The sequence below is a fragment of the Aquarana catesbeiana genome, linkage group LG13 (assembly GCF_042186555.1).
Source record: "Aquarana catesbeiana isolate 2022-GZ linkage group LG13, ASM4218655v1, whole genome shotgun sequence".
Classification (NCBI taxonomy): domain Eukaryota; kingdom Metazoa; phylum Chordata; class Amphibia; order Anura; family Ranidae; genus Aquarana; species Aquarana catesbeiana.
The window spans coordinates 158,082,582-158,154,670 of NC_133336.1; positions in this window are offsets into that span (position 1 = coordinate 158,082,582).

Consider the following 72,089-nt stretch of genomic DNA (forward strand, 5'->3'; position numbering starts at 1 on the left):
TATTTTCCAAACGATATTTCCTGGGCATTATACAAGGCACATGAAAAAACACCTTTTTTCAAGACATGCTAGAGCGATCAGGAATCTTCAAACTATGGCTCTCCAGCTGTTGCGGAACTACACATCCCTTGAGGCATTGCAAAACTCTGACATTCACAGACATGACTAGGCATGATGGGAATTGTAGTTCCTGAACAACTGGAGGGCTGTAGTTTGAAGACCCCTGTGCTAGACCATTATTATGCCTCCAGAATTGTGAGTGTGGCATCTACCCAACTTCACTCTGCTGGTGGACACAATAACCTATATATATATATATATATATTGCCAATGTATATTGCTTCCTGCTTCAGTGTTTGTGTATATATAGATATATCTATAGATAGATAGATAGATAGATAGATAGATAGATAGATAGATAGATAGATAGATAGATAGATAGATAGATAGATAGATAGATAGATAGATACACAAACACTGAAGTAGGAAGCAATATACATTGGCCCAGAAGTGAATCTGTACACAGGAAGTAGTTGTGTGTTTTGTGTCCAAATCATTTAGACATACACACATGACCCACACAAACACCACCCCATGTTAAAATAAATCAAAAATTATCTTAAATTGCAAATAAGGATCATCTCTTCCTCAGAGAACAGTGAGCGGAACATGGTGGTGGGAAGAATTTAGCAGCAGTACAAGCAACTTCCTGGAGGGGCATGATGTAATTCCTGTGTGCTTGCCACCGCTTCCGGGAACCAGATATGTGCCACAGGTACATACCTCCGCGCACACAGCAGTTGCGTGTCTCATATACACAGTGGTCGCGCATCTAGATACATTTGGCGCATCTAGCTGCAGGAACCCATTTTTTATGGAAATTAATAGTACAGCAGATGCAGATTTCCAAGACTGGACTAACAAATGTTTACAGTGAAAGGCAACTGGTGTTTTCTATTAAACAAGGTCTAAATGGGCCATTGACATGCATCGCAGTTGAATGTGTCTTTGCAAAGTTAAACTAAATGAAATCCTTTCTTATTTTTGCTTGGAGATAGAGTGCAGAGGGATTAGAAGCCTTGTCAGTTTTTGGGGATGTCTGCACCCCTGATAGGGTGAAGACACCTATGAAATTTTGCCAGTTTCTCCTTCATATGTATTCACTTCCTGTCACATAGCCAAACAGGAAGTGAGGGTAAAACCCTACCAATGTCTTTCCTTGAGGACACACAGGTCAATCTAAATAGTTTCAATTGCACTCTAGCATTTTGCTGTGTGCACCCCAAATTATTAGGTATCTTGGACTTTGGGGTTTATTTACTAAACGCAAATCCACTTTGCACTACAAGTGAACTTGGAAGTGCAGTTGCTGGAGATCCAAGGGTGACATGAGAGGAACATAAAAAAAACAGCATCTTTGCTACTACATGATTGGATGATAAAATCACCAGTGCTTCCCCTCAGATTTACAGCAAGTGCACTTGTATTGCAGAGTGGGTTTGCCTTTAATAAACCCCTGAGCATGCCCAGAACAACCCAAATGCAGCTGGCGCAAAATAAGCCACCCCTGTCAAAAATTAAGCACATCATCCGGCATGCTACACAATTACAAATGGGACAAACACCCCCGGACCTGGGGGGCAAAGAGCCTAACATGGGCAAAAGTTATACAGCAAATACCATTGCAGTCTATGGGAACTGACTTGTTAATTTTGCGAGTCCCAACTTGGCTGGCTTATATTCTAGTTATTGGCCTTAAAATGGGTATAGAGGCCCAGGTCATACCCTGAGGGACATATGTCAATGTGACCAATTTGGACAACCCCAAAAATGAAACAAGGAGAAATGCCTTTAAAATGCAAAATTGCTTAAAAGCTAGTAACTTGGGGGGGGGGGGGCATACTCTGCCTGTAAAGTGGTGCATCTGTAGCATGTATCCAAAGTGCTGCTTAAAAGATGTATGGCTTTAGAGAAAACTTACGAATCTACATTGTAGCTGCAAGATTTTAACCCAAAACAAAAATAGCCTGCCCCCCCCCCTTATACATACAAGGCCATTTGGGTTTGTTAAGGCTTAAAATAAGAACCACCACGTGAAAAATATCACCCTAAACTAAAAAAAATATTGTGCCCCTCGCCCACACTAACAAACCCCTAGCCAAACACACAGCAAGCCAGCCCATGAAAGGGGGGTGAATCCTTGGGGGCAGGAGAGACTCGGGCACCACAAAAGTCAACCACCTTGTTCCCATATTCAGGGGGAGAAGGGCCTCTTCCACCCAACCCTAGGCTGAGACAGACAGGGGGCTTTACGAAATGTGGAAAACCCCTTTAAACTAGTGGGTACAAGGTGCTTTGTGGTTGGTATTGGGCTGAGCCCACCATGCCCCAAAGGCAGCCAGCTATGTTGAGTGCATGTGGCCTTGTATGGTTCAGGAGGGGGTTGGGCGATCGCTCTTCTCGCCCCTTTCCTAGCTGGCCCTGTTGTATGCTCTGAAAAAGGTTGTGGTTCCCCTTTAAAAGCAAAAGTTAGCCCATGGAAATCCAAGGGGTTAGAGGGGGGAGACAAGAGCATTGGAGAATGGAGTGTGGAGTTCCCCTTTAAAAGCAAAAGTTAGCCCATGGAAATCCAAGGGGTTAGAGGGGGGAGACAAGAGCAATGGAGAATGGAGTGTGGGTTTCCCCTTCAAAAGCAAAAGTTAGCCCATGGAAATCCAAGGGGTTAGAGGGGGAGACAAGAGCATTGGAGAATGGAGTGTGGAGTTCCCCTTTAAAAGCAAAAGCTAGCCTGAGGAAATCATATGCATTAGAGGAGGAAGTTTAAATTCTCTTTTAGAAGGAGCTAGAGGAGCGAGTGTCTTTTTACATTTAACAAGGTGCATGTCACATGTTGGCAACACAACATGCTAACATGACCTGTGTGCATATCTCTTTAAAAAAATACATAAAGGTGAACCAGTGTAAAAAAATGTGTCAAGTTTAAAGGTGCGCCCATTCAACCCATGCAATTGCAGGTACGTTGCTTAACATTTACTAAGATTTTGGCCGCGCAGTGAACAAACGCATGTGAACGAGCACAACAGCCGCTTGCATATGCGCACTGCTTAAACTTATCTCACGCAGTTCTAAACGTACATGCAGGAACAGCAGGCTTTCTCTGAAAAAGTTACTTTCTCATTCTATTTTGAGCATATTTGTTACTTGGGCAGTTGTTACTAAACTTCCTCACATCACCCCATAATATTCGCACCTCCATCTTCTGTCAATATTGATTTGGAGATGCCATGCGCCATGTCTATAGTGGCGCACAGATTGCATTCTCCCGTGCGCCGAGATTGCTATAGTAAATGAGGGATTTGCGCTCTGTTACCGGCGCACCATTTTGTAAATATGGAAATGTGCACTGCGCCTCGCCATACGCCTCTACTGATGGTGCACGGCTTTTGTAAATCACCCCCAGTATCTCACAAAAGTGAGTACACCCCTCACATTTTTATAAATATTTTATTATATTTTTTCATGTGACAACACTTAAGAAATAACACTTTGCTACAATGTAAAGTAGTGAGTGTACAGCTTGTATAACAGTGTAAATTTGCTGTCCCCTCAGAATAACTCAACACACAGCCATTAATGTCTAAACTGCTTGCAACAAAAGTGAGTACACCCCTAAGTGAAAATGTCCAAATTGAGCCCAAAGTGTCAATATATTGTGTGGTCACCATTATTTTCCAGCACTGCCTTAAAGGGGTTGTAAAGGTAAAATTATTTTTTTTTAAAAATAACATGTTATACTTACCTTCACTGTGCAGCTCGTTCTGCACAGAGTGGCCCCGAACCTGGTCTTCTGGGGTCCCTCGGCGGCTGTTTCAGCTCCTCCCCGCAAGCATTCACCACCTTAATGCGAGCTCCCTCGCATGGTGGTGAGTGCTTGCGGGCGCGCTCCCGTGATACAGACGGCGGCTATAGCCGCTCGCTGTATCACTCGACCCCGCCCCCCGGCGCGCCGCGTCATCGGATGTGATTGACAGCAGCGCGAGCCAATGGCTGCGCTGCTTTCAATCCATCCACTGCAGCCAATCAGCGACCAGGCTGAGCTGCAGTGGAGATGACGAGAACGAGCAGCGAAGATTCGAGGCGTCAGGTAAGTAAAACGGGGGGGCTGGGGGCGGCGGTATTGTCAAAAGTTTTTTCACCTTAATGCATAGAATGCATTAAGGTGAAAAAATTTTTACCTTTACAACCCCTTTAACCTTCTTGGGCATGGAGTTCACCAGAGCTTCACAGGTTGCCACTGGAGTCCTCTTCCACTCCTCCATGATGACATCATGGAGCTGGTGGATGTTAGAGACCTTGCGCTCCTCCACCTTCCATTTGAGGATGCCCCACAGATGCTTAATATGGTTTAGGTCTGGAGACATGCTTGGCCAGTCCATCACCTTTACCCTCAGCTTCTATAGCAAGGGAGTGGTCATCTTGGAGGTGTGTTTGGGGTTATTATTGGAATACTGCCCTGCAACCCAGTCTCTGAAGGGAGGGGATCATGCTCTGCTTCAGTATGTCACAGTACATATTGGCATTCACAATTCCCTCAATGAACTGTAGCTCCCCAGTGTCGGCAGCACTCAGGCAGCCCTAGACCATGACACTCCCACCACCATGCTTGATTGTAGGCAAGACACACTTGTCTTTGTACTCCTCACCTAGTACGCCTCTAGTGATGGCGCACGGCTCTTGTAAATCACCCCCAGTATCTCACAAAAGTGAGTACACCCCTCACATTTTTATTAATATTTTATTATATTTTTTCATGTGACAACACTGAAGAAATAACACTTTGTTACAATGTAAAGTAGTGAGTGTACAGCTTGTATAACAGTGTAAATTTGCTGTCCCCTCAGAATAACTCAACACACAGCCATTAATGTCTAAACCGCTGGCAACAAAAGCAGTACATCCCTAAGTGAAAATGTCCAAATTGGGCCCAATTAGCCAATTTCCCTCACCGGTGTCATGTGACTCGTTAGTGTTACAAGGTCTCAGGTGTGAATAGGGAGCAGGTGTGTTAAATTTGGTGTTATCGCTTTCACTCATACTGGTCACTGGAAGTTCATGGCACCTTATGGCAAAGAACTCTCAGAGGATCTGAAAAAAATAATTGTTGCTCTACATAAAGATAGCCTAGGCTATAAGAAGATTACCAAGACCCTGAAAGTGAGCTGCAGCACGTGGCCAAGACCATGCAGCAGTTTAAATGGACAGGTTCCATTCAGAACAGGCCTCACCATGGCCAACCAAAGAAGTTGAGTTCACATGCTCAGCATCATATCCAGAGGTTGTCTTTGGGAAAAAGACATATGAGTGCTGTCAACATTGATGTAGAGGTTGAAGGTGTGGGGGGTCAGCCTGTCAGTGCTCAGACCATACGCCGCACACTGCATCAAATTGGTCTGCATGGCTGTTGTCCCTGAAGGAAGCTCAAAGACTAATGTGTGTCTTGCCTACAGTCAAGCATGGTGGTGGGAGCGTCATGGTCTGGGGCTGCATGAGTGCTGCCGGCATTGGGGAGCTACAGTTCATTGAGGGAACTATGAATTTCAACATGTACTATGACACACTGAAGCAGGGCATGAATCCCTCCCTTTGAAGACTGGACCACAGGGCAGTATTCCAACATGATAACGACCCCAAACACACTGCCAAGACAACCACTGCCTTACTGAAGAAGCTGTGGGTAAAGGTGATGGACTGGCCAAGCATGTCTCCAGACCCTATTGAGCATCTGTGGGGCATCCTCAAACAGAAGGTGGAGGAGCGCAAGGTCTCTAACATCCACCAGTTCCATGATGTTGCCATGGAGGAGTGGAAGAGGACACCAGTGGCAACCTGTGAAGCTCTGGTGAACTCCATGCCCAAGAGGGTTAAGCCAGTGCTGGAAAATAATGTTGGCCACAGAAAATATTGACACTTTGGGCCCAATTTGGAAATTTTCACTTAGGGGTGTACTCACTTTTGTTGCCAGTGGTTTAGACATTAATGGCTGTGTGTTGAGTTATTTTGAGGGGACAGCAAATTTGCAGTTATACAAGCTGTACACTCACTGCTTTACATTGTAGCAAAGTGTAATTTCTTCAGTGTTGTCACATGAAAAGATATAATAAAATATTTACAAAAATGTGAGGGGTGTACTCACTTTTGTGAGATACTGTATAAATATTCCCGGATTAGATTGGAAACTCTGCAGTTGCTTAAGGATGAAGGAGGCTTGGCGGTTCCCAATGTCAGGTCTTATTATCTGGCATCCCAACTCCAGCAACTATATGGGTGGAATACTAATGATTAGAGAGAGGGCCGAACACCCCCCGGTTCGGTTCTCATCCAGAACATTTGAACGGACCGAAAGTTCGCGCCAACATTCGAACACCGTTAAAGTCTATGGGATTCGAACATGAGAAATCAAAAGTGCAAATTTTAAAGGCTAATATGCAAGTTATTGTCCTAAAAAGGGTTTGGGGACCCGGGTCCTGCCCCAGGGGACATGTATGAATGCAAAAAAAGTTTTAAAAACGTCCGTTTTTTCAGGAGCAGTGATTTTAATGATGCTTAAAGTAAAAAAATAAAAGTGAAATATTCCTTTAAATATCGTACCTGGGGGTGTCTGTAGTATGCCTGTAAAGTGGTACGTGTTTCCCGTGTTTAGAACAGTCCCTGCACAAAATGACATTTCTAAAGGAATAAAAGTCATTTAAAACTGCTTGCGGCTGTAATGTAATGTCGGTCCCAGCAATATGGATGAAAATTATTGAGAAAAACGGCATGGGTAACCCCCCAGCCCATTACCAGGCCCTTTGGGTCTTGTATGGATATTAAGGGGAACCCCACACCCAAATTAAAAGAATAAAAGGCGTTGGGCCCCCAGGCCCTATATACTCTGAACAGCAGTATACAGACGGTCCCTGGGTTACAAACAAGATAGGGACTGTAGGTTTGTTCTTAAGTTGAATCTGTTTGTAATTTGGAACAGGTACATTTTTTAAGTGTAGCTCCAGCCAAAAAAATCTATTTTTAAGCTTTTTGGATAACATAGGGAAGGGTTATCATCACCCCTGTAACATTTGTTTTACTGTCTGCGCCCCGGTTCAGAAGATTTCACCTCACTTTCTGTCCCAATGAGAATTGGATTATGAAAATTTTGGGTTGTCATAGAAACAAGGATTGGTGATAAAGCATCAGTGGAGACACCTTTTTCCCATATTAACTCTTATGCCCTGTACACACGATCGGACATTGATCGGGCATTCCGACAACAAAATCCATGGATTTTTTCCGACGGATGTTGGCTCAAACTTGTCTTGCATACACACGGTCGCACAAAGTTGTCGGAAAATCCGATCGTTCTGAACGCGGTGACGTAAAACACGTACATCCGGACTATAAACAGGGCAGTAGCCAATAGCTTTCGTCTCTTAATTTATTCTGAGCATGCGTGGCACTTTGTGCATTGGATTTGTGTACACACGATCAGAATTTAATCAATCGGATTTTGTTGTCGGAAAATTTTATATCCTGCTCTCAAACTTTGTGTGTTGAAAAGTCCGATGGAGCCCACACACGATCAGAATTTCCGACAACACAATCCAATTGCACTTTTTCCGTTGGAAAATCCAACCGTGTGTACAAGGCATTACAGGAGAGAATTTCCCTTCCTAGGGGTACATTTCCTCTCACTTCCTGTTGTCTCCCTCCATTTGTAAGTAGGATTCATTTGTAAGTCAGATGTTTGAAAGTAGGGGACTGCCTGTATATACTATATGGACTGCCTTATATACTCTGCAGAAATTTGGGCCTTAGGTGTTGGTGGTACCAGAACACTGTAAGCCCTCACAGTTACTCTTGGTGAGAACTGGAATGGGCCCTGCTGTGAAATATTATATCAAGAATTGTAATTACATGCAACAGGGTCAGAAAAATTGGGCCTTACATATTGGTGCTGGTGCCACTTCCTGAATAACTTCCAGTAGGGTTGAATGATATGCAACACAATATTACTTTCAGATTATAGGAAGCCCTGAGTAGTAGACCTCCATCTTGAATAATATCTCCTAGTGCAATGCATGTTTCCTTCTTCCTCTTTACCACCACTTCCTGACTTGCCAGAAATTCTGAGTTTAACTCCCTCTGTGATACTCTAAATAACACTCGGGAAGTGACTTCCGGATTTCTCCAGGGTATTAGTTCCTCCAGGGCCCAGCTCTGTCCTCCTGAACCCACACACTAACCCCTCTAAAGCCTCTGCAGAAATTCTGTTTCCCTCTGGGTTGCACTCACTTGTGTTTCTGAGTGATGATCCATGTCCCACATGGAAAATCCTCGCCCAGTCCTGGATGTCAGTATTGGCAGCAATTTGGAAGAAGGTACTTGAGTTCCTCTCCATCCGCATAGCTTTGCTTCCTTCTCCTCACACAGAGGAGAACATCAGCGCTGTATCAGTGTCTATATCCTCACTCCTGGATACTTTCTCCATAGCATGCTTCCCCTCACCCATAGGGGAGAGCACCCAAACGAGTCCTGGATCTTACATCCTCCAACAAGTTCTCTCAACTTCCCATGCAGAACGAACGAACGAAAAAAAAAAAAAACCCAGGAAGCATGTGACCAGGCCTTAAATAGAAGTCCCGCCCCTGTCCCAACAAATTAACTATTCGTCCAGAGGCGTCTTCCAAAAGCTACCTGTCACTCACACTTGTATTCCTCCTGTCTTCTAGGCCAAACCCCAGAAAACAAAGGAAACTGTCCAAGCAGAGTGCAGGGGGTCACACCCTCCTCTACACTAATAAACCTCCCCAGAAATCAAACTCCACCAGATTACACTGCAGAGTGAGATTCTGGCAATTTTGGCCTATTATAACACTAAACTCTCTATTGTAGCCCTCACCCAAACTGGTGGGCGCTACATATTCCCCCCCTAAAATCACAACTGTCCCCAGTTGTAAGGAAAAATCCTTTTCCCCAACCTGGAAACAGTCGTACTAACTAAATCCTTTTTTTTTTTCTAAGTGTTGTGTGCAAAGCATATACAAAAAAACTAAACAAGTCACATTTTCAATCATAATCACATTTCCTAACTTATGATTCCCTATCACTACAGGTATTAATATGCAGACAGCCGTCTTGAAGTACCTGTAAAAGAAACATGAAAATACATCCTAGACTTTACCCTATCTTGCAGATTCATAATATACATTTTTCTTTCTTGCCATGTGTCATACCACCAGCACTGCTGTTCCCTCAAAAGAAGTCCAAGGGACTCCTGAAAAACAGAGCCTGCATGGTCACGCCAATATACACTTTTCAAGTCCAAAGAAACACAACACTTTCTGGATGACTCCAACAGGGAGTTCATAAAACTTTTTGAGTAGAACCAAACTACAAGTGACATGACAGGGACAGCAGCAGAGATAGTGTCCTTACTTAGCCAAGTAGGCACTGTAGCTGTTACCCTGTGTTGGCAGTCTTTTTGGGACAAAACCCACCCTAACCCAGCTATTCACTTGTAGTCATTGGGTGGACAAATCAACATACATCTTGGTGACAGCTCCTGAGCCAGAGTACTGTTCACAAGTAATAATGGGGATCAGGCAGTCTTTTCCGGGAATCCCCCGTCCCCTTCACTGAGATCGAGAAACTACGAGTGTGCTGACCTGCTTTAAGGACTAGAACCCTGTCCTTATAGATAGCCCTCCCCAGCTTCCATTACCTGAAGATGTCCTGAAAGTGGATCCATACTTCACTGTCTGGGGTGCGCTGCGGTTTAGGCACATGCAGGTAGGTTCACACTAGTTCTCTTTCCCATTCCTCCCTGGAATCCTCAACAATAGTCATGATTGACTCTGGAACATATGGGTACTCATACCCCCATTCTTGCACTACTCTCCTCTGTACATCCCTCTGGAACCTAGATAAACGGGGTAGTTCCTTCGGTTTTCCCCTCCCAGGCAGAACACATGCCTCCAGAGTTTTGACAGCCCTCTGCTGGAAGGAAGAAGAAGCAAAAGAGGGTGTCCGTTGATTTTTAGAATGAAGTCTGATAGGGGGTATAGAAGGCCTGGTGAAGAAGGCTGTGTCCCTTGTAACTCCTTTAGAAGCCTCTAAGGATGTGGAACTTTCCAGGAACACTTCATCTTCACTAGAGCTGCCCTCTTCTGGGGATGACCACTCAAAGAGGCGTTCGACAGATCCATACCTGTCCACCATCTCTGGTGACCCCCAGTCTATGGCCCGGCCCTCATCTCCCATGTCCAGCTCACCCGAGATATCACCATCTCCTTCACCTGGCTCCCTCTGGACAGGTTCAATAAGGGGCTTATTTACAATGGTTGGCAATTCCGGGGAACATCTTGGGGCCTGCTTTACTTCCTCAGCAACCCCTGGAGCCCCGACCAAACCACAGGCCTCCCCATCAGGTCCTACCTGAACCTCCGGCACATCCGATTCCTTTGAGGGAACAGACTGGAACTCCTTTGCTGCTGCTGCGAACACAGACGACTCTCGGCCCTCTCCGGCCACTCCGGTCATCCGTATTTGAGGCTTACAAAGTCCGGTTGTGGGACTGGTATGGTAGTACCGGACCTCCTGTTGCACAGGTCCCAGGCATGTAAGCTGTGCTCCGCAGTGTCCACAGCGGGCCCTGGCGCGGACTCCCACTGAAGGTTGCTGACATGCAGGGCACAGCATGCAGAGCTGCTCCACACCCTCTACTACTACGCATTCAGCCGCTGAGCATGTGGATGGCTGGGACTGAATTTCTTTCGCCGGTTTAGCAACTGGGGTAGGGAAATTTGCCTGCTACAATCAAATTTAGGTGTACCACGAGCAGATTGCCTGCAAGTGCTTGGGACACCTAATTCTACACCTTCATTCCTCTCAGTGCAGGTCTCTGAGAGGACTGAAGGTATAGTGGGGTTGGAGATCCCAGCTGATGGGATCCTTGTTCTTTGGTGTGGGTCTCTTAAGTACTGTTGCCAACGGACTGCATGGGAGCTAGACATATGTCTGGTCAAGCATGTGGTGCCCAAATGGCTGCTGTTTTGGCCACGCTTGATACACTCCAAAGAACTTTTGAAAAAACATGTGGAGTCAGCAGCGCCCTGCACACGCAGAGCTCTGCGGTGTGATGCAGTCAGTTGGCTGTCCTTAAGCTGGCCCCTGGAGGGCATCCTGCCTTGATGGAGATGTGCCTCCTCCTCCTCCACCTCTCTTCTATCAGGCACCAATATAGAGTCAGTCACCTCATCATCCCCTCCCTCCTCGCCACTGGAGCAAACCTGGCAGTATGCTGCAGCTGGGGGAGTATGACTGCCAGTTTCTTGTCCTTCCTGTGCACCCCCTCTCTCTGGGCTCAAGTTACTGGCTTCCTCCTCAACCTGGGTACCATCATCGGAGCCTTCAAAATGCTGCGCATCCTCCTGTAGCATGTACCAGACACTGTGGTCGAACAGTTCGGGGGACTTCTCAGGACATGATGGTGGGGCTAGGGAAGGAGTGACTGATGCCATTGAGCCAATGGAATAGGCCACTTTGGCAGCTGCATTGGCAGCCAAACTTGTCTTAGCCTGGGTGACAGAGGATGAGGAGGATAAGGGCAGCTTTGTCATCCACTCTACCACCTCTTCTGCATGTTGTGGCTCAACACGGCCAGCTGCCGAAAAAATGGACAAGCATTCCCAATGGCCATGTGCTGAGGATGCACTGTGTCCACGACCAGCACTGTTGGCTGTAGACACAGAGCCTGCTTGCCCTCTATTAGTGGCCTGTGAGCATCTGCCTTTTCTTACACCAGGAATGGCCTGCAGTCAGGTATAGGCTTGGCTAGACTAGAATGCAGTGGATATATATGTAGGAGACTGTATATATATCTGTATGCACTGCAGATCACTGAATCACCTGCCTGGCCTGCTTGCCTGAAAGTGTCATTGAAAACGTACACCAGGAATGGCCTGTAGTCAGGTATAGGCTTGGCTAGACTAGAATGCAGTGGATATACTGTACATGTAGGAGAAAGTATATATATTTTATGCACTGCAGATCACTGAATCACCTGCCTGCCTGCCTGAAAGTGTATTTGAAAATGTACACCAGGAACTACCTGCAGTCAGATATAGGCTTGGCTAGACTAGAATGCAGTGGATATACAGTGTATATGTTGGAGACTGTATATATATTTAATGCACTGCAGATCACTGAATCACTTGCCTGCCTGAAAGTGTACTTGAAAACGTACACCAGCAATGGCCTGCAGTCAGATATAGGCTTGGCTAGACTAGAATGCAGTGGATATAAATATGTAGGAGACTGTATATATAATTTATGCACTGCAGATCACTGAATCACCTGCCTGCCTGAATGTGTATTTGAAAATGTACACCAGGAATGGCCTGTAGTCAGGTATAGGCTTGGCTAGACTAGAATTCAGTGGATATATATGTAGGAGACTGTATATATTTATTATGCACTGCAGATCACTGAATCACCTGCCTGCCTGCCTGCCTGAAAGTGTATTTGAAAACGTACACCAGGAATGGCTTGTAGTCAGGTATAGGCTTGGCTAGACTAGAATTCAGTGGATATATATGTAGGAGACTGTATATATATTTTATGCACTGCAGATTACTGAATCACCTGCCTGCCTGCCTGAAAGTGTATTTGAAAACATACACCAGGAATTACCGTATTTATCGGCGTATAACACGCACTTTTTTCCCCTTAAAATCAGGGGAAAGTCGCAGGTGCGTGTTATACGCCGATCCCCACCGATCCCGAGCTGTCACATTTTCAAAATCGCGGACCGCGATTTGAAAATGGCGCCGCCGGAGCCGAAGTACACAGAGCCGGTCCTCGGCTCTTTCCGGCGGCTCTCGTTTACTTTCGGCTCCACTCGTAGTCCCGAGCGGAGCTATCCGAACCTACTCGGATAGCTCCGCTCGGGACTACGAGTGGAGCCGAAAGTAAACGAGAGCCGCCGGAAAGAGCCGAGGACCGAGTCTGTGTACTTCGGCGCCGGCGGCGCCATTTTCAAATCGCGGACCGCGATTTTGAAGCCCTGGAAGCAGGGACAGGGGATCCCAGGCTGCACTGGGGCAAGGCTGCACTGGGGAAGGCTGCACTGACAAGGCTGCACTGGGGAAGGCTGCACTGACAAGGCTGCACTGGGGAAGGCTGCACTGACAAGGCTGCACTGACAAGGCTGCACTGGGGAAGGCTGCACTGACAAGGCTGCACTGACAAGGATGCACTGACAAGGCTGCACTGACATGGCTGCACTGGGGAAGGCTGCACTGACAAGGCTGCACTGACAAGGCTGCACTGGGGAAGGCTGCACTGACAAGGCTGCACTGACAAGGCTGCACTGGGGAAGGCTGCACTGACAAGGCTGCACTGACAAGGCTGCACTGACATGGCTGCACTGACAAGGCTGCAATGAAGGGCATTTAAATGTAAGTTTTTTTCCCTTCAACTTCCCTCCTAAAAGTTTTTTTTCCTTAAAATTCCCTCCTAAATTGGGGTGCGTGTTATACGCCGGTGCGTGTTATATGCCGATAAATACGGTACCTGCAGTCAGATATAGGCTTGGCTAGACTAGAATGCAGTGGATATATATATATGTAGGAGCATAGGCGTGCGCAAGGGGTGTGCTAGGTGTGCCTGGGCACACCCTAATCCTGGAGTTGGCAACCCATCAATTGTGGGCAGGTGAAAGGTAAGCCGCGATCTTTACTTGCCGACCACCAGAACATGGACAGGATAGGTGGCTGGAGTGGAAATTAAGGGACCGATCTGTATTTTCTTCTGCAGCAGCCGAAAGTAGGCTTCTCCTCCTCTTCCTCTCGTCGATATTCAGCTGCCACGGGAGGAAAATACAGGGGATGGGTACCAATGTATGCCACCCCTCTTGTCCCAGTTCCTTTTCTTTCTGCTGCCCAGGTCCCCTGATGTGCTGCACCTGCCCCCCCCCCATTGTTTTAGGATGTTGAGTGGGGAAGAGGTCGGTTAATGTGTCACAAAGGCATATGTGTTGGAACTTTGAGGTGCACACCCTAATACAATAGGCTGCGCACACCTATGTGTAGGAGACTGTATATATATTTTATGCACTGCAGATCACTGAATCACCTGCCTGCCTGCCTGAAAGTGTATTTGAAAATGTACACCAGGAACTACCCCTGCAGTCAGATATAGGCTTGGCTAGACTAGAATGCAGTGGATATACATATGTAGGAAACTGTATATATATTTTATGCACTGGCAGATCACTGAATCACCTGCCTGCCTGCCTGAAAGTGTATTTGAAAACGTACACCAGGAACTACCTGCAGTCAGGAATAGGCTTGGCTAGACTAGAATGCAGTGGATATATATATGTTGGAGACTGTATATATATATATTTAATGCACTGCAGATCACTGAATCACTTACCTGCCTGAAAGTGTATTTGAAAACGTACACCAGCAATGGCCTGTAGTCAGATATAGGCTTGGCTAGACTAGAATACAGTGGATATATATGTAGGAGACAGTATATATATTTTATGCACTGAAGATCACTGAATAACCTGCCTGGCCTGCCTGCCCGAAAGTGTATTTGAATACGTACACCAGGAATGGCCTGCAGTGAGATCTTGTTACATAGGATACAGTATATATATATATATATATATATATATATATATATATATATATATATATATATACAAAGCTGGGATGTGTATATATATATATATATATATATATGTATATGTGAAGGACCTAGCCAGGAGAGAGACTTTTGGAGGGGACTGAATGCTAGCCTCTTGCCGATCGATCGCGGGCCCTGGCATTTGGGGGAATGGTGCTCTTTGTGAGCTGTAGGCCTGGGGACCCTTGGGGTGGTATTACTGTGGATTCAGGTCCTGGTCCCCCAGGACACACAGACTCTGGGGACCCTAGATTTGCCATATTAGAAATAGTAGCTGATTCATAATGCTGGGACAAATACTGTTAGGAGATGCTGATGTCAATTCCAGCCACCTGTCTGTCTGTTGCCTGCTAGAATGTGTATTGTAAATAATTCTCTAGTATGGGATCTAAGAGTCATTAGATCTCCATTGTTGTTTGTGTTAATTACCTCTGCTATTGTGATAATGTTGATTGGGTTTTCTGAGCTACAAGACAGCCAGTCTGGCCTAAAGGTGACTCAGACATGACTCATGTCTGAGTCATCTAGACTGTCTAAAGGGATTAGTTAATTAGCCCATGTTAATTAGGCTTCTGGTCACAGGTGTATGTTCAGAGTAATATGAGATTTTACTTTATAAAAGAGCCTGTATTTTTCAATAAAAGAAATTCCTGGTTGAACTTACATACAGCCTGCCTGGTGTTTGTTCTGAGCTACACAACTGGATTAGAACGGCACATAGCTGTGGTTCTAGTCCCGGAGCATCGGATGACAGAACCATCAGATGTTGCGATCTGCAATCTGATTCTATAGCCGCAGAGGAGTGTCGGGAGAGTGGAACCGAGCGAGCAAGGGGCTCGTTACAATATATATATATATATATATATATATATATATATATATATATATATATATATATATATATACTAAATACACTGCAGCTAACTGAATCAACTGCCTGCCTGAAGTATATTAGAAACAGTACACCAGGAACGGTCTGCAGTGAGATCTAGCTAAACTGGATACAGTGGATATATATACCGTTCTGACTGTATATATATATATATATATATATATATATATATATATATATATATAAAATACACTGCAGGTAACTGAATCAACTGCCTGCCTGAAGTAGATTAGAAACAGTACACCAGGAACGGTCTGCAGTGAGATCTAGCTAAACTGGATACAGTGTATATACAAAGCCAGGATGTATATACAGTATCTGACAAAAGTGAGTACCCCCCTCACATTTTTGTAAATATTTTATTATATCTTTTCATGTGACAACATTGAAGAAATGACACTTTGCTACAATGTAAAGTAGTGAGTGTACAGCTTGTATAACAGTGTACATTTACTGTCCCTTCAAAATAACTCAACACACAGCCATTAATATCTAAACTGCTGGCAACAAAAGTGAGTACACCCCTAAGTGAAAATGTCCAAATTGAGCCCAAAGTCAATATATGCCTGAAGTGGCGAAGCTTGCAAATTTTGATTTGTGGAGAAAGTCTGGTATTTCGCTTCTTATGCCCTGTACACACGGCAAAGCTCAACATCAATATATGCCTAAAATTATTTTCCAGCACTGCCTTAACCCTCTTGGGCATGGAGTTCACCAGAGCTTCACAGGTTGCCACTGGAGTCCTCTTCCACTCCTCCATGATGACATCATGGAGCTGGTGGATGTTAGAGACCTTGCGCTCCTCCACCTTCCATTTGAGGATGCCCCACAGATGCTTAATAGGGTTTAGGTCTGAAGACATGTTTGGCCAGTCCTCAGCTTCTTTAGCAAGGGAGTGGTCATCTTGGAGGTGTGTTTGGGGTTATTATTGGAATACTGCCCTGCCACCAAGTCTCTGAAGGGAGGGGATCATGCTCTGCTTCAGTATGTCACAGTACATATTGGCATTCACAATTCCCTCAATGAACTGTAGCTCCCCAGTGTCGGCAGCACTCAGGCAGCCCTAGACCATGACACTCCCACCACCATGCTTGATTGTAGGCAAGGCACACTTGTCTTTGTACTCCTCACCTGGTTGCTGCCACACACGCTTGACACCTTCTGAACCAAATAAGTTTATCTTGGTCTCATCAGACTACATGACATGGCTCCAGTAATCCATGTCCTTAGTCTGCTTGTCTTCAGCAAACTGTTTGTGGGCTTTCTTGTGCATCATCTTTAGAAGAGGCTTCTTTCTGGGAGGACAGCCATGTAGACCAATTTGATGCAGTGTGCAGCGTATGGTGTGAGCACTGACAGGCTGATTCCCCCCCCACCCCTTCAACCTTTGCAGCAATGCTGGCAGCACTCATACATTTATTTCCCAAAGACAACCTCTGGATATGACGCTGAGCACATGCACTCAACTACTTTGGTCAACCATGGCGAGGTCTGTTCTGAGTGGAACCTGTCCTGGTAAACCGCTGTATGGTCTTGGCCACCGTGCTGCAGCTCAGTTTCAGGGTCTTGACAATCTTCTTATAGCCTAGGCCATCTTTATGTAGAGCAACAATTCATTTTTTCAGATCCTCAGAGAGTTCTTTGCCATGGGGTGCCATGTTGAACTTCCAGTGACCAGTATGACAGAGTGAGAGCGATAACACCAAATTTAACACACCTGCTCCCTATTCACACCTGGACAGTTTCACTTAGGGGTGTACTCACTTGCCAGTGGTTTAGACATTAATGACTGTGTGTTAAGTTATTTTGAGGGGACAGCAAATTTACATTGTTATACAAGCTGTACACTCAATACTTTACATTGTAGCATAGGGTAATTTCTTCAGTGTTGTCACATGAAAAGATATAATAAAATATTTACAAAAATGTGAGGGGTGTACTCACTTTTGTGAGATACTGTATATATACAAAATACACGGCAGCTAACTGAATCAACTGCCTGCCTGAAGTAGATTAGAAACAGTACAGCAGAAATGGTCTGCAGTAAGATCTAGCTAAACTGGATACAGTGTATATATTGTGACAGTACAGTTCCCTGTCCTAGTAATTGTCGCCCAGGGTTCTCCAATAGACAGGTTGAGGGGCTCCAGGGGTATTTAATGTGGAGGAATCTATTTTATCAGTTTCCTCCAAAGTTTGTAAAATCAATTTGGGGACCTGGAGCCCGGAGATTCCATAGCGTTATGGGTGGGACAGAATCTCCAATCCTGGGGCCAGGAGTCTGGGTGGTTGATTGAGCAGGTGGGTCCTGGGCTTATAGTAGAGTCAGGATTAGGGTTCTAGGCTCCACCCAGAGAGACAGGAGGTCTCCAGGAGTCCAGAAAATGCAGGTGTGCAGGTGTGCACTAGTGAAAGCCAGAGACCCAAGTCTGAGGATCAGAGCAGTGAGGGGCTGCTTTCTAGATAGACGCTGTGTGCATTGAAGCTGTGTGCGTTGAAGCCGTGTGCATCTAAGGAGATAGATGAGAGCCTCAAGTGGAAGGCCTGAGCAGCAAGAAAGCTGAAAAGAGGTACAGTAGTTGTATGGGAACCCTGTTATATGGCCAAGAGGGCTGAAGCGTAAAGCCTAAGTGGCAGTACTACTGAAGAGAGCCAGTTGGCTTGGCATTTTTTCATTTGTTGTTGTTTTTGGGAGAACCCCTGTGTGGGCATCCAAGTGCATGTATAAACGTTCCTTTATTTTGTTCCTTTTAATAAAAGTGGGCTACCATGCCCTTAAACTAAAGTTCCTGTTTGCTGTGAAACTCACTGAAAAGGCATCTACCACTGAGCTGGACACCCCCCCCCAATGTCACAATATACATATGTACACAAAGCCGGGATGTATATATATATATATATATATATATATATATATATACAAAATACACTGCAACTAACTGAATCAACTGCCTGCTTGAAGTAGATTAGAAACAGTACAGCAGGAACGGTCTGCAGTGAGATCTAGCTAACTGAATGAACTGCCTGCTCAAAGTAAATGAAATGACTCTCTCTCTCTCTCTCTCTATCTCTCTCTCTCCGCCAGCAACACACTACACAAGGCTGATGTGCAGGCGGCCTTATAAAGTGTGGGGCGTGGACTTAACCCCCTGAGCCATAATTGGCCAAAGGCACCCTGCCTTTGGCCAATTATGGCTCTCTTTGCTTACAGCGCTGTGATTGGCCAAAGCATGTGGGTCATAGTGCATGCTTGGCCAATCATCAGCCAGCAATGCACTGCGATGACGCAGTGCATTATGGGGCTGATGCGCCACTCGCATTTGGCGCGAACGCCCCATAATGTTCGATCTTCGTCGAACGATCGAACAGCCGATGTTCGATTCGAACTCATGTTCGACTCGAACTAGAAGCTCATCCCTACTAATGATTGTGAGGATCCCATACAACAAATTATATCTTCTCAATTGCTGATAGATCCACTAGTGCAATCAATAGTAGCCTACCATTTTTATAATACACGTAGATATCCTACATTTTATATGATACATAGAGTTTGGACACTCAATATGAGGGATATACTCAATATATGCCCATATGGAATAATCTACAATTGCCTGAAGTGGCGAAGCTTGCAAATTTTGATTTGTGGAGAAAGTCTGGTATTTCGCTTCTTATGCCCTGTACACACGGCAAAGCTCAACATCAATATATGCCTAAAATTGCTTCTCAATATAGCTGCTCTATATATAATTAAATTAACATCCAGGGACTATTTATGTTATATTATAGACCTATTCTAAGATAATAAAATCCAGAAGATATATATAAAAATATAGATAAAATTAACATGGGGTTAATACTTGTAAAATTTAATGACTAATAATATTTTAATATATTTAATTTGAATATTTAAAATATTTTAAAGAGAAAGATTCCTCAGGGTTTGGGACTTTAAATGGATGCAAAGCAGTGGTAATATAAAAGTACAACATTTATTTTACAAATAGAGAATCAATCAATGGTGTAACAAATGAATGGTGTAATAAATACAAATAGCTGATGATAAAAAACATCTATATAGAGGGAAACCAGCTTAAAAAAGGAGGGAGCTCACAAAAGAATGTCCGACGGGTTTCAATTGCACTGTGAATTGCAGATCTTCCTCAGGGACCTTACGATTTGCACTACTCCCAATGCTGTAGTTTCCAAATATACAGTTATTTCACCAGCAGCTGAAGGGACACACTCAAATACTAGGAATGAAATATTCATCTATGCCAGACCAAGACGTGCCATTCAAAGAACACCCTGAATCCACCCATTCACCAAGAGATTGCTCGTAATCGCTTGTAGGGGTGTTTTGTTCAAACACTGTCAGGATAATGTCCAGCTTAATAGTAAAGGCTTAATTAATGTGTGTATATCTCATGGACGGTATGTCTCATCCAGAAAGGGGTCTCATATTAAGCGATGGAGTAATATCCCACCTGCAACTGTATGCAATGAGACCCTAAAGTCTACATCCTTGAGGCCAATTGTTTGTAGAGTGGCCTTTGCAGCTGACGGACCACACACCTCCATTCCATCCACAAAGGTGGTAACAATTGCCACTAATTCACTCTTGCAGTGACCCATACCTCAGTGTGATGGCCACTAGGGGCACCCATCAGTGGCGTAACTAAAACCTTCAGGGCCCCGATGCAAGAAATCATGAAAGGCCCCCCTGACCCCTGGACAGCGCTTTTCCTAGGGGGATGTCTGATAAGAGGAGGAGCCGCGAGAGCCGCCGTGGGACCCCAGAAGTCGGTGTTCGGGGCCACTCTGTGCAAAACTAACTGCACAATAAAGGTATGACATGTTTGTTATTTAAAAAAAAAAACTTTACAATCACTTTAAGGGGTTAAAACAGGTGGTCAGGAGGCAACATATTGCCTCTTTACCGGCTGTCAAATGCCTCTGAAAAGTGATCTGAGCATGGATCGCTTTTCAGAGGAAAAACATTTTGTTGCTGGTACTTTGAACGAGCAAGAAAAAAAAAAATCAGTCCTGATTGTACACATATAGGGTATCAGGATTAAACGTGCATACATAAAATGTGCATACATACATCTAAACAGTGGCAGCTGGTGCTCAAAATTTTTGGGGGGCGCAAACATTTTTTGAAAAAAAATCATCAAATGCAGCCACTGTGCCCATCAATTGCAGCCACTGTGCCAGTTAAATGCTGCCAGTGTGCCATCAAATGCAGCCACTGTGCCAAACGCTGCCAGTGTGCCAAATGCTGCCAGTGTGCCCATCAAACGCTGCCAGTGTGCCCATCAAACGCTGTCAGTGTGCCCATCAAACGCTGCCAGTGTGCCCATCAAACGCTGCTACTGTGCCCATTAAATGCTGCCAGTGTTCCATCAAACGCAGCCACTGTGCCCATCAAATGCTGCCCGTGTGCCCATCAAATGCTGCCAGTGTGCCCATCAAATGATGCATGTGTGCCCATTAAATGCTGCCAGTGTGCCCATTAAATGCTGCCAGTGTGCCCTTGAATGCCCCCAGTGTGACCCCCGACTGCTCATCGGCACTTACCCTGTCTTGGTGGGGCAGCAGGTGACTGCGACGAATGGGGTCCTCCATGCGTCTCCTGCTGTCCTCAACTCCCGTCCTCTCCTCCTGATAGGCATCCAATAGCGGCGCCTGTCGTTTCAGCCAATCGGGTGACGGGTAACAGACCCGAGCACCTGATTGGTGGAGAGGCAGTTTAGTGTTAGGAAAGCGAATAGTCATTCGCTTTTCTAACACAGCTGAGTGGCCTGTGAGGTCACCTTTTTTGATGCTTATTAGAGCCTATGGCTCTAATCCGGTGCGTCAAAAACACCCCCCGCCGCTGTAATTCAGGTTCCCTGCGCCCAAAAAGGGGCTGGGCGCCTGAATTGGGGGGTGACAGCGGCGGCCATAGATAGGTTCATGCAATGCATGAATCTATCTATTGGTGATAGAGGGGTGGCTGGAAAGAGAGGGCGGCGCCCGTGCGCCCTTAATGCACATGCCTTCACTGCATCTAAACACACACACACACATACACATACACATAGATAAACACACACATACATATATAAATACACACATAAACACATGCAAACACATACATGAACACACATATAAGAACACACATATAAGAACACACATATAAACACACATATAAGAACACACATATAAGAACACACATATAAGAACACACATATAAGAACACACATATGAACACACATATAAGAACACACATATAAGAACACACATATAAGAACACACATATAAGAACACACATATGAACACACATATAAGAACACACATATAAACACACATATAAGAACACACATATAAGAACACACATATAAACACACATATAAGAACACACATATAAGAACACACATATAAGAACACACATATATGAACACACATATGAACACACATATGAACACATATATAAGAACACTTATATAAGAACACACATATGAACACACATATAAGAACACATATATAAGAACACACATGAACACACATATAAGAACACATATATAAACACACATACAGAATCCCTTTTAAAAAACGGCAGTGCTATACCTTACCCTCTTCCTGCCGGGTACTGCACTGTAGGGGGAGACAAAGAGCACAGCACACACACTGCTTTCACTTTAGAACAGTGTGACAAGCTCCCTGCACAGTGCCGATTACAGTTCAGCCGACAATGGGGAGATCGATCTCAGCCGCTCCTCCTAACAAGATAAACAGGGGGGCCCTCAAGGGCCCCCTGCAGCATGGGGCCCAGTCGCCATGGCGACCTCAGCGACTCCTATACTTCCGCCACTGGCACCCATATTGGCACTACACTATATTATTATTCACCACCTGGGTATCAAGGGTTACAAACCCACTAAAATACGCAATCATACCACTATACATTCTCAAACTTGGTTCAGTAAAAAGTCCATAGGTCACATATCATGGCAAATAACTACTCCATTTGACTACTATATTGTTAATTATTACTAAGAAAACATTTCAAATCAAGTTCTTTATTCAACCTCCCTGGCTCCAAGGAGCCTAATTGGTGTATCCACCAAGATTATTTTTTGCTAATCTCCCTTATGAAGTTAGAACCCCTCCAATGATGTTTGGGGGCCTCTATGCCCCAAAATTGCCTCCCTGCTGGGTTTTTATTGTGTTTGTCTCTAAAATGCACTGATAAAAAACGTTTGTCAAAACATGCTCTTCCATTTTAACTTTTAATGCCCTTTTGGTTCTACCAACATAGAATAAATTGCAAGGGCATTTTATAGCGTATACAACTCCAATAGTGTCACATGAGATAAAATCTCTAATAGTATATGACTGTTGGGTTTTAGGGTTAATAAATGTTTTCAATTACCTGATGTTATTTGGAATCCATGTGCAACTATAACATCTGCCACAACTGTCAAAGCCCTTGGTGTCCCAAAACATCACTGGCCTGGATGGAGGTGGCTCAACAACATTATGTACTAATTTATCCCTCAAATTTGGGGCACATTTATAGACTAGCTTTGGTTTATCTGGCAAGCTTTCTCTTAATTGTGTGTCTTGTTTTAGGACCCCCCAATATTTGTTAATAATCCTCTCCACATCTTTGTTTTTTAGATTATAGTCTAAGACTATACAGTTACCCATATGGTCATTAGTGATGTCACTTACATTTTTATCCTTTTAATAGGCTTTCCCTTTCTACATCTCTGGTTCTTCCTTTCTCTAATTCCAAAAAATCAGCCAAATATCCCTTTTCCATAAACATCTTTGTTAATTTCTCTGTACCTCAAAGTCTTCATTCCTAGTGCAATTCTTTTTAATTTGCATGAACTGTCCCCTGGGAATATTATTTATCCAGGGCCTATGGTGACATCTAGAAGTGGGCATATAAGAGTTATGGTCCGTTTCCTTGAAATACATTTTTGTTTCTATACCTCGGGGGTGTTTTCGATCTCTGGATCCAGGAAGTGTATATTATCTTTGCTGATATGCCATGATAACATAATATTACTACGATCATTGGCATTCATGGATTGTAAGAACCCTCCTTTCCTGGCCATTCCTCATGTCAGCACACAATGGGTTAGCGCCCACATGACCACCTTTTCCTTGCTGAATAAAAGACAGCCCCTCCCCCACTGGCGTGTTCTTTTTTTTGGTCTGCTCCAGGCCATCTGTGGATTGCACTGGTAAGTACTTTGCTGCAAGGATATCCCCCCTACTGCACCAACTTTTCCATGTTCAGCCTCTCATGGAGTTGGAAGACCCAGAATGTTGGACAGCGTTGCATCCTGAAACTGGGTATCCCAAAGTTGCTTAGATAGCACAAATATTTGACAGGTGTGGTATTAGTAAGCTACGCAATGTTACCATTGGGGTTTTCCTGTCTTGTATAGGCAGCGTGCCACTCTCCTGGCTTTGTCTTCAGTCTGAGAGCGGCGGTGGATGATGTCACAGAGGGCAGGGAGACAGGCGCCACGGGGTAGCGACCGCCAGTCACCAAGCAGCAGCTTAAACAGTCTTAGAACCTCCGGACAGTAGAGGTGTAAAGTTCTGACTTAATACTTGTATGTATCTATAACTGGCCTCTGAGCGAAGTCAGTTATCTGATTATCTAATCTGTTATTTAACACCATGTTGTATGTCAGTTTGATGCAATGTTTTATCCAAATGAAATGTATATGTTTTGGACTTGGTAATGGCAAATATATTCCTCACAAAGTTTTTATTTGAGATAGGAAAAAAACAAAAAAAAACAAAAACAGTCTTAGAGCTGGCAGAGGAATTGATTTCTCTCCTCTCTCTGTGATCCTGCCAGTTTCCTCTTGTGTGGTAAAGACTTGTTGCTGTTTGCTCCCCTGCTGTGCTGTGTGTTCCTGGGGGTTAGACAGTCTGACTGGTTTTGTCTTCGATTCTGTGTCTTCTGTCTGCCTCTGGAAGGTTGTCTGACCTCACCTGCTGCTGCTTAACTAAGTAGATAAAAGCGGATGGGACATATCTTCAAAAGAGTGCTCAAGGAATGCAGTATGGTGTTCTGCATGATTTTAGAAGCAGAAGCCCTAAACTCAAACACTCCAGAAAATCTAAGACCCGCCACTGGTCATCCCCTGACCAGAACAATATGCATTCCTCACATTCCTGCACAGGGTGGCATTTATGCTCCTCAAGCAGCTCAAATGGCAATGGCTCACATGCGTTTACATCAGCACAATAGAAAATGCCTTGCCCAGCCCTGTAGCAAACAGTGGCCATTAATCAGCATGGATTGCCTCAAATGCCAATGGATAAGGAACAGGCAAGACGTAGGCCCAACCATCGCAAATGCACGCAGATATTTCTAAATGTGAAAAAGGAAGAACTTCTTTTCCCATAATGACGAAGTTAAAAGCTCATTGATGAAAAATGGGAGTGATGTGATAAAAAGACCAATTTACAGTAAAGGTCTCCAAGCTTTATCCAATGAAGCTGGCTGATGCATGTTTAAGAAACGCACTTCCTGGAGTGGATAGGGCCTGCCAGCATCAGATGCGCAAGTGTCTTTGCCTTTTAATACCTTTAGGAATCCCACGGGTTGAAAAATGTACTTAAGGCTGGTTCACACTGGATGCAGTCCAATGCATTTTTATTAGAGTCAAAAATGCATGAACAGTGTTTACCATGGATTCCAATGGTCTACATCACATGTGTTATGTGTTCCAGTACAGTCAGCTAAAGGAGAACTCTATGAAACATATCTATAACATGGCAAACGCATTGAAAAAGCAGAGTTAAAGGTATATAGGGATGGAGGCATGGGGGCAGTTGCTGCTACTGCCTATTTACGCATGCACCCCCAAAGTTGAGGATTGGGACTATCACGGCACTTGATAATAACTTACAATTGAAAAGAACATAAAAATTATATAAATTTTAATGATTGCAATACAAAATTGCATAAATAGTATATACATACAATAATAAAATCAGGAATATATACCACACTAAATACAGTAAAAAAACACAGAATTTCTGTAGAGGGGGGTATACAGGATTTTTGTCTCGACTGGTTTTGCGGTCAAAGCCGCTTCTTCAGGAGCAACAGGTCTATAAGGCAATTAAAAATCTTTAATTCATAAACAATTTAGAAGGTATGCAACAAACATAGGTAATAACAAAAGAACATAATACAAGGATAATAAAATTGAGGATTGGCTCACCCACTCAGACAGGTTCAATGGGATAGCAGGACCCAACACAAATCCCCCCACGGCGGACACGGGGGATTATGAGCAGACTCTGGATTAATAGAAGGTAAAGAGTGTATATATAATTATGATAAGGAGACTAAAATGTGGGGGAGGTGCACACCCGGGTGAGAAGGAAGAATGGGGGGTGATGGGAGTGGGGGCAGTGAAGGAGAGGGAAAAAAGGAGGGGGGGGGAAGAGGGGGAAGGGGGAAGGAGGGAAGGAGGGAAAGGAGGGAGGAATGTGTGGGAAGAAGGGAAGGGTGGGGTGGGATGAGTACGGAAGGGGGGAAAAAGGGAGGAGGGAAAGAAGGGGGGGAAAAGGGAGGAAAACGGGGGGGGACGGGGGGAAGGGGAGAGGGAGAAAGGGAGGGAGGGGCAAAGGGAAAGGGAGGAAGGAGGAGGAGGTGTAGGGGGAGGGGGAAGGAGGGAAGGGAAGGGGTGGAAAGAAGGGGACCAGTGAGGGAGGGGAGAAGGGGGGAGGGGGCGGGACGTGGGGCATGGTGTGGGGGGGAAAGGAGGAAGGGAGGGAAAAGGGGGGTTTGGAGTGGGAAGTGATGGGGACACAGAGAAGAGGAAGTGCCAGAAAAACCTCAGGGCATGAAAGTGCTGTGGAATATAAACTAATGAAGGACTAAAGAGATAGCAAGCTTACACTCACCGGGTGGTTAGTGAGCCAAAAGTAGACACATGAGCTGTATATGGTGACATATAATCGGAGGCAAGCAGCATCAGTAAGTAGCATAAGGGTAGTCCTGAGTTCAGTTGTTGAACATAATGATTTTGGAGTTGCAATGATGCTAAGCAGAGTAAAAGCATGACAGCCTCATCTATAAGATAAACATGATAGAATATGACCAGGATGGATAGGATCAAAGTTCCAAAGGCCAGGGGTTAAGGAGGATGATAGAACAAAAAGGAAACACGATAAGGAACCGTGGAAGGACAAAACAGCTCAGCAAGGCTGGCAAGGGGGAGAGAAGAGGGAGAGCGAGGGGGGAAAAAGAAGAGAGACACATAAGTGGGATGAGGAATTCAATATCTCTGCGAGACTCGCAGGGACATGTAACACATGAGGAAGGGGGTGCCAGAAACCGTGGTAGGCGCGTTCCTGTTCCTTCTCACCCGGGTGTGCACCTCCCCCACATTTTAGTCTCCTTATCATAATTATATATACACTCTTTACCTTCTATTAATCCAGTGTCTGCTCATAATCCCCCGTGTCCGCCATGGGGGGATTTGTGTTGGGTCCTGCTATCCCATTGAACCTGTCTGAGTGGGTGAGCCAGTCCTCAATTTTATTATCCTTGTATTATGTTAGTTTGTTATTACCTATGTTTGCTGCATACCTTCTAAATTGTTTATGAATTAAAGATTTTTAATTGCCTTATAGACCTGTTGCTCCTGAAGAAGCGGCTTTGACCGCAAAACCGGTCGAGACAAAAATCCCGTATACCCCCCTCTACAGAAATTCTGTGGGTTTTTACCCATTTTTTACTGTATTTAGTGTGGTATATATTCCTGATTTTATTATTGTATATATATACTATTTATGTAATTTTGTATTGCAATCATTAAAATTTATATAATTTTTATGTTCTTTTCAATTGTAAGTTATTATCAAGTGCCGTGATAGTCCCAATCCTCAACTTTGGGGGTGCATGCGTGAATAGGCAGTAGCAGCAACTGCCCCCACGCCTTCACCCCTATATCCCTTTAACTCTACAATATCGGGATGATGGTACTAATATCAGTTTGTTTATCAATATGCAATTGAGGCTTCACTCTCTCCTTATATACCATAGGGTGGAGAACACACCCACTTTCTCTTTTTTGCATCTCTCGATGGATGGCAACATCGATTGACCCATCCCTCTGAGTGCCTCTACTTACGTTTTTCACGATTGCTTTCACTAACGTATTCTCTTGTCACCTCAACACAATTAAGGTCTTCTCACTTTAGATGAACGTGGCCATGGACGTCCTGGGCACCGATTGGGTAGGCTTTATGACCAACCTTAAAACTGCATGTTTGAATGATCATAAAACTGAGGACGACATCAAAACGTTCTTCGCTAAGATGTTTAACTTACTTAAACGTAAGTTGCATTTGCATTGGCATATTGAATATTTCAAAATGTATGTCACTGAGTGTATTTGCCCTCTCGGTTTGAGAGGCCAAATTTTCCCCACCATAAAAGATCCATCGGTGGATTTAAAAAAAAAAATGGGAGAATATTTTGACCAAATGCAGTCTTGACTTAATAAGACTTCTCATTACTCAGTATACCCATGATATGACTATCCTTGACAGTGACATCGAACGTCTCAACTCTGACTATTCTCACCTAGTAGATAATACTTTATTTAAAATCAAGTGGAAAGAGCTCAAAGAGCGTTTAGAAATAATGAACAAGGACATCATCGTCAAGAAACAAATCAAATTCGGTAAAGATAAGACAGCTTTCACCGAGGGCCTGGCATACCACTGGTCCGGGAGGAACCAGGGTAGACGGGGTCCCCCTCGAGCTAACACCACTAGGAACTCCACTATGGATATCGAATCTGATTCATCCCTATCCTCAACCCTCTCCCTTCAGAGTAATGTTCGTCCCAATGCTACACCAGCAACCAATTCCTTGCGAAAAAGACTTCGTTTTGGGGGAGGTACTCCACCAATGAACTCTAAGAAGGATAAAAAAAGCCCTAAAGGTCCTAAATCTGTACGTGCACCCCCCACACAAACCCCAACTGACACCACTGCCTCTTCGGAAGGGGCGGTGGGCCATTCTACACTACATGGCACTATTCCGAAAATTCTCAGCTCAGCTCTTATGACAAATAAGTACACTAAGATCATTGGAGATCTAATTTTTTTAGACCTAAAGAAGCAACAGAGCAATCTAGACACGTACGTTCTGAAACCCTCACAACCCTCACAGAACACCCCTCACGTGACACCAACCTCAATGTCATAAAACTTACTCCCTATGTGCTGACTGACGAGGAAACCTCGTTACTGCAGCTGGGGTTAGGTTTTTGCCCCCTTGATGCTCTCAAAGTCACCAAGACTATCAAGGACTTGTATCTTTTTGCACGGAATCTCACATTTAGATTTATTTTCGACACTGATCGTACCAATCTTAAACTGGAGCATGAGCTCACGGAGCACACCAGACACTTCACTATGGAGGAGTTTCGGGTGCTGCATGATCTCATGCTCCTATATGATGAGGGGGACACGGGGGACCTGGGTTCTTCCCGGGGTACCCGGCCCCCTTCTGATTCTTCTCAGAGAGTGTCCTCTTTAGGGACCCCCTCTCACCACAATCCTGCACCCAATCCTTTCAGTCAGACCGTCACCCCTAATCAAGTATCACATTCCAAATCTTTTCGACTACGGTCTCGTAGATTCCCAGACCTCAATACTTGCCTGGAGATCTGGGCTTTCCTTCAAGCCACTATCAGAGACCCTAAAAAACAACAATGGCCTGAATTTCCTTCCAACCTCAACCCCAGCCAAACTAGAGCACTCAAATCCTTGCGGTGACACTCTGACGTCGTCATCAAACAGTCTGATAAGGGCGGCAACATCGTCCTAATGACACACAGTCAATACCAATCCATGTGCATGGCCATCCTTAATAACCGTAATTGGTACTTACCCATCACCCAATCCCATGTGTCTTCCTTTGCACAGGAACTCCAAGTCCTTTGCACTGAGGCCTTTCTTGGAGGCCTCATTGACAAAGATACGTTGGAGTTCCTGGTCCCCCCCTCACCTTTTATTCGTTGCCCAAGACTCACAAAAATGTCCGAAACCCCCCCAGGAAGACCTATAGTCTCGGGCATAGGTTCTCTAACTGATAACGCCAGTAAGTTTGTGGATGCATTTCTGATGCCTCATGTTCGCAGCCTTCCATCCCATATTAGAGACACCACCGATTTATTGCAACATCTTGAAGGAATCCAGGTCCCTCCTGATGCCCTGTTTGTGGCAGTTGATATTGAGGCACTGTACTCCAGTATCCCCCACGAGCAGGGCATACGGACGGCTGGTTCCTTTCTTTTTGAGCAGGATACCACCACATGGCCCCTCAATCACTTTGTGCTCGCATTACTACAGTTCATTCTAACGAAAAATTATTTTACCTTTAACAATCAACTGTTTTTGCAGACACAGGGAGTCGCCATGGGGACATCCTGCGCCCCAGCTTACGCAAACCTCTATCTAGGTGGTTGGGAAAGGCACATCCACTCGGATGATAGATACACAGAATTTCTAGATGACATCTTGTTGTGGTACCACTTTATCGATGACCTACTACTGGTATGGACTGGACCTAGGGACAAACTCTTGCAGTTCCTCCACGAGTTGGACAATAATGACCTAAACCTTAAATTTACCTTTAAGATTGATACAGACCAGATTTCATTTCTAGATCTTAACATCATTAAACAACAAGACGGTACCTTAGGTACGGACCTGTACCGTAAACCTATGGCCTGCAATACTCTACTTTATGCCACCAGTGCTCACCCTAGCCCACTGGTGCGCAGCATACCGTATGCGCAATATCTGCGCTTGCGCAGAAACTGCACACTCAAGAGCGACTTCAGGCTTCAGGCCAAGGCACTACGTGAACGACTCCTTTTGCGAGGATATTCCTCTACCAATCTCAGAAAAGCATTCAATAGAGCTTTGTCACGCCCTCGCAATTTCTTATTATTTAACCGTCAAAGACCCCCCCTCCTAATGATTCCGTTCATTACCACTTATTCAGCACATCACAATATACTTAGTAACATCTTATCCAACAACTGGCATTTCTTGACTGAGCATCATACCCTCGGCAAATATGTACGGTCTGTTCCGGAATTGGTGTTCCGCAGGGCTTGCTCCCTGCGGGACCAACTGACTTCCAGCCACTACACCTCTGAAAAAAGCCCTAGGATAGGATCCAACGGTACATTCAGATGTGGGGACTGCCCCCGCTGTCCCTGGGTTCGCGAGGGCAAGCGGTTCAATTTACTTAACGGAGAACTCTTTGTCCCGTGAACCTTTGCAGATTGCGGTACGAGAGGGGTGATTTATTTGATGTCATGTACCTGTAAAGCCTTTTACGTTGGAAAAACCATTCGAGAATTCAGACAGAGAATTGGTGATCACCTTTATTATTCCGAGAATGGTAAATTGACCACGATCGTCAGACATATTGGACTATATCATAGATTTGATAATTCTGTTGTTCAATTTTTTGTCCTTGAGGTGGTGCAACCCAATCCTAGGGGAGGTGACTGGGACTGTATAGTCCTCCAGAGGGAAACCTTATGGATAGAGCGGCTTAATGCCACCTTCCCCCCTGGCCTTAATGAAATGGTATCTTACAAACCTTTTTGGTGATCTCCTTTGTGACCCTCTTTTTATCCTTCTGTGTTTTTTTCTCAGATACTCCCTTCCTTTCTCCCCCCTTCCCCCCCCCCTCTCCCCATATCTCCTCTGCTTCCTCTCCCCTCCATTCCCTTCCCTTCTTTTTCCCCCCTTCCATGGTTTGTATCCTTTTTCCCTTCTCCCCCCTTTTTTCCCTCCCTGTCTTCCCCCCCCCCCATCCCCCTCCCCTTGATGGGAATTGATATCTCCTGTCTTTCTTTTTTATTATTGTATTGTTCCATGGATACTTCACTTTGCGAATGATCTGTTTATTTGTGTTAGGACTGGTGACAGTCCTGGGGCGATATCCCTGGAGATTAATATCTAGTAATTTTTTCACAATTTATTTGTACTTCTTTTTTAAATAAAATTTCTTTATCCATTGCTGTTAAGAGGATTCGCTCTCTCCCCTTCTCAGTGGTTATGTTGCCATGCGGAATCCTTGTCTCCTCTCCCCCCGGCGGACATGTGTTTGCCCTGGCAGCCCCTTGTGGGTTTGCTTGCACTGTATGTCTTGGACTTAGATTCCTTTTGACAACAGCGCGTGCTTGCGCAGTAGCACGGGTCCGTGCACCTGCGAAGTGCGGGCAAACAGACCCGGTTACGTCAGACGCCGCCCACGCTGGCGTGCTCTGACTTCCGGGTTGGGGAGCCCTTATAGCGGCCCTGATGGGACCGCTGTTAGAGCTTGCACGGACTCTATTCGCTGAGCTGCCTGGAGGGATCATGTTTCTGAAGGTCAGTGTCTTTGTCTTGTATGTGGGAAGTTCTTCCCCTTTACTTCACCCTGTTCATTCCTTCTTTGAGTCGGTGTGCACCTGCGATCAGTGCAGGAACGCGCCTACCACAGTTTCTGGCACCCCCTTCCTCATGTGTTACATGTCCCTGCGAGCCTCGCAGAGATATGGAATTCCTTATCCCACTTATGTGTCTCTCTTCTTTTTCCCCCCTCGTTCTCCCTCCTCTCTCCCCCTCCTCTCCTTTAGCTCACACCCCTGCCAGCCTTGCTGAGCTGTTTTGTCCTCCCATCTTTCCTTATCGTGTTTCCTTTTTGTTCTATCATCCTCCTTGACCCCTGGCCTTTGGAACTTTGATCCTATCCATGCTGGTCATATTCTATCATGTTTATCTTATAGATGAGGCTGTCATGCTTTTACTCTGCTTAGCATCATTGCAACTCCAAAATCATTATGTTCAACAACTGAACTCAGGACTACCTTTATGCTACTTACTGATGCTGCTTGCCTCCGATTATATGTCACCATATACAGCTCATGTGTCTACTTTTGCCTCACTGACCACCCGGTGAGTATAAGCTTGCTAACTCTTTAGTCCTTCATTAGTTTATATTCCACAGCACTTTCATGCCCTGAGGTTTTTCTGGCACTTCCTCTTCTCTGTGTCCCCATCACTTCCCACTCCAAACCCCCCCTTTTCCCTCACTTCCTCCTACCCCCCCATCATCCCCCACGTCCCGCCCCTCCCCCCTTCTCCCCTCCCTCACTGGTCCCCTTCTTCCCCCCCTTCCCTTCCCTCCTTCCCCTTTCCCTCTCCCTACACCTCCTCCTCCTTCCTCCCTTTCCCTTTGCCCCTCCCTCCCTTCCTCCCTCCCTCTCCCCTTCCCCCCGACCCCCGTTTCCCCCCTTTCCCCCCCTTCTTTCCCCCCTCCCTTTTCCCCCCTTCCGTACTCATCCCACCCCACCCTTCCCTTCTTCCCACACATTCCTCCCTCCTTTCCCTCCTTCCCTCCTTCCCCCTCTTCCCCCCCTCCTTTTTTCCCTCTCCTTCACTGCCCCCACTTCCATCACCCCCCCACTCTTCCTTCTCACCCGGGTGTGCACCTCCCCCACATTTTAGTCTCCTTATCATAATTATATATATACACTCTTTACCTCTTTATATATACACTGTTGCTCCTGAAGAAGCAGCTTTGACCGCAAAACCGGTCGAGACAAAAATCCCGTATACCACCCTCTACAGAAATTCTGCGGGTTTTTACCCATTATTTACTGTATTTAGTGTGGTATATATTCCTGATTTTATTATTGTATGTATATACTATTTATGTAATTTTGTATTGCAATCATTAAAATTTATATAATTTTTATGTTCTTTTCAATTGTAAGTTATTATCAAGTGCCGTGATAGTCCCAATCCTCAACTTTGGGGGTGCATGCGTCAATAGGCAGTAGCAGCAACTGCCCCCATGCCTCCACCCCTCTATCCCTTTAACTCTACAATATCAGGATGATGGTACTAATATCAGTTTTGTTTATCAATATGCAATTGAGGCTTCACTCTCTCCTTTGGCATTTAAAAAGCACTTGAACACCTCAAAAGTGGGGATGCAGAAAAATCTCTTCAACTCAGAATCGTGGTGAACTGGCCTGCAGACTTGCAGAAATTGTATACTGTGGCAGGTTTCTGCCTGTGCAATAGCGGCAGCGCTGTGATGTTTAAAGCATTAAGAAATGGCCTTTAATTAAAGTGGAACCTGCAGCAATGGGCATGGTTCGGGAGGACTTGAACCTGGTTGCTGACTTTTGGCCGAGGCTTCAATAGACCTAGTTCTAGGGCTGGCACATTCAGTCACAGCCATGAGAGCTTTGTGGTTGTGCCACAGGAGGATGCATGATGCTTCCACACAAGTCCTTTGTAACATTCTCCATAATAGGTGGTTGTTGTTGGCAAAGTGCTAGATGAAGTGAGTGACAGATGAAATGTCCAGAATGTGGTCACAGTCTAACAAGAGGAAGCAGCCATCTTTTTCTCAAATCGGTCAATCTTCAGAAGGGTTCAGGAGGCCAAATCTGATAGGCCAGGCTGAAATTTACCAGATCACAATGAAGGGGGCTCAAACTTCCTGTGTACATAGAATCCAATCCAGAGCAGGTTGCTAGACATTTGGAAAGTTTTTTGAAGGTGGGCCCATCTAGTGTCTTCCAGTGGGAGCCAGGATAGCCTCCTTTTTGGAGGGTTGGGGATGACAAACATCAAAGATAGCTGGGAGTATAATCACTAAATCCTTTCATTCATGGCCAACAGATCTCAAGAAGAAAGAATTACTGCAAGATTACGTATAAGAATTATACTGCAACAAGTCCATAGTGCTGGTGCCACTAAAATAACAAATCTGGGGGTTTCTCCCCATTCTTTCTAATACCCAAGGCTTCAGGAGCTTTCCATGCTGTCTGGGTTTGAAGAAATCGAATGGGTACACACACAACAAAAGGTTCAAGATTGAATCCGTGCAAACAGTCATGGTGATAGTTCAGCCTGAGGACTAGGGATGGGCCGAACACCCCCCTGTTCGATTCAAACACGCGAATACCTTTAAAGTCTATGGGACACGAACATGAAAAATCAAAAGTGCTAATTTTAAGAGTTAATATGCAACCTATTGTCATAAAAAGTGTTTGGGGACCCTGGTCCTGCCCCAGGGGACATGTATCAATGCAAAAAAAGGTTTTAAAAACAGCCATTTTTTCGGGAGCAGTGATTTTAATAATGCTTAAAGTGAAACAATAAAAGTAAAATATTCCTTTAAATTTCATACCTGGGGGGTGTCTATAGTATGCCTGTAAAGTAGCACATGTTTCCCGTGTTTATAACAGTCCAAGAGCAAAATGACATTTCTAAAGGAAAAAAAAAGTCATTTAAAAGTGCTAGCGTTAGTGTCGGCTATTAATGAATTGTCGGTCCCGACAATACACATAAAAGTCATTGAAAATCATTGAAAAATAAAAAAAAAATGCGTGGGGCCCCCCAAAATTCCATTACCAGGCCCTCCAGGTCTGGTATGGATATTAAGGGGAACTCCGCACCAAAATTTTAAAAAAATGGCGTGGGGTTCCCCCCAAAAATCCATATGGATATTAAGGGAAACTCTGCACCAGAATTTAAAAAAAATGGCGTGGGGTTCCCTCAAAAATCCACACCAGACCCTTAACCCGAGCACGCAACCTGGCAGGCCGCAGGAAAAGAGGGGGTGATGATAGAGCACCTCCCCTCCTGAACCGAACCAGGCCACATGCCCTCAACATGGAGAGGATGTCCCCATGTTGATGGGGACAAGGGCCTCATCCCCACAAACCTTGCCTGGTAGTTGTGGGGGTCTGCGGTCGGGGGGCTTATAGGAATCTGGAATCCCCCTTTAACAAAGGGGACACCCAGATCCCGGCCCCCCCCATGTAAAGTGGTAAGGGGTACATTGTACCCCTACCATTTCACAAAAAGAAAGTGTCAAAATGTTAAAAAACCACAGGAGACGCTTGGGACAAGTCCTTTATTAAAATTAAAAAAATAAATAAAAAAGAGATTCCAGCGATGTAATCCAATAAATCCGTGCTCCTACTCCAGCGATGTGATCCAATTCTCGATCTCCAGCTATGGATGATCTCCAGTGACTCCAGTGAGGAACACGCACAGGATCCTGCCTCCACCGGAGACACCCAGCCAATGATGCGGTGCTAGCTTGACAGCTCTTATGTAGCTGAGGGCGGGGCCACCCATCACATGACACAGTCCCCTTCTGACAAGGGGAAATGCCAGGGTTTCCCAGTGACGTGTACAGGTGACCCCGCGGGTGAGTCGCTGGAGATCATCCATCGCTGGAGATGGAGAATCGGATTACATCGCTGGAATCTCTTTTTTTTTTTTTTAAATAAAGGGCTTGTCTCAAGCCATCTCCTGTGGTTTTTTAACATTTTGACACTTTCTTTTTGTGAAATGATAGGGGTATGTACCCCTTACCAATTCATATAGGGGGGACAGGATCTGGGTGTCCCCTTTGTTTAAGGGGGCTTCCAGATTCCAATAAGCCCCCTGCCCTTGTCCTTATCAACATGGGGACATCCTCCCCATGTTGAGGGCATATGGCTTGGTACGGTTCAGGAGGGGGGTCGCTCTCTCGTCCCCCCCTCTTTTCCCGCGGCCTGCCAGGTTGCGTGCTCGGATAAGGGTCTGGTGTGGATTTTTGGGGGAACCCCACGCCATTTTAAAAAAAAATGTTGGCGTGGAGTTCCCCTTAAAATCCATATCAGACCTGAAGGGTCTGGTATGGATTTTTGGGGGGAACCCCACGCCATATTTTTTTTTTATTTTGGCGCGGAGTTCCCCTTAATATCCATACCAGACCTGAAGGGCCTGGTAATGGAATTTTGGGGGACCCCCACGCATTTTTTTTTTTTTTTTTGCAATGACTTTCAATGACTTTTATGTGTATTGTCAGGACCGAGAATTCATTAATAGCCGTCACTAGCGCTAGCACTTTTAAATTACTTTTTTTTCCTTTAGAAATGTAATTTTGCTCTCGGACTGTTATAAACGCAGGAAACATGTGCTACTTTACAGGCATACTATAGACACCCCCCAGGTACGAAATTTAAAGGAATATTCCACTTTTATTGTTTCACTTTAAGCATTATTAAAATCACTGCTCCCTAAAAATGGACATTTTTAAAACTTTTTTTTGCATTGATACATGTCCCCTGGGGCAGGACCCAGGTCCCCAAACACTTTTTATGACAATAACTTGCATATTAACCTTTAAAATTAGCACTTTAGATTTCTCCCATAGAATTTTAAAGGGTGTTCCACGGCTTTTCAAATTTGCCACGAACACCCCAAATCGTTCACTGTTTGGCGAACGGGCGAACAGCCACTCATGTTCAACTCGAACAGATAGCCCATCCCTAATGAGGACCAGTTAGAGTCAATCGACCTATCAGACGTATACTTTCATATACCAATCAGTGTGTAACACCAGAGACATCTGAGATTTGCAGTGACTGGCTGTCACTTCCAGTTTAGATGTTTGCCATTTTTTTTTTTTTTGGCACGGCACAAAGAAACTTTTTGAACATTTTGAAGGCAGTAGTGGCAGTAATTTGTCTTTGAGGGTAAGGCCTTGCCATTACTTGGACAATGTTTTGATTGTCGCAAATGTAAGCCAGGAGTTGGCAAAGCATCACAACCTTGTCCTAGAAATCCTTTTCCAAGTTCATTCGACTAGTGAACAAACACGGGAAAAGCAGTTAACCCCTTCTTAAGCTATGAAGGATCTTGGAGTAGTTTTTCATACCCAAATATGTCAAGAGGTTTTCCAAAACGGCAACTGAAAACCTGCGTATGAAGAGACATGGAGACAGCATTTATGTCAGCGATGGACTGCATTGTCCCCATTGGGACATTTTACAGCAGCCATTCCAGTGCTGCCTTGGGCCAGGTGGCACATGGGGGGGCTTTTCAATTTGCCCTCCTCTGTCAATAGAATGGGCTGCCTATGGATCGGAAAGTCTTTGTGTCTGCACAAATTATCAAGAACTGGAGTTTTGGACACCAGTGTGCCTCTTTTGTAGTGTGCCTCTCAGTCCAGGAGATGGAATAATTCTGACATCAGATGCCAGTCTGCCTCCAGTCTGAAGAGACAAGTGCAAGGCCATTGGATCCTAGTGGAATGCAGATGCTCTGACTGACTTAAATGTAAGGCAGTTCTTTCTAGCATTGCAAGCCTTTTAGGATCTTTCTCCAAGGGGCCCGAGTAACGTTGATGATTGACAAGACAGCAGTAGCTTACATTGCCCACCAAAGGGGCACCAAGTGTCTGTCTTTTCTTCTTATTTTTCATAACATGAACTTTTCGCTGGACAGAGAGCAGCTTACAGGCAGTTAAAGGCGGTCTACTTACCGGGAAAGCAGGATACACTAACGGATCAGTTAGGCAAATAATTTTACAACAATGAGTATCTCAACTAGTATTGGCTCTATGGTACATTCCAGCGGTAGTTCTCATAGAGAGTCCTCTGAACACACATACTGAAATACTCCGGCATTTGTAACAATGTACAAAGGTGAAGTGATAGAAGGTTAATTCACAATGCCATTCCTCCAGTCTCTTTTGATTATGAAGGTTTGGACAAAACACAAATTATGCCATACAGGTGCTTTTCCACCTGCCGAAGAGGCCTTGGTTGTCTTTCAGCACCATCAATCCTGTTTTGCGGTCAGGTCAAACAAGATCTTTTATGCCAACATTAATGGCAGCACCCCAATCCAGTGAGACTCTTAATAGCCTGGCTATTGAATTGACCGGACTAGAGGTGCAGGGAGGCTCATCCGAGGTGGTTCAGACCTTGGCAAAGACTACAAGACCATGAACGCTATATATGAGGATATGAAGGAAGTTTGTTCTGTTTACTAGAAAAGTTTTCTCTCCTGTGTCCTCAGCTCTAGACATTTTTACTATCGGCGCTTGAGGTTGGTCTGACATACAACTCCACTGAATAAATGCTTCATGCAAGCAGTAATCCATATACGACCATCAAGGAAATTCTTGTTCCCTTCATGGGACCTAGGCTTGGTTCTGAAAGCGCTCATACAGGCATCCTTTGCTCCAATAACTTCATTTCCATTGCGGTCCCTAGTGGTAAAACTAGTTCCTCTGACAGCAGTTGCTTCAGACAGAAGGATGTTGGAGGTTGCAGCACTTTTCTGCAAAGATCCCTTTTGTGTCTTTTTTAGTGATACTACGTCCATCTCCAAGTGGTATCCAGTTTCCAGTAAAACCTGGGGGCAGTCCCTCCAAGCATTCACATATGGAGTTACTGAGTTGTGTAAGGACTTCAGGTCCTTACACAAGTTGCTAACAGTGTACATGCAAAGATCAAAGTCATGAGGAAAGTGGACAATCCTTTTAATTTCCCCGTCAAGTTCTTGAGTCATCTTCTATTGGTTCACCAGAGTGATTAGATTGGCATGCAGGAAGTGGGCCTTTCTGCTCAGGAACAGGGGCAAGTTCCTTCGAACTGAGGGGTGGCAGCATTTGGGGCAGTTATGCCAGGATGTCAGTGAAGAGTATATGAGAGATGGCTAGCCCTTCATTCAACTTTACAAGCTAGTCATGCAGTTGACCAGTTCTGCAAAGTCTGGGATGAGACATATAAATTATTTTTGTCTTTGGCAGCTTTTCTGTGATTGTCAATGTTTCTTTTCATGTGTTCTCTCCCACCCATTTATTCAGCTAGTTAAATCCCATTGTGTGCTGATGTGAGGTATGGCCAGGGGTATGGAAAATTTTTATCAAATACTTACCGTAATTTTCCTTTCCTGGCCTATCCTCACGACAGCACAGGACTCCCTCCCAAGTGGCCTGTCACAGGCTAGATTATCAAACACGTCAGTGGGGGAGGAGTTGTCTTTTATTCAGCTAGGAAAAGGTGGTCATGTGGGCGCCAGATGAGGCGTTAACCCATTGTGTGCTGACGTGAGGATAGGCCAGGAAAGGAAAATAAGTATTTGATAACAATTTTCCATAATATCTTCATTGGTCCCATTCCAAATTACCAATATATCATCAATAAAACATCTATACAAGACAATCCTTGGGTCCAGATCATATAAAACCACTTCCTCCTCCCATTTTGCCATATACAAATTGGCAACACTAGGCGCAAAATTTAGAGCCCATAGCCACGCCTCTTATTTGTAGGTAATAATTGTTTTCGTCCCAAAAATAGTAGTGCTTTAAATAAAAGTCTAAGCATTTCAAGATAAACCTGCATTGTTTGCGCTCCATGTTAGTATTCTTTTTTAAAGCCCATTTAGCTGCTTTCATGGCTCCCTGATGGTCAATGTTGGTATATAAAGAGGCCACATCGGCCGTTGCCATCAAAATATCGCCACTCCTATCACATCCTTTCTGCAACTGTAAGGTATGCTTTGTGTCCTTTAAGTAAGCCCTAGTTTCCTTAACAAAATGTTGTGGACGTATATTAATATATTCCCCAAGCCTGGAAGTAAATGACTCTATACCGCTTACAATGGGTCTACCCGGGGGTGGTTTTGTTCTTATGTATCTTGGGGTTGTAGTAGATGATAGGTAGTCTACATACCGTGGGTACCAAATATTTTTCTTCATGCTTATTCAGAATCCCCCTCTCCACCCCATAGCGAACCAGGGTTTCCAATTCACTCTTGAATTGTTTAGTGGGATTGGAATTCAATATTTGGTATGTGCACCTATCCCCCAGGATATTGTTCATTTCTACCTTATATTGTTCTGTGGATAACGCCACTATACCACCCCCCCCCCCCCCATCCTTTGGATGAATTACATTATCTTTCCTGTCCCCCAATGATTTTAGGTCCTTTTTTATGTCTCTCTGCTCATACACTTTTTTAATCAGTAATTGTTCCAATTCCGTAGTGACCAGTCTCTTAAATAAATCAATGTATTTATTGTTCACTATTTTAGGGTTAAAAACTGATTTATTTCTTAATTCAGTGAAATTACCTTCTATTGCTGCCCTTCCTATCGGGTTTTGCACGTAATACTTTTTTACATTTAATTTCCTTATAAATTTTTGAATTTAAATATGTTTCAAATTTATTCAGTCCTTTTTTTGGCGCATACTTAATTCCCTTGTCCAATGTTACAATCTCTTCCCTAGTTAAAGCGGTACCACTGAGGTTATAAATCCAGTCCCCTAATCTTCCCTTCTTCTTTTTTTGTTGTAACCTTCTTCCTGCTAGTATTCCTCTTTTTCTATATTTCTTCCTTCCTTGTCGAGATTCCCCCGTCCCTTCTCTAAAAAAGAGTTTCCTTGTTGGTTTCCCTGATTTGGTGCATCATACAATGGTTAATATCTATTGTAAGTGGGTATTAGTAATCGGATGGTGGTCTTTCAAATCTAGGTCTTTGTGGTTTTGCGAGTAGTATTATCCTCCACTCTGAGGGAGGTCCTCTATAGGGAGGTGGTCCTTCTTGCTGATGGTACGCCCCTTGTGTTGGGCCCCTATATTGTGGTGGTCCTCCTCTCTGGGGTGTTCAAACCTGATAGCCTTGCAGGTAATGACCCCCTGGTGGGGGACATCTATAGTAGGGAGCATTCCTTTGATAATTTCCTCTAGGGTAGTGGCTAATCCCTTGTAAGGATGAGCTTAGACTCGAACATCGGCTGTTTGATCGTTCGACGAAGATCGAACATTATGGGCCGTTCGCGCCAAATTCGAGCGGCACGTCACGGCCCATAATGCACTGCGTCATCGCAGTGGTTTGCTGGCTGATGATTGGCACTATGACCTGGATGCTTTGGCCAATCACAGCGCTGTAAGCAAACAGAGCCATAATTGGCCAAAGGCAGGGTGCCTTTGGCCAATTATGGCTCAGGGGGTTAAGTACATGCCCCACACTATATAAGGCCACCTGCACATCGGCCCTGTGTAGTGTGTTGCTGGCATTATAAAGAGATAGAGTGAGAGAGAGTGTGTCATTTCATTTACTTTGAGCAGGCAGTTTATTCAGTTAGGTAGATCTCGCTGAAGACCGTTCCTGCTGTACTATTTCTAATCTACTTCAGGCAGGCATTTGATCCAGTTTAGCTAGATCTCACTGCAGACCGTTCATGCTGTACTGTTTCTAATCTACTTCAGGCAGGCAGTTGATCCAGTTAAGCTGGATCTCACTGCAGACCGTTCCTGCTGTATTATTTGTAATCTACTTCAGGCAGGCAGTTGATCCAGTTTAGCTAGATCTCACTGCAGACCGTTCATGCTGTACTGTTTCTAATCTACTTCAGGCAGGCAGTTGATCCAGTTTAGCTAGATCTCACTGCAGACCGTTCCTGCTGTACTATTTGTAATCTACATCAGGCAGGCAGTTGATCCAGTTTAGCTAGATCTCACTGCAGACCATTCCTGTTTACTGTTCCTAATATACTACAGGCAGGCAGTTCATTCAGTTAGCTGCAGTATATTCAGTACTGTATCCTGTGCAGCTAGATCTCGCTACAGACTGTTCCCATTGTTCTGTTCCTAATATACTACAGGCAGGCAGTTCATTCAGTTTGCTGCAGTATATTCAGTACTGTGTCCTGTGCAGCTAGATCTCGCTGCAGACCATTCCTGTTGTTCTGTTCCTAATATACTACAGGCAGGCAGTTGATTCAGTTAGCTGCAGTATATTCAGAATCAATATATATATACATCCCAGCTTTGTGCAGCTACATCTCACTGCAGGCCATTCCTGGTGTACCTATTCAAATACATTACAAATAAATCAAATACAGTATGTCTGGAAGGCCAACAAGGAGAGGCAGACGCTCACAGGCCACTAAAAGAGGGCAAGCAGGCTCTGTGTCTGCAGCCAACATTGCTGGTCGTGGACACAGTGCATCCTCAGCACGTGGCCGTGGGGCACGCTTGTCCTTTTTTCGGCAGCTGGCCGTGTTGAGCCACAACATGCAGAAGAGTTGGTAGGGTGGATGACAAAACTGTCCTCATTCTCCTCATCCTTTGTTACCCAGGCTCAGAGTACTTTGGCTGCCAATGCAGCTGCCAAAGCGGCCTCTTCCATCAGCTCAATGTCATCAGTCACTCCTTCCCTAGCCCCACCATCATGCCCTGAGGAGTCCCCCGAACTGTTCGACCACAGTGTTGGGTACATGCTGCAGGAGGATGCGCAGCGCTTTGATGGCTCCAATGATGGTACCCAGATTGAGGAAGGCAGTAACGGGAGGATGGTGAGCAGTGACAGTGCATGCGTCAGTGATACTGTCCCTCTTGTCTACCTGTTGGAGCACACGCTGTGTGGAATAATGGACAGGGCACTTGAGGCAGAACAGAGGGAGGGAGAGGAGGGCTTCCATACATCCCAAGGCCCCCTTTATCCAGACAGTGTTCCTGCAGGCCCGTCGACCACACAGGAAGAGGAGGAGGATTGTGTCAGCATGGAGGTGGAGCCTAGCACTCAGCATCAGCAGTCTTCAAGGGATCATTTACAGTCCCCAGAAACCCATGGACTTGTACGTGGCTGGGAGTAGGTGGCTGCGGATCAGGTCGTCCTTAGTGACCCAGAGGACTCCGGACCAAATGCCTCAGCAAACCTACGCTGCATGGCCTCCCTGATCCTGCAAAGCCTGCGAAAGGACCCTCGGATTCGTGGTATCAAAGAGAGAGATCAGTACTGGCTGGCAACCCTCATTGATCCACGTTACAAGGGTAAGGATACGAAACGTATCCAGCCATCGCAAAGGGAGCAGAGGATGAAACATATTCGGGAGGCCTTGCAGAAAGGTTTGTGCAACGTGTTTCCAGAGCCTGGGAGGTTACAAATTCCTGGTCCTGGACAACGTGTTGCTGAGGCTTCAGTCAGTCACAGAAGGAGCGGAGTGGTCGAGAAGGTGGCCGTCTGACAGATGCGTTCAGACAATTTTTTAGTCCACAACCCCAAGGTCTGAACGGTTCCATCGCCAGCGTCTGATTTACATGGTGCAGCAATACCTAGGGGCAAGATCAGACTTGGAGACCTTTCCAACCGAAAATCCTCTGGGTTACTGGGTCTTGAGGATGGATCACTGGCCAGAGCTTGCACAGTATGCAATTGAGCTACTGGCCTGTCCTGCATCCAGCGTTCTTTCGAAATGCACATTCAGTGCTGCTGGAGTATTTGTAACCGATCACAGAGTGCGCCTGTCCACCGACTCGGTTGATCGGCTCACCTTCATAAAAATGAATCAGTCTTGGATCACCAGCTACCAAGCACCTGATGCTGATATAACCAAATAATTTTTTATGAATGTGAGATCCCTTCAAGACTGGCTATGCTGATGCTGAGTGACTATCCTGTTATGCTGAGTGACTATCCTATTCCTCAATGTTCATGTTGATAGCTTGTAAGAACATTTTTGGTTCTGGGCACCACCACCAGTGGCTAAGGCCCAATTTTTCTGTAATATTTTGCAGCAGGGCTTGTTCCTGCGCTCAACTATAGTATCTGTAAATTGGTTGCAGGCAGTGCTGTGGCACCAGCACCAGTGCCTAAAGCCCAATTTTTCTGCCCCTGTTCAACAGGGGCATGTAATTACAATTTTTGATCTAATATTTCACAGCAGGGCCTGTTTCTGCGCCCACCAAGAGTAACTGTGAGGGCTTACAGTGTTGTGGCAACACCACCACACCACCACTAAAGGCCCAATTTTTCTGACTGTTCAACAGGGGCATGTAATTACAATTCTTGATATAATATTTCAGAGTAAGGCCCGTTCCAGTGCCCACCAAGAGTAACTGTGAGGGCTTACAGTGTTCTGGTACCACCAACACCTAAGGCCCAAATTTCTGCAGAGTATATAGGGCAGGCCCCTACTTTCATACATCCGACTTATAAACGACTCCTACTTACAAACAGAGGGAGACTACAGGAAGTGAGAGGAAATCTTCCCCTAGGAAGGGAAATTCTCTCCTATATAAGTTAATATGGGAAAAAGGTGTCTCCTCCACTGATGCTTTATCACCCTAAAATCCCCAAATTTTCAAAATCCAATTGTCATTGGGACAGAAAGTGAGGTGAAATCTTCTGAGTAGGGGCACAGACAGCAAAACAAATGTTACGGGGGTGATGATAACCCTTCCCTATGTTTTCCAAAAATCTTAAAAATAGATTTTTTGGCTGGAGCTACACTTACAAAATATACCTGTTCCAAATTACAAACAGATTCAACTTAAGAACAAACCTACAGTTCCTGTCTTTCTTGGGACCGCCTGTATACTGCTGTTCAGAGTATATAGGGCCTGGGGGCCGCACGCCTTTTCTTTTTTTAATTTGGGTGTGGGGTTCCCCTTAATATCCATACAAGACCCAAAGGGCCTGGTAATGGGCTGGGGGGTTACCCATGCCATTTTTCTCAATAATTTTCAACCATATTGCCAGGACCGACATTACATTACAGCCGCAAGCAGTTTTAAATGACTTTTATTCCTTTAGAAATGTTATTTTGTGCAGGGACGGTTCTAAACACAGGAAACACGTGCCACTTTACAGGCATACTATAGACACACCCAGGTACAATATTTAAAGGAATATTTCACTTTTATTTTTTCACTTTAACCACATGCCGACCGGGCCATAGCCAAAAGACGGTAACAGCGTGGTCGGCTTATTCTGGGAGGGCGCCCATGGACATCCTCCCAGAATCCCACTCTCGCACACCCCCTGAGGCGCGCACCCGGGAACATCCGTGACATCACGGCCATTTACCATGTGATCGCTCCATCAAATGACGGAGCGATTACATGTAAACAAACCGGCGTGTCATGACACCGGTTCCTCCCTCCCCTCTCTTTACCGATCGGTACAGGGTGAGAAGAGCGGGGGAGGGATCAGATGGCAGCAGCACTGTGGGCTGTAGTCCTCACAGCGCTGCTCTGTGACAATTGCAGTCACATCCAGCCATTCATCCATCCATGCTCAGCCATCCCTCCATACTCTAATACCCTGCAATGCCATTCACTACTCTGCTCTACTCTGCAATACTCTGCAATACCCTGTAATACCCCGCAATACTCTGCAATACCCTGCAATACCCCGCAATACTCTGCAATACTCCCCAATATTCTGAAATACCCCGCAATACTCTGCAATACCCTGCAATACTCTGCAGTACTCTGCAATACTCTGCAATACCCAGCAATACTCTGCAATACACCGCAATACTCTGCAATACTCTGCAATACCCCGCAATATTCTGCAATACTCTGCAATACCCCGCAATACTCTGCAATACCCCACAATACTCTGCAATACTCTGCAATACCCTGCAATACTCTGCAATACTCTGCACAGCAATACTCCGTAATACCCTGCAATACTCTGCAATACTCCACAATACCCTGCAATACTCTGCAACACTCCGCAATACCCTGCAATACTCTGCAATACTCTGCAATACTCCACAATACCCTGCAATACTCTGCAATACTCAGCAATACCCTGCAATACTCTGCAATACTCTGCAGTACTCCACAATACCCTGCAATACTCTGCAATACTCTGCAGTACCCTGCAATACTCCACAATACCCCGCAATACTCTGCAATACCCCGCAATACTCTGCAATACCCCGCAATACTCTGCAATACTCTGCCATACTCTGCCATACCCTGCCATATTCTGCAATACCCTGCCATACCCAGCCATACCCTGCAAAACTCGGTGATACCCAGCCATACTCTGCCATACCCAGCCATACTCGGTGATACCCTGTAATACCTTGCCATGCTCAGCCATACTCGGCTGTACTCGGCCACTGTATGTGGCCAGGCTGTGGAAGTCTCACACATGTGATATCGCCGTACTCAGGAGGGGTAGGAGAATCTATTTTGGGGTCTAATTTTTGGAATGTACATGCTATGTGTTATAAATATTGTATAGATGGACAACTTTGTGTTAAATAAAATGTGTTTTAACCACTTCCCGCCCACCGGCCGTCATATGACGTTCTTAAATTTGTGCTGGGATATCTGAATGATGGGTGCAGCTACAGGCATCATTCAGATATCAGCTTTTTCAGCCGGCGATTCCCTACACCATAAGAATGATCATAGCGGCTGTTTCACTGCTTGATCGTTCTAAAAGTTTTTTTCCTTAAAATTCCCTCCTAAACTTGGGGTGCGTGTTATACGCCGGCGCGTGTTATACGCCGATAAATACGTTAATTGTCATTCAAAAGGTGAGAGCACCAAAAGCTGAAAATTGGTTAGGAAGGGGGTTTAAGTGCTCAGTGGTCAAGTGGTTAAGCATCATTAAAATCACTGCTCCCGAAAAAACGGCCGTTTTTAAAACTTTTTTTTGCATTGATACATGTCTCCTGGGGCAGGACCCGGGTCCCCAAAACCTTTTTAGGACAATAACTGGCATATTAGCCTTTAAAATTTGCACTTTTGATTTCTCACGTTCGAGTCCCATAGACTTTAACGGTGTTCGAAAGTTTGCGCAAACTTTTGGTCTGTTCGCATGTTCTGGATACGAACCGAACCAGGGGGTGTTCAGCTCATCCCTAATCCCCTGATATTCCCTATTCCAATTACCTCTGTTTTGCGGAGGCCCATAGTATGGTGGTCTACCCCTGTTGTAATTAGATCCCCTATTATCATTATAATGATAATTGGGTTTCTTATGAGTAAATGGTGGTCCTCGGTGATTTCCTGCATTTTTCTCAACATACTGAGCTGATGGCGTATCCCTATTTTTGTGGTCTAGCATTTCGCTGTGATTGATTGTACTGCTGAGAAGCATGGGGGATCTGCTCCCCCATATTACTGTTTTCTACATAGTTTCCCTCTCTATTGGGAGATGTGGGAGGGCTGTATTATTGGCCCAACCAACATTGGCTTGCCATCTGTTTGTTCTGATAATCCCCCAAATCGCAAAGATATTTTTTCTTATTGTTCTTATTTTCTGTATCTTTCTTTTGCATGCTTTTGTGGCGTTCACCCATATGCTTTGCATATTTATTAGTTTCTTTGAGGGGCTCAATTTTATCTCTAATGTCCTTTATCTGACTTTCTATTACTCTAATTTTTCTCTGCGTTTTCTTTTAATTAGAAAATCCATAACCTCCCTTACCTTCCCATTAAAAAACGTATACATTCTTCAATGTCTTCATCTCCTGTTAGCCCATCATTTATTGGTATATTCCACCTAAGTTTCCTAGGGACCATATTGTCCTTCAGATATTTTTAAATAGTGGATATGTCCCACCAAATATTACTCTTCTTGTCCATGTTATGTCCTAATTTTCTAATCAGATGTGCAATATCATTATCTTTCTTATGATAGTTCTTGTGCGGAAAGCTGCTAGCACTGATCACGCACTGCTAGCACTGATCACGTCCCCCACGTCACATATCACGTCCCATTGTTTCCCTGTGTACTTCCATATAAATATACACTCTAGAATATATCTATAGCAAAACAAATATATAAAGTGCTCTAGTGACAAAATGAATTATCCATAAAGTGACTCTGTGCAACAGTATAATGCAACGTATAAAATAATAACATCATTTGTCATAAAAGAAAGTCCATTGTTTAAGTGTTTAAATTGTCTACAAAAATGTGTTCCAGTGCAATAAAAGTGCTATGTGCAAAGTTCTATGTTGACAAATTCATGTGAAGACATGCTTCGATATAAAATTATATATAAGGTTAATTCCAAAACTTGGAATTTATATGCGCTCACCTTGCGTGTGACCTTGCAATTAAGCTTGGACAAAACATGCATATGAACCACCTCTGGGTTCAGACACACAATTAAGAGAAAGCTTGCCAGATAAACCAAAGGTAGTCTATAAACGTGCCCCAAATTTGAAGGATAAATTAGTACATAATGTTGTTGAGCCACCTCCATCCAGGCCAGTGATGTTTTGGGACACCAAGGGCTTTGACAGTTGTGTCAGATGTTATAGTTGCACAAGGATTCCAAAAAACATCAGGAAATTTAAAACATTTATTAACCCTAACACCCAACAGTCATATACTAAAATGAAAATGAAGGCAATAATAAAGTCTTAAATGAATAATCCCTTTGAATATTGCAACAGCGCTTCATGTCCAAAATTAAAGGGCACGCTTTCATATACAGTCCATATAGATGAGAAAACACATGGTAGCAGAGGAGATCTACAATGGCATCAGCTGTGTTCTGTAAAGATATCTTCCACCAAACACTTCACCACATGTGGGAAACCTCCCCAATGGGGATGCACTCACCAGAAATTCAGCAATCAAAAGCCTTGGATGATAATAGTAGTAATTCTCCACCGCTCCTAAACGTCCACCAGGTGTCAGTCACGCTCTCTGTAGTTGTGTGTAAAAGAGCATTATGGGAGCTACACTCCTGGGTCACTAAGGAGGTCCACCTACGGTTGCCACCATTTCAGATAGCTGCAGATATGATGTCACCTCTGGGAGCAACCATGCATTTTTCGGGGCATCAGTTCCAATGCCAGTCATAACACCCACATTAAAAGCCTATTTAAGGGTCCATACAGTGGGGTCTGCACCTGAGGATCAACAGGGGAACAGCCACAAGTTTATTGCAGCCAGGTAAGGGGTGCTTGGTCCTACTAGGTGAGGAGGAAAAGAAATGAACCCTGTATATGAAAGCGTGCCCTTTAATTTTGGACATGAAGCTCTGCTGCAATATTTAAAGGGATTATTCATTTAAGACTTTATTATTGCCTTCATTTTCATATTTCAACTAACTAAGTAGCTGCTTTTTAAAGTGTTTAGACTATTAGTTATCTTTAGCCCAGGGCGCAGAGCGATGTTCTGGTAGGCGATCGTTATTAACAACCTTTACTCAACAGTCATATACTATTAGAGATTTTATCTCATGTGACACTATTGGAGTTGTATACGCTATAAAATGCCCTTTGCAATTTAATCTATGTGGGTAGAACCAAAAGGGCATTCAAAGTTAGAATGGAAGAGCGTGTTAGGAGCATTCGCAAGGGTTTTGACAAACATTTTTTTATCAGTGCACTTTAGGGACAAACATAACAAACACCCAGCAGGGATGCAATTTTGGGGCATAGAATCCCCAAAACGTCATTGGAGGAGTTCTAACTTCATAAGCGAGATTAGCAAAAAAGAATCTTGGTGGATACACCAATTGCGGTCCTTGGCACCGGGGGGGGGGTTGAATAAAGAATTTGATTTGAAATGTTTTCTTAGTAATAATTAACCCTATAATAGTCAAATTGAGTAGTTATTTGCCATGATATGTGATTTATGGGCTTTTTAATGAACCAAGTTTGAGAATATATAGTGGTATGACAGCGTATTTTAGTGGGTTTGTAACCCTTGATACCCAGGTGGTGACTAATAATATAGTGTAGTGCCAATATGGGTGCCCCTAGTGGTCATCACACTGAGGTATGGGTCACTGCAAGAGTGAATTACCCCTCTATCCATAGGCCCTTGACCAGTGCTGGGATAGTTGTCAAGTAGCTCTATACCAATCCTAGGATGGGTCATATAAATCTAATAGGGGTTCTGGTAGCAAATCTGTAGGGGGTGCGTGTATATATATATATATATATATATATATATATATATATATATATATATATATATATAATATATATATAAAAATATTATTAGTCGTTACATTTTACAAGTATTATCCCCATGTTAATTTTATATATATTTTTATACATCTTCTGGATTTTATTATCTTATAATAGGTCTATAATATAACATAAATAGTCCCTGGGTGTTAATTTAATCATGTATAGGGCAGCTATATTGAGAAGAGATTGTAGGCATATATTGATGTTGAGCTTTGTTAAAGGATATGCTAATCTTCATATATGCAGTAAAAGATGACGTTATGTAGTATAGCGATGCAAATAATATGTCCTGCATAGTATGGCTGCAGTTAATGTGTTCTTTTCTATGCACCGTCCTGAATTATAAAGTGAAGGAGTAAGCCTATCTCTAGTGGTTTTTACAGTATTGACATTCCAATAATGCTAAGAATACAAAGAGATTAAATAACAGTCGGGATTGTAGGTTATCCATTGATGCTAATAGCAGTATTATACTCCGCGGACAATAGAGTGTCCGCGGTCTACAAGAAAATGGCCGCCGTAACACTATATATTGACTGACATAGCAACCGTCCAATTAAATTTCCCCTGAGGAAGATACGTCACATTCCCGTTATCCTCACATGCGTTGGGGAGGGGACAGGAAGGTGCATGAGGCAATGGATCCCTCTCAGCAAGGAAAGGACACATTAGTTCAGCGGACACGGCGTTCTCTTTGGTCTTTTAAAGATTGGTGCACTGTAGCACCCATGAAATTTGAGTACCCTAAATAAGGGGTTAATGTTTAATAATAAATAGAGTTTTAACAATATCACACTATCTAGTCTCTCTTATTTTATACATGTGGAAAACGTGCCAGCAACCAGCCCAGGATCCCAGTACAAACACTGAACCCAGAGGTGGTTCATATGCGTGTTTTGACCAAGCTTAATTGCAAGGTCACACGCTGTAAGATGAGCGTATATACAGAAGGGGGGAGCACCTGAGTGGACACGCTTGCTATCACCAGTTTTTTGGATTTTTAAGTGTTGGAATGAACTTTATATATAATTTTATATCAATGCATGTCTTCACATGAATTTGTCAACATAGAACTTTGCACGTAGCACTTTTAGTGCACTGGAACACGTTTGTGTAGACAATTTGAGCACTTAAACAATGGACTTTCTTTTATGACAGATGATGTTATTATTTTATATGTTGCATTATACTGTTGCACAGAGTCACTTTATGGATAATTCGTTTTGTCAGTAGAGCACTTTATATATTTGTTTTGCTATAGATATATTCTAGAGTGTATATTTATGTGGAAGTACACAGGGGAACAATAATTAGCACAGGTTAGCGCAACACTTTATTTTATTTTAAGGACCTTTTTATTAAAATATAATCCCTCATTAATCCTAGATTTGGCAGTAACCACAAGACGTGCTAAACAAGGACTCATAGAAAAAATATATTCTTCTATATAAACGACAGCTAGAATTAATCTACAAGAGGGTAGTTTTGGACCATGGCGTAGAGATTTAGAGACACTTGGCAACGGGGAATGGGGACAAGCTTTAAAAAATTTATTGAAGGTATCCTAATCTTCTACACAGTGCTTGACTCAATTATTTATTTATTCATAGAGCCCATTATACTCCTTTAAAATTGTATTTCTTGTGTAAAGCAACTACATCAAATTGCCCAAAATGCACTACTGGCACAGGTACACTTATGCCCTGTACACGTGGTAGGATTTTCCGACGGAAAATGTGCGATCGGAGCTTGTTATCGGAAATTCCGACCGTGTGTAGGTTCCATCGGACTTTTTCCATCGGATTTTCCGACACATAAAAGTTTGAGAGCAGGCTATAAAATTTTCCAACAACAAAATCCGATCGCGTCAATTCCGACCCTGTGTGGGCAATTCCGACGCACAAAGTGCCACGCATGCTCAGAATAAATTCCGAGACGGAACTGCTCGGTCTGGTAAAATTAGCGTTCGGAATGGATATAGCACTTTCCTCAGGCTGCAATATTTTAAATTGTTTAATACAGCGCACTCTCTTCTTCTTTATAATGCTAGAAGAATGAAGTAGTTTTGCTGCTCATATTCACACAGAGTTCTCACAAACTTCTTTCTTTATTATTTATCGTGATTTCATCAATATAATATTTTTATTTGTCACATCTACCGAAAAAAAATTTTTTGGGGGGGATTTTTTTTAAAGCCTGATCTTGTGTTTTATTTTTCATTTTTTTTTTTTTTACTCCAGAATAGTTTTGGTGGGTTTTGTGTGTCAAGTTACCACAACACCATTATTATTTTGTATTATTTAATCTCAAGGAGGTTGCTTGGTGTTGGTGTCCCTTGTTAATTTCACATTGTATTTTTGAAATGTACCTGCCTCCTCACAAACAAACTGTCCTTTTTAAAGGAAAACACACATAGGCGAGTATAATAAATCAAACCAAAAATTTATCAAGGGGTCCTAACCAAAGAAAGAGGGAGGCAACGCTGGAGAAACAGCAGAAATTGGCGAAGCCTTTGGCCCCCAGGGCACACATCAACTATTTTACTGCAAAATTGGTGGCCTGAAGAGTCCATATATAAGGGAGTACAATCTGGTCCAGAAGTCCAAGAGATCATGAACAGCAGCAGATGACATGTATGTCCCCAGGCTGTGGTCATACATGAGCATACATCTTTTGTCAGACCAGACTGAACCCAGGGCCTTCACTCTCTTGTCTTCCTCCCACGCTTCCTTCCACGCTGTGTCTGTGGTGGTGGAGTTGCGGCAGGAGGAGGAGGATGGTCCAACTCACTCAGGTGGGTATTGGGTGTGATTTTGCCCCTCAACCCCCTATTTAATGTTTTATAAATGATTTCCTCACACATGAGGCGTTGGCCCTCCTGCATGTCCTGCAGTTTTGTGGCAGCCATGGAGGCAAAGGTCTTCACGAGTGGGGGTGGCTCTGAGGGACGCAGAAGCCTCCTGAATCAGCCTGAGTGCTGAATCCTCCATGTTATTCCCCTTCCTGGGTCTTTTGTTTGGAAGGCAGAGGGGAGGAACCTGCGATTCTGTGAGGCTCCTACTGGGCCCGGCCTTCTCCTGGCTGCCACTTACTCCCGCCTCCTCCTGGCTGCCACTAACCCCCGCCTCCTCCTGGCTACCACATTCCAAAGCTGCCTCCTGTGTGCCACATTCCACAGCCTCCTCCTGGCTGTGGTATTCCTGTGTATGAAAAAGGGACATAGTTTTATTTTTTTCTTCATCAATCACACACAGTTTTCATCTCATGACTGTCGCATGACATTGAATGTTAACAAATATAACAGATTATCATTCTGAGCCCAGCATTTTTCATTCTTGTCCCAATTCTTTTTGCCCACTACTGTCTATTGATATGTAAAACACTTTATTAAATCAGCAATTATTCATCAATAATAACATCTAGTAAACATCATTTATTTATTGACCAGAAATCTGTAGAACAATGCTGTACCTGGCTCAAGCTGGGCTCCTCCACTTCTTCCTGGCTGGAAGTCCCAGGTTGGACATCGGAAGCCTCAGCTGGGGTGGAAGATAGGGTGGAAGGAAGGGTTGAGAGGGATTCCCTGACTTCAGTCTGGTCTGACAGGAATCGCAGTCTGTCATTGTACCACAGCCTGGGGACATAAACGTCATCTGCTGCAGCTCCTGATCTCTGGGAATCCTGGACCTTCTTGCGCTCTCTAAGATAAGTGCTCCTCAGGCCACCAATTTTGGCTTTTAAATAGGGATGGTTGCCGCGGGAACCACCGGCTTCACCAACTCCAGCAGTTTCTCCAGCACTGCCTGCCTCTTTTGTTTATGATTATAATGTGGGTGTTTGACCTGCCATAGACAGGGCAGCTCCCTGTACTTGTCTATGAACAGGGGGAGGAAGTTGTGTTCATTGAAGCCATCCATTTTATCTACAATACACAAGACAAACCCTAATGTCAGGCTAAAGTCTCCTAATCTTGGCCCAATATAGGCCTCAATCTATAAGCAGTATAGGCCCAAGTTTAAATGTTACCTTCGTTATCACGATCGGCGCTTCCGATACTCCTTCCTCCGCTCACAGATCGTACGTACTACGCACGCGTGTTACGCTTTATATACACTGCGCATGCGTGAAACTCCGCCCGCCCCTGACGTTCTTTCTAGTCTATTTCCCACCCCTTCTCGTTTGGCGCAGTGGGGAAGAGCACATGGTGGAGACAGAGCAGGTGCGTGCTAATTACAGCAACGAGGAGGGGGAGAAGGAGGAAAGCCCAGAGCCAGAAAGGTCACGTTCCCAGAGGAGTCGATTTAAGGCCTCAAATATGGCCTTTGTAGAGATGTTGGAAATGGTCGACATATTGAAGAGGGCTGACTATGATGGGAAGTATGGACTTTACCCAAACCCCAATGTCAGAAAGGCCAAGATCATGGATAAAGTTGTGAAGAGTCTGCACTGTAATTTTGGGGTACGTCGATCCAAGGATCAACTCAGGAAGCAGTAGTCGGACCTCAAATTAAGGGAGCACGATCAGTATAGAAGGATCAGGAGAGTGCTTCAAAAAAGTAAGTAGTTGTCCTGTGTTCCTATTCGTTATTTTTATAACGTTCGTGCTGCTCCATGTGCTTTTCTTTACTGTCGTACAGTTTAAAATGGCAACTTTCATGTTCATGGACACATTATTCGTTCGTAGGAAACATTGTTCGTTCAGCCAATAAAATGTTTTGTAAATGCCATGTTTTGTCCAGATGCATTTCAATACATTTTTCCTGGCCTACTTCTCTTAAAATAATTTTAGTGTCTAGATGGGTTTGTAACTAGAATGAAATGCAAACTAGATTCTGTGTAAGGAGAGGACACTCAGCAGCTGTTTACACATCTGGACGCTGGAATGCTAGTGTGGGACACAAGAACACCCTTTTTATTAGGGGGTCCCACACAGGTGCTCCAGTGTATACTATAGGGGTGTCTCCATCTGTGAAGCTTGTACAAAACAGGTAAGTATTCAAGCTTGACAAAGGAAAACAATATTTCTTCATCTTGGAACTCTGCCAAAATAGACAATTGTACACCACTTCCAAGCAATGTTTCATATTCCTATTTCTGCCATCAAATATCTGTGTGCTAAGTATACTTATTTTTTTTTTACATAGGGGAGAAAAGACTTGGAGGACACCACTCATAAGAGGAGACAACAGACCCCCCACCTCAGGAAGAAGGAGAAATCCCCCAAAGCCAAGCAGAGGAGGAGGAGGGAGACACGGTGGAAATTGTCACCACAACAGGTGAGTGTCTGCGACCACAGGCTCAGGTAAGAGATGTATGCCGGCATATTTATAATATATGGTGTTTTTTTTTTTCTATATTTTTAGGTGATCGTGATGTTGTGGATGAAGGTCATTTCACCAGTGAAAGTGCCCAGATCCTGATCCGGGAGATCATGGGGTGAAATAGGGACTTGGAAAACATCAAGCAAAACACCAATGATGTTCAAAACAAAATGAAGAACATCATTGATGTTTTAGGTAGAGTTTAAAACCCCTCAAAATCCATTACTTCTTTCTGCTTTATTTTTCTGAAAATTTTTTGCACATTTTTTGACATATTCTTCAAAAGCCAAATTTTGAAGATGCACACAATGTGTCAACATGTGCTATCTGCCATCACGGGAGATCAATGTACGCGTTTTGGGGGTGCAACCCCTTCCTCAATAATAAAGAAGCTGAGAAGTAGGGGTTGCACCCACAAAACAGGTCCATTGATCCCCCATGATGGCAGCTAGCACATGTTGACATTCGGCAATTTGTGTACATCTTCAAAATTTGGCTTTTCCAGGGGTGACTTCACCCCATCTGAACGCAATATCAAACACAGTTTCTAAATACTCGTGTCTGATATTGCCTTCAATTTCTACAAAAGTTGAACTTTGTAAGTTCCAGATTTGTGTATTTCTTGTTGGTTTTAAACATGCCTGTTTCACCTTTAAAAGGACATTTCTACTTTTAATGTCACCTAAAAAATTGTTATACAAACAAAAACATGTTGGTTTGTTTTAAAAACCTTTTATAAATGCACATGTGATTGTGCTTTGATTAAAAAGATTGAGATTCAACAATCTGTGGCTTCTTCTTTCAATGCTCAAAAGCATTTTTGGGTTGTTAAGTTGGTGTTTTCAGTGACAATGGGTATTATTTACTAAAGGCAACTCCACTTTGCACTACAAGTGCAGTTTCTGTGCAGTCTCAAGTGCACTTGTAGTGCAAAATGTCTTTGCCTTTAGTAAATAACACCCAACAGTGCTTTTTAATTTTACACAATCACGCCATTTTCAGGACTCCCCAAATTTCAGTCAGGGTCAGCTAAAAGAAAGACAAGCAGTAAATCTAAGCAAAGATTTGTTCAATTTAACAAATTTTTTTATTTAAAAAATGTCTCAGACATTGTCTGGCATATTAATGGCCCCCTACCCGCAAAGTATTCCATGTATCTTAGACAGACCTCGCGGGCACTCTGGGGGGGCAAGCCAGGACGGCCAGCTTCAAGCGCCATCAGGGTTGGTTCATTTAGATTAATTCCGGCTTTAGGCTCAATTAAGCCAGCATAGTTCACAGAATTTCTCCTTAAAAAGTTGTGGAGAACCCAGCAAGCCAGGATGATATGATTGAGTTTATATTCTGCCATGTGTATCGGTGTAAGAAATAGGCGGAACCGGCTAGCCATTATTCCAAACGTGTTCTCCACCACTCTTCTGGCTCTGGCCAGCCAGTAATTAAAAACCCTCTGGTCCGGGGTGAGGGTCCTCATAGGGAATGGCTGCATAAGATGGTCCCCCAGCGCAAACGCTTCATCCGCAACGAAGACGTATGGGAGTCCTTCCACATTGTCTTTTGGAGGTGGCTAGTCCAAGCTGCCATTCTGGAGACGCCTGTAGAACTCTGTCTGGGCGATGACTCCACCATCTGACATCCAGCCATTCTTCCCCACGTCCACATACAGGAGCTCGTAAGTAGTAGACACCACTGCCAACATCACAATACTATTGAACCCCTTGTAGTTGTAATAGTATGACCCCGAGTAGGGTGGTGGGATGATGTGGATGTGTTTCCCATCAATTGCCCCTCCGCAGTTAGGAAAGTCCCACCGCTGGGCAAAGTGGGAGGCCACAGTTTGCCATTCCTGTGGGTTGGAAGGAAACTGTGGAGTCAAACAAGAAAAAAAAATTAATCATTTTGCAAATAAACATGGAAAGCAGATTGGACACAAACATTCTTGGCCAACATCAGTATAACATTTTATTTTAGGGAGTATTTAAAGACAAAGGTATAAGGTCCACCTATCAGATTCCTCCCCCCCCCCTCTCATGGGCCATTTTAGAAATTTCATGGGGGATGGATGTTTTGGACAGGTAACCCTCTCCACTTCATTGAGAGATTTATGCATAAATAATGTATATTACTTTGGCCAGCCCCTCCTTACTTACACTATTGGCAGCCCACTGTGCAGGTAAGAAGTGTTACATAGTTACATAGTTACATAGTAGGTGAGGTTGAAAAAAGACACACATCCATCAAGTCCAACCTATGTGTGTGATTATGTGTCAGTATTACATTACATATCCCTGTATATTGCAGTCAATCAGGTGATTATCTAATAGTTTCTTGAAGCTATCAATGCTCCCCGCTGAGACCACCGCCTGTGGAAGGGAATTCCACATCCTTGCCGCTCTTACAGTAAAGAACCCTCTACGTAGTTTAAGGTTAAACCTCTTTTCTTCTAATTATAATGAGTGGCCAGGAGTCTTATTAAACTCTCTTCTGCGAAAAAGTTTTATCCCTATTGTGGGGTCACCAGTACAGTATTTGTAAATTGAAATCATATCCCCTCTCAAGCGTCTCTTCTCCAGAGAGAATAAGTTCAGTGCTCGCAACCTTTCCTCATAACTAAGATCCTCCAGACCCTTTATTAGCTTTGTTGCCCTTCTTTGTACTCGCTTCATTTCCAGTACGTCCCTCCTGAGGACTGGTGCCCAGAACTGGACAGCATACTCCAGGTGCGGCCGGACCAGAGTCTTGTAGAGCGGGAGAATTATTGTTTTATCTCTGCAGTTGATCCCCCTTTTAATGCATGCCAATATTCTGTTTGCTTTATTAGCAGCAGCTTGGCATTGCATGCCATTGCTGAGCCTATCATCTACTAGGACCCCCAGGTCCTTTTCCATCCTAGATTCCCCCAGAGGTTCTCCCCCCAGTGTATAGATTGCATTTATATTTTTGCCACCCAAATGCATTATTTTAAATTTTTCTACATTGAACCTCATTTGCCACGTAGTCGCCCACCCCATTAATTAGTTCAGGTCTTTTTGCAAGATTTCCACATCCTGCGGAGAAGTTATTGCCCTGCTTAGCTTAATATTGTCTGCAAATACAGAGATTGAACTGTTTATCCCATCCTCCAGGTCGTTTATGAACTAATTAAATAGGATTGGTCCCAGCATTGAACCCTGGGGAACCCCACTACCCACCCCTGACCATTCTGAGTACTCCCCATTTATCACCACCCTCTGAACACGCCCTTGTAGCCAGTTTTCAATCCATGTACTCACCCTATGGTCCATGCCAACGCACCTTATTTTGTACAGTAAACGTTTATGGGGAACTGTGTCAAATGCTTTTGCAAAATCCAGATACACCACGTCTACGGGCCTCCCTTTATCTAGATGGCAACTCACCTCCTCATAGAAGGTTAATAGATTGGTTTGGCAAGAACGATTCTTCATGAATCCATGCTGATTACTGCTAATGATATCATTCTTATTACTAAAATCTTGTATATAGTCCCTTATCATCCCCTCCAAGAGTTTACATACTATTGATGTTAGGCTAACTGGTCTGTAATTCCCAGGGATGTTTTTTTGGGCCCTTTTTAAATATTGGTGCTACATTGGCTTTTCTCCAATCAGCTGGTACCATTCCAGTCAATAGACTGTCTGTAAAAATTAGGAACAACGGTCTGGCAATCACCTGACTGAGTTCCCTAAGTACCCTCGGATGCAAGCCATCTGGTCCCGGTGATTTATTAATGTTAAGTTTCTCAAGTCTAATTTTAATTCCGTCCTCTGTTAACCATGTAGGTGCTTCCTGTGTTGTGTCATGAGGATAAACACTGCAGTTTTGGTTACTGAAGCCCCCCGATTCACTCGTGAAGACTGAGGAGAAGAATAAATTCAATACCTTTGCCATCTCCCCATCCTTTGTAACCAGATGTCCTTCCTCATTCTTTATGGGGCCAATATGGTCTGTCCTCCCTTTTTTACTGTTTACATACTTAAAGAATTTCTTGGGATTTTTTTTGCTCTCCTCCGCTATGTGTCTTTCATGTTCTATCTTAGCCATCCTAATTGCACCCTTACATTTCTTATTGCATTCTTTATAAATTCTGAATGCTGAGGATGATCCCTCAACCTTGTATTTTTTGAAGGCCTTCTCCTTTGCTTTTATATGCATTTTTACATTGGAGTTAAGCCATCCAGGATGTTTGTTCGCTGTTTTAAATTTATTACCCAATGGGATACATTGGCTAATGCACTTATTTAATATGCTCTTAAAGCAAACCCATCTCTCCTCCGTATTCTTTGTTCCTAATATTTTATCCCAATTTATGCCTTTTAGCAAGGTTTGTAGTTTAGGGAAGTTGGCTCTTTTGAAATTCAGTGTCTTTGTGTTCCCTTCATGTTTCCTATTTGTGTGATTTATACTGAAACTAATTGACCTGTGATCGCTGTTACCTAAATTGCCCCGTATTTCCACATCTGTTATCAGATCTGTATTGTTGGTAATCAGTAGATCTAGTAATGTTTTATTTCTAGTTGGTGCGTCTACCATCTGACCCATAAAATTGTCCTGCAAGACACTAAGGAACTGGCGAGCCTTAAATGAATGCGCGGTTCCCTCCGCCCAGTCTATGTCTGGATAATTAAAATCCCCCATTATGATAACACTTCCCATCCTTGCTGCTAATCCAATTTGTGATAGGAGATCTGTCTCCATTTCCTCCCTCAGGTTAGGGGGCCTATAGCATACTCCCAGTATTATTTTCCCCTTAGCTTCATCCCTTTGGAGCTCTACCCATAAAGATTCCACCTCCTCCCTAGCCCCCTCAGTGATGTCATCTCTCACATTCACTTGTACATTATTCTTGATATATAGGCATACCCCTCCCCCTTTTTTACCCTCTCTATCCTTGCGGTATAGGGTATACCCTTGAATGTTTGCCAGCCAATCATGAGAGCTGTTGAAACAGGTCTCTGAAATTCCCACAAAATCCAAATCCTCCTTGTACAACAGTATCTCTAGTTCACCCATCTTGTCCGCCATGCTCCTGGCATTAGTGAACATGCCACATAGTTTAGACCGGTCGCATATTGTCCTCTTATTGGGTGTTTCAAGATTGCAACTAGGACTTGCTACTATACTCACCTCGTGTTTTTGTGCTTTGGTTAACCTACCACTAATGCCCCAATACTACCCTCTGGAATATCTTCCGCGCTGGCTATCACTGTCTCTGGACCCTCCCCCCCATCGCCTAGTTTAAAAACCCCTCTAACTTTTTGGCCATCTTTATTCCCAGCAGATCTGCACCCTCCTCATTTAGGTGCAGTCCGTCCCTTCTATAGTACCGGTTACCGACTGAGAAGTCGGCCCAGTCCTCCAGGAACCCAAACCCCTCCTTACTACACCAGCTCTTCAGCCACTTGTTTACTTCCCTACTCTCCCTCTGCCTTTCTGGTGTGGCTCGATGTACCAGTAGTATTCCTGAGAACACTACCTTGGAGGTCCTTTTCCTCAATTTAGCTCCTAAGTCCCTAAAATCGTTCTTTAGGACACTCCATCTGCCTCTGACTTTGTCATTGGTGCCAACGTGCACCACGACAGCTGGGTCTTCCCTAGCCCCTCCCAGTAATCTGTCCACAAGATCCGTGATGTGCCGAACCCGAGCGCCCGGTAGACAACATACTGTTCGGCGCTTCAGGTCTTGGTTACAGATTGTCCTTCTAAGAATTGAGTCCCCTACCACCAGAATCTGTCTTTCCTTTCCCTTTGCTGCCCCCCCACTCTCACTGGAGGAGTTCTTTCAACGGCAGCTAGGAGAGTCCCTCATCTCCAGCAGTGCTGGTCCCTGACTGGTTTCACCAATGTCACTCAATGGAGCGTACTTATTGGGATGCTCCAGTCCTGGATCGGCCTCTCTGGCACTTCCCCCTCTACCCCTCCTGACTGTCACCCATCTACTCTTTGCTAGTGCCTGCACCTCTTTGTCTCCACCCGCTTCTGTGCTGGCCCCTGCCGGCACCTGCCGTGTACGTTCCTGGCTCACCTTTAGTATGGAGGGACTTCTCAGTGCTGACAGTTGCTTCCCCAGATTCAGAACCTGGGCTTCCAGGGAAACAATGTGCTTACATTTTGCACAGCAGTATTCGCCCTCGATCGGATGATCAAGGAACGCATACATGCGGCAAGATGTACAAAGAGTCGCCTCTCCACACTCGCCGGGCATCGTACCTATTAAATTTAGTAAGGATTTGGGGATTTTACCCTGTCCAAATTACCTAACAGCTAGCTTCCTGGCACTAATACTCAAGACAATACACAGGTACACGACAATACACAGGTACACAACAAGACAATACACAGGTACACGACAATACACAGGTACACAACAAGACAATACACAGGTACTCACAGACCTACGTGCACTCGCAATACACAAGTACACAGTAAGTGTCATAATGCAAAAATATAAATACACACTGTACACATTTTAGCACATTTTTACATTCTGCTATTACCTATCAAGACAATAATAGGATACAAAAACTTTTAACATTACCATTTGAAAGTATTCAGGCAGGCCCTTGCACTACATGCTTTGGGGAATTCATCCATAAATATGACCACAAAAGAGGCGGGTATAGTGTGTATGGGTTTGGCAAAGTCAGCAGATAGAGGATTGAGGATAGATAGAGGATTGGTATCAGCTTAGCAGTTGGGGGGAGGGAGGGTTCCAAATGATTTTGGGACCCAAAAAAAAGACTCTGGCACTCTGCCTGAATTTAACCACTTCCCGACCAGCGCGCGCCGATGTACGTCGGCAGAATGGCACGGCTGGGCAAATGGACTTACAGGTACATCCATTTGAATTCCCCGCCATGCCATTGCGTGCGCGCTGCCGGGAGCTCCGTGAGTCGGGTCGCGGGTCCCGCGGACTCGATCGCTGCGGGGATACCCGCGATCGCCTCACGGAGAGGACGAACGGGGAGATGCTGATGTAAACAGCATCTCCCCGTTCTGCCTACTGACAAGTGTCACTGATCACAGCTCCCTGTCATCGGGAGCAGTGATCAGAGTAATGACACTGCTAGCCCATCCCCCTACAGTTAGTAATCACTCCCCTAGGACACACTTAACCCCTCCCCGCCCCCTAGTAGTTAACCCCTTCACTGCCAGTGTCATTTACACAGTAAACTTACACATAAACTGAGGAAAAAAAATGTTTTTTTATATATTTTTGGGGGATATTTATTATAGCAAAATGTAAAAAATAATGCGTTTTTTTCAAAATTGTCGCTCTTATTTTGTTTACAGCGCAAAAAATAAAAATCGCAGAGGTGATCAAATACCACCAAAAGAAAGCTCTATTTGTGGGAAAAAAAGGACGTCAATTTTGTTTGAGAGCCACGTCGCACGACCGCACAATTGTCAGTTAAAGCGACACAGTGCCGAATCGCAAAAAAGTGCTCTGGTCAGGAAGGGGGTAAAATCTTCCGGAGCTGAAGCGGTTAAAGCACTAATCACAATTTTACACATTTTAGGAGGTGTTTAGGGTAAAGCACTACTATGGAGCTGACAAAATACATTGTTAAGTGACTACACAAGGTGAATATAGGCCCATGAGAGCATGCTGGGGAGGTAAGTGAAGGCAAATATGTATGAAGGACAAAAAAAATAATATAAAAATCCAGCATGCATGAGGACAAAGGGGACATTTACAGCATATTACAATCATGGTAATTAGGGAATGAGGAAAGAAATACAATACATTAGCAAACATTCTATACAATAAAATGTGATGTTAAAGGATAAAAATCTTACCATAATATACTCCTTCTGCAGGACCTGAATGATGGCAGAACAGGTCTCTGGGATAATGATCCCCAGAGCCTGGGGGGAGATGCCTGTCGAGAACTTGAGGTCCTGCAGGCTTCTCCCGTCGCCAAGTACCACAGGGTGGCAACTAGCCTCTGCTCCGAAGTGATGGCTTGCCTCATGCAGGTATCCTACCTGCTAATATAAGGGGTCAGCAAAGCCAACAAACGGTGAAATATGGGGTCCGTCATCCGGAGAAAGTTCCTGAAATCGTCAAGATTATTCTCACGGATCTCACAGAGCAAAGGTATGTGACAGAACTGGTGACCCTGGAGCAACCAATTCTTGGTCCATGAACTCCTCCTCGCCCTGTTCATGGACTGGGCTTGTGTCAAAGTAAGAACCCCAACACCAAGCCCCCGCACAGCATGAACTCTACGATGAGTACGCACACGCAACATGGCTAGAAAACGGTCGGCTGGTCAGAACGAAGTAACAGAACGCACTGAAGAACAGCAAGGTCTGTGAAGAGCGACCTGAAAATCAGTAACGAACAAACAAGAACACAATGACAAAGTCAATGGTAACTCGCTGCATGCACTGAAGAACAGATACAAATCCACAAGCACAAACTGAACACCAGAAAAATGAACTGAAAACCACGAGTCTGAAAAATCGCGAATCGTCTCTCACCAAACTTTTACTAACACGAGATTAGCAAAAGGAGCCCAAAGGGTGCTACGCTTGGTACTAAACTGCCCTTTTATAGTCTCGTCGTATGTGGTGTACGTCACCGCGTTCTTGGCGTTCGGAAATTCCGACAACTTTGTGGGACTGTGGGTATGCAAAACAAGTTTGAGCCAACATCCGTCTGAAAAAATCCATGGATTTTGTTGTCGGAATGTCTGATCAATGTCCGACCGTGTGTACAGGTCATTATACATATGCTGTGGCGATGCCCCAAACTGCATCGCTACTGTCTGTATTTGATACTTTAAATTCCTTATGGTCTTCACAAGTACAGCCAGATCCAAAAATAGCATTGCTAGGGATTATACCGGAAGATTCTCTTCCAGTTGAAGTCCATGTGATGTGGATGAGAACTATGCACATGGCTCATAAACTCATATTACAAAGATGGATATAAAACCATTCACCAATGATAGATCCACGGATCAAAGAAATTAATCTTAACTTAAGACGAGAGGAACTGACATACAAACATAGAAGTGTCCTAAAAAAATTGTGAAAATCTGGCATTGGTGGTTAGTCTCCAATTTGCCTGAGTAATCAGCTGAGTATATGAATGATGATATGGAAAGTCAATAATGAGAATCTTGGAGGGAAATGATTATATAGTTATATACAGTGCCTTGTAAAAGTATTCACCCCCTTGGAATTTTTTGTGTTTTGTTACCTCACAACCCGGAATTAACATGGATTGTTTGAGGATTTGCATCATTTAATTTACAGAACATACCCACAACTTGGAAGAAGTTGTTTTTTTTTGTCGGAATGTCCGATCAATGTCCGACCGTGTGTACGGGGCATTATACATATGCTGTGGCGATGCCCCAAACTGCATCGCTACTGTCTGTATTTGATACTTTAAATTCCTTATGCTCTACACAAGTACAGCCAGATCCAAAAATAGCATTGCTAGGGATTATACCGGAAGATACTCTTCCAGTTGAAGTCCATGTGATGTGGATGAGAACTATGCACATGGCTCATAAACTCATATTACAAAGATGGATATAAAACCATTCACCAATGATAGATCCATGGATCAAAGCAATTAATCTTAACTTAAGACGAGAGGAACTGACATACAAACATAGAAGTGTCCTAAAAAAATAGTGAAAATCTGGCATTGGTCTTTAGTCTCCAATTTGCCTGAGTAATCAGCTGAGTATATGAATGATGATATGGAAAGTCAATAATGAGAATCTTGGAGGGAAATGATCATATAGTTATATACAGTGCCTTGTAAAAGTATTCACCCCCTTGGAATTTTTTGTGTTTTGTTACTTCACAACCTGGAATTAACATGGATTGTTTGAGGATTTGCATCATTTAATTTGCAGAACATACCCACAACTTGGAAGACGTTTTTTTTTTTTCTTATTGTGAAGCAAACTACAAATAGGACAAAATAACATAAAAAGTCAATCCGCGCTATTCACCCCCCTAAAGTCAATACATTTTACTACTGGGATTTTTGCCCATTCCTCCTTGCAAAACTGCTCCAGCTCCTTCAGTTTGGATGGTTTGCGCTTGCGAATAGCAATCTTTAAGTCTGAGCACAGATTTTCTATTGGATTGAGGTCTGGGCTTTGACTAGGCTATTCCAATACATTTACATGTTTCCCCTTAAACCACTCAAGTGTTGCTTTAGCAGTGTGTTTGGGGTCATTGTCCTGCTGGAAGGTGAACCTCTGTCCTAGCCTCAAATCACACACAGAGTGGTACAGGTTTTGCTCAAGAATATCCCTGTATTTAGCACCATCCATCTTTCCCTCAAATCTGACCAGTAGGGATAAACTTCGAGTTCGACTCGAACATCGGCTGTTCGCAAGTTCGCCGAACAGCGAACAATTTGGGGTGTTCGCGGCAAATTCGAATACCGCAGAACACCCTTTAAAAGTCTATGGGAGAAATCAAAAGTGCTAATTTTAAAGGCTTATATGCAAGTTATTGTCATAAAAAGTGTTTGGGGACCTGGGTCCTGCCCCAGGGGACATGGATCAATGCGAAAAAAAAGTTTTAAAAACGGCCGTTTTTTCAGGAGCAGTGATTTTAATAATGCTTAAAGTCAAACAATAAAAGTGTAATATCCCTTTAAATTTCGTAGCTGGGGGGTGTCTATAGTATGCCTGTAAAGGGCCGCATGTTTCCCGTGTTTAGAACAGTCTGACAGCAAAATGACATTTCAAAGGAAAAAAAGTCATTTAAAACTACTCGCGCCTATTACATTGCCGGTCCGACAATACACATAAAAGTTCATTGATAAAAATGGCATGGGAATTCCCCACAGGGGAACCCCAAACCAAGAAAAAAAAATGACGTGGGGTCCCCCTAAATTCCATTCCAGGCCCTTCAGGTCTGGTATGGATATTAAGGGGAACCCCGGACAAAATTAAAAAAAAAAAATGACGTGGGGGTCCCCCTAAATTCCATACCAGACCCAAATCCGATTGTTCTGAACGCGGTGACGTAAAACACGTATGTCGGGACTCTAAACGGGGCAGTAGCCAATAGCTTTCATCTCTTTATTTATTCTGAGCATGCGTGGCACTTTGTGCGTCGGATTTGTGTGCACACAATCGGAAATTCCGACAACGGATTTTGTTGTCGGAAAATTTTATAGCCTGCTCTCAAACTTTGTGTGTTGGAAAATCCGATGGAAAATGTGTGATGGAGCCTACACACGGTTGGAATTTCCGACAACAAGGTCCTATCACACATTTTCCGTCGGAAAATCCGACCGTGTGTACGGGGCATAATACTGACATATAATCACACACACATAGGTTGGACTTGATGGACTTGTCTTTTTTCAACCTCATCTGCTATGTAACTATATAATTTACAAAATTGCAAGGGGTGTACGCGCTTTTGTGAGATACTGTGTGTGTGTATATATATATATATATATATATATATATATATATTGTGACAGAGCGAAGTGAAGCTCTGTCCCTATGGAATTAGATTAAAAAAGGACACAGAGTTTGCATGTCTGCTGACTGCAGGGCTACAGAGCAGTTATTTTGAGAGGAGAAATCCGCTCGCTTAGCTTTCTCCAGATTTTGTTATCTCCTGATGGGGCTCTGTAGTTTGGAGATCCATAAGAGTGTTGGGTGGGACGGGATCTCCAACCCTGTGTCTGGCTGTTGTGGACAGTAGGGATGAGCTGAACACCCACCGGTTCGGTTCGCACCAGAACCTGCGAACGGACTGAAAGTTTGCGCAAACTTTAGAACCCCATTAAAGTCTATGGGACTCGAACGTTCAAAATCAAAAGTGCTAATTTTAAAGGCTAATATGCAAGTTATTTTTCTTAAAAGGGTTTGGGGACCCGGGTCCTGCCCCAGGTGACATGTATCAATGCAAAAAAAAAGTTTTAAAAACAGACGTTTTTTCGGGAGCAGTGATTTTAATGATGCTTAAAGTGAAAAAAAAGTGAAATATTCCTTTAAATATCGAAACTGGGGGGTGTCTATAGTATGCCTGTAAAGTGGCACGTGTTTCCCGTGCTTAGAACAGTCCCTGCACAAAATGACATTTTTAACGGAATCAAAGTCATTTAAAACTGCTTGCGGCTTTAATGTAATGTCGGGTCCCGGCAATATGGATGAAAATCAGTGAGACAAACGGCATGGGTACCCCCACCCACTAGTTCATTACCAGGCCCTTTGGGTCTTGAATGGATATTAAGGGGAACCCTGCACCCAAATTAAAAAAAGGAAAGGTGTGTGGCCCCCAGGCCCTATATACTCTGAACAGCAGTATACAGGCGGTGCAAACAAGACAGGAACTGTAGGTTTGTTGTTAAGTAGAATCTGTTTGTAATTTTTAACTGGTACATTTTTAAAGTGTAGCTCCAGCCAAAAAATCTATTTTTAAGCTTTTTGGAAAACATAGGGAAGGGTTATCACCCCTGTAACATTTGTTTTGCTGTCTGTGCACCTCTTCAGAAGATTTCACCTCACTTTCTGTCCCAATGACAAATGTTTTTTGAAAATTTGGGGTTTTTAGTGAAACAAGGATTGGTGATAAAGCATCAGTGAAGAGGAGACATGTTTTTCCCATATTAACTCTTACAGGAGAGAATTTCCCTTCCTAGGGGTAGATTTAATCTCCTTTCCTGTTGTCTCCTTCCGTTTGCAAGTAGGAGTCATTTGTAAATTGGATGTTTGAAAGTAGGGCCTGCCCTATATGCTCTGCAGAAATTGGGGCCTTAGGTGTTGTTGTGGCCACAACACTGTAAGCCCTCACAGTTACTCTTGGTGGGCGCTGGAATGGGCCTTACTCTGAAATATTATATCAAGAATTGTAATTACATGCCCCTGTTAAACAGAGTCAGAAAAATTGGGCCTTTAGTGGTGGTGTTGCCACAACACTGTAAGCCCTCACAGTTACTCTTGGTGGGCACAGGAACAGGCCCTGCTGTGAAATATTAGATCAAAAATTGTAATTACATGCCCCTGTTGAACAGGGGCAGAATAATTGAGCTTTAGGCACTGGTGCTGGTGCCACAGCACTGCAACCCCTTTACAGATACTCTAGTTGAGCGCAGGAACAAGCCCTGCTGCAAAATATTACAGCAAAAATTGTAATTACACGGCCCCGTTGAACAGGGGCAGAAAAATTGGGCTTTAGGCACTGGTGCTGGTTCCACAACATTTCAACCCCTCACAGATACTCTAGTTGAGCGCAGAAACAAAGAATGGGCCGTGCTGTCAAATATTGGATCAAGAATTGTAATTACATGCCATTGTTGAACAGTGGTAGAAAAATTGGGCCTGTGGTGGTGGTGGTGCCACAACACTGTAAGTCCTCACAGTTACTCTTGGTGGGCGCAGGAATGGGCCCTGCTGTGAAATATTATATCAACAATTGTAATTGAAGGCGACAGTTAATGAACGTTAATCTGATTCTGCCCTCTAGTGATTTTCGCTGATGTGGATAGAGAAAAAAAAAAAAGAATTGTAATTACATGCACCTGTTGAACAGGGGCAGAAAAATTGGGCCTTTGGTGGTAGTGGTGGTGGTGGTGTTGCCATAACACTGTAAGCCCTCACAGTTACTCTTGGTGGGCGCAGGAATGGGCCCTGCTGTGAAATATTAGATCAAGAATTGTAATTACATGTCCCTTTTTAACAGGGGCAGAAAAAATGGGCCTTAGGCACTGGTGCCACAACACTGCAACACCTCACAGATGCTATAGTTGGAGCGCAGGAATGAGCCCTGCTGCAAAATATTGCATCAAAAATTGTAATTTTACGCCCCTGTTAGACAGAGGCTGAAAATTTGGGCCTTAGGCACTGGTGCTGGTGCCACAACACTGCAACCCCTCAGATACTCTAGTTGGAGCGCAGGAATGAGCCCTGCTGCAAAGTATTGCATCAAAAATTGTAATTACACGCCCCTGTTAAACAGGTGGCAGAATCAGAATTTTGGAGGCGTGGTGGCGGAAAAACCTCCAACACTACTGCACCCTGTCCTGCATCCTTCCCAGCTGCCAGAAGAGTCACCCAGTGCACGGTGAAAGATAGGTAACGTCCCTGTCCATGCCTGCTGGACCATGAGTCAGCAGTAATATGCACCTTACCGCTGACTGCCCTGTCCAGAGAGGCCAAGACATTGCCTTTCACATGCCGGTAGAGAGCCGGAATCGCCTTTCGTGAGAAAAAGTGGTGTTTGGGAACCTGCCACTGAGGAACCGCACATTCCACAAACTCACGGAAGGGGCAGAGTCTACCAACTGAAAAGGCAGCAGTTGAAGTGCTAGCAATTTAGCCAAGCTAGCATTCAACCGCTGGGCATGTGGATGGCTGGGAGCGAACTTCTTTTGGCGGTGCAGCAGCTTGGGCAGGGAAATTTGCCTGGTACAATCTGACGTCGGTGTACCGATAGCAGATTGCCCACAAGTACTTGGCTGTGACACACCTAATTCTACACCTTCATTCCTCTCAGCGCAGGTTTCAGAGAGGACTGAAGGTATAGTGGGGTTGGAGATCCTAGCTGATGAGGAGCAAGGAGAGTCTGCTTTATTCTTTGGTGTGGGTCTTTTAGGTACGCTTGCCAACAAACTGCATGGCAGTTCGACATATGTCTGGTCAAGCATGTGGTGCCCAAGCAGGTGATGTTTTGGCCACATGAGATACGCTTGAGACATATGTTGCAAATAGCAGCGGTGGGATCTGATGCACTCGTCTCAAAAAAGGCCCACACCAAAGAACTTTTGGAATAACACGCAGAGACAGCAGCGCCTTGCACATGCGGAGCTCTGTGGTGTGATGCAGTCGGTGTGCTGCTCTTAAGCTGGCCCCTGGAGGGCATCCTGCCTCGTTGGAGATGTGCCTCCTCCTCCTCTCTCCTATCAGGCACCCACGTTGAGTCAGTGACCTCATCATCCCCTCCCTTCTCATCACTGGAGCAAAGCTGGCAGTATGCTGCAGCTGGGGGAACATGACTGCCAGATTGCTGTCCTTCTTGGGTACCCCCTCTCTCTGGGCTCACGTTACTGCCTTCCTCTAGCTGGGTACCATCATCGGAGCCTTCAAAACGCTGGGCATCCTCTGGAAGCATGTACCCAACACTGTGGTCAAACATTTCGGGGACTCCTCAGGAGGACATGGTGGGGCTAGGGAAGGAGTGACTGATGCCATTGAGCCGAGGGAAGAGGCTGCGTTGGCAGCTGCTTTGCCAGACAAAGTACCCTGGCCTGGATGAGAGAGGTTGAGGAGGATGAGGACGGTTTGGTCATCCACTCTACCAAGTCTTCCGCATGTTGCGGCTCAACACGGCCAGCTGCCGAAAAAAAGGACAGGCGTGTATCACGGCCACATGCTGATGAGGATGCACCGTCTCCACGACCAGCACTGTTGCCTCTAGACACAGAGCCTGCTTGCCCTCTTTTATTGGCTTGTGACTGTCTGCCTCTCCTTGTTGGCCTTCCAGACATACTAATGGCCTGCAGTGAAATGTAGCTGCACAAAGCTGGGATGTACAGTGGGGATGGAAAGTATTCAGACCCCCTTAAATTTTTCACTCTTTGTTATATTGCAGCCATTTGCTAAAATCATTTAAGTACATTTTTTTTCCTCATTAATGTACACACAGCACCCCATATTGACAGAAAAACACACAATTGTTGACATTTTTGCAGATTTAATAAAAATAAAAACTGAAATATCACATGTTCCTAAGTATTCAGACCCTTTACTCAGTATTTAGTAGAAGCACCCTTTTGATCTAATAGAGCCATGAGTCTTTTTGGGAAAGATGCAACAAGTTTTTCACACCTGGATTTGGGGATCCTCTGCCACTCCGCCTTGCAGATCCTCTCCAGTTCTGTCAGGTTGGATAGTAAACGTTGGTGGACAGCCATTTTTAGGTCTCTCCAGAGATGCCCAATTGGGTTTAAGTCTGGGCTCTGGCTGAGCCATTCAAGAACAGTCATGGAGTTGTTGTGAAGCCACTCCTTCATTATTTTAGCTGTGTGCTTAGGGTCATTGTCTTGTTGGAAGGTAAACCTTTGGCCCAGTCTGAGGTCCTGAGCACTCTGGAGAAGGTTTTCGTCCAGGATATCCCTGTACTTGGCCGCATTCATCTTGCAACCAGTCGTCCTGTCCCTGCAGCTGGAAAACACCCCACAGCATGATGCTGCCACCACCATGCTTCACTGTTGGGACTGTTTTGGACAGGTGATGAGCGGTGCCTGGTTTTCTTCACACATACCGCTTAGAATTAAGGCCAAAAAGTTCTATATTGGTCTCATCAGACCAGAGAATCTTATTTCTCACCACCTTGGAGTCCTTCAGGTGTTTTTTAGCAAACTCCATGCGGGCTTTCATGTGTCTTGCACTGAGGAGAGGCTTCCGTCAGGCCACTCTGCCATAAAGCCCCAACTGGTGGAGGGCTGCAGTGATGGTTGACTTTCTACAATTTTCTCCCATCTCCTGACGGCATCTCTGGAGCTCAGCCACAGC